Consider the following 72,089-nt stretch of genomic DNA (forward strand, 5'->3'; position numbering starts at 1 on the left):
TTCTAATTCTGTCAGGAGTCTGGTCACTGAGAGACAACTGACCTCTAGTATTGGTAACTACTAGTCTTTCTGATAAATAGATTAAGCTCAGACCTTTTATGCCTCATTCTCTGATTATGGCAGATTTTTTGTGACACACAAGTGAGGCTTGAAAAAAGTGGCATAGAGTGGAACTGCTTGTCAGCTCGTGGAGGGGGGAGAAAAGAGAGGGGAGAAAAATCATGAATCATTTAACCATGGAAAAATATTGTAAATAAAAAAGTAAATTTTTAAAAAAAAGAAAAGAAAAGAGTGGAATATTAACCCCTTTTAGTGAATGTAATGCTACACTGAGGCTCTTAAAACATATTGGTTCCATTCAGTGCAATGAGTTAAAATGGAATCAGACCTTTTTCTATTAGTTCAAAACTAAGCAACTTATTTCTTATATTCCAGTGTGATCTTAGATCATACTTTCCTATGGAGAGAATTGAATACCAGGCAAAGACTTTTTTTTAACTGTTAACTTCCATCTTGGAATCAATACTAAGTACCATTTCCAAGGCAAGAGTGGTAAGGGCTAGGCAATTGGGGTTAAATGATTTGCCCAGGGTCACACAGCCAGGAAGTGTCTGAAGGCAGAATTAACCCCAGGATCTCCCATTTTCAGACCTGGATCTCTACCTACTGAGCCATCTCACTACCCCTAAACTTTATTCCAAAGCAAAAGGAAATCATTGAATATTTTTTAAGCAGAAGAGTGATATAATTAGACCTTTTCTTTAAAAATATTTTTCTTGCAGCTCTGAAAAGAACAGGTTGAAATGGTGAGAATAGATGCAGGAAGCCTTGTTAGAAGGATATTGCAATAAGCCTGGGGTGATAATCAGGGCCCATTTTTAGCTCTAGCAGTGGGAATAAACAACAGGGCATGAATACAAGGAGTGTTCTGGAGATAAAATCAACCATTTGGTTATTGATTGGGTATGAGGGGGAAAAAGGAAGAAAGAGTCAAGGGTAACTCCAAGATCTGTGGTGCCATAAGCAAAATTGTGAAGGAGAAAGAGTATTGATGAGAAGGTAGAGAACATGTTGAGTTTGAGGTGCCAGGTGACATTATTCATGTAGGTATTTACTTAAAGATTTGGGTCTGCAACTCAGAAGACAGCTCAGGCCTGAAAATATATATATTCGTCAATAGTATTTATTAAACACATACTATATGCCAGACACTACATTAAGTAAGCATTGAAGTCACTTGCATAAAAATGGCTATCACAGCTGTGAGAATGAATTTGTCACTCTATACAGAGAGTGTGGAGTACAAATAATAGAGAAGAAAAGATGAATAAGAATGGACCCTTGACTGTCTGCCCTTTGATCCAGACATACCACTGCTGGGTTTATACCCCGAAGAGATCTTGTACAAAAATATTTATAGCCATGCTATTTGTGGTGGCAAAAAATTGGAAAATGGGGGGGATGTCCTTCGATTAGGGAAATGGCTAAACAAATTGTGGTATCTGTTGGTGATGGAATATTATTGTGCTCAAAGGAATAATGAACTGGAGGAATTCCATGTGATCTGGAACAACCTCCAGGAGTGATGCAGAGTGAAAGGAGGAGAGCCAGGAGAACATTGTACACAGAGACGGGTATACTGTGGCACAATCAAACATAATGGACTTCTCTACCAGCAGCAATGCAATGATCCAGAACAATTCTGAGGGACTTATGAGAAAGAATGCTATCCACATTCAGAGGAAGAACTGTGGGAGTAGAAACACAGAATAAAAACAAGTGCTTGAACACATGGGTTGATGCGGATATGATTTGGGATGTAGACTTTAAACGATCACCCTAGTGCAATTATCAATAATATGGAAATGGGTCTTGATCAATGATACATGTAAAATCCAGTGGAATTGCACATCGGCTACAGGGGGGGTGAGGGGAGTTTTTGGGGGGAGGGAAAGAACATGAATCATATAACCATGGGAAAATATTCTAAAAATTTTTAAAATTTAAAAAATTTAAAAAAAAGAATGGACCCTTGATGAACACCTGAATATATACTTTTGGTGTTTAGGAAGAAGCTAAGGAAAAGGAGAAGTAATAATGAGGGATATCGGAGAATTATGAGGTGGGGAAACAGAACCCATGATATCATGAGACAACTGCCAGGGAAGGTTGAAATAAGGAAAATTTTCATGACTATTATAACTTTCAAAATGTGAAATTGGATAATAATAAGAGGTTCTGGGCTTCCCCTCACTGGAGTTCTTCAAGAAAAGCCAGATGATGGCTTATCAAGTAGGATTTAGAGGGGATTCCTTTTTTTTTTTTTTTTAGAGGGTATCCTTGTTCAAAAATGGATTAGAGTCAAAGTCAATAAACATTTATTAAATACCTACTATGTTCTAAGAACTGTGCAATGGGCTAGTGTTACCAAAAAAAAAAAAAAAAGGCATAATATATTTCCTGCCCTCAAGGGGCTCACAACCTAATAGAGGGAGACAACACATAAAGAGAAGCTTACTAAGGTGGAGAGGAGGAATGATGCCTTGCAACTAAGGTGGGAAATGAACTGGTTCAAAGAGAGGCAGAATACACATAGCAAAATAGAAATGAGAAAACATAGGAGAATATATATGTCAGAAAACATAGAGCAAAGGAGCCCTCCCATTTGGAGCTAGGTAATGGTTCAATCAAGAGGAAAAGTCCCATACCTCACCCAATGGGAAATTCTCTGAATTATCTAGGGTAGCAAGCTGGGGACAAGGAAATGATAAGAACTACCAGGTCTTCTCACATCATTCTTCTAATTCCTATTTTCCCTTGTGTAATTAGAATTTTGTACCCTTGAACTACATTTCACAGCATTCCTCTTTCATCCTCACGTTGTGTCCTTTCATTTTGTAGATAAAGTTTGGTATAATCTCGCCTTCTCTCTCTTTTCTCCCACTTTCATGGTCCAGGAAACTGCTCTTTACTCAGGATATCACTTTCCTCTACTTCAAGTGATTATTAATAAATCTTATAAAATAAAATACTTGGCGTATTGGATATTAATTTTTAATCTTTCACCCTTAAGCAACCTGAAGTAGGGTTAGAATCCTCCATCTTCTTTCATCTTCTCTCTCAAAGCTGGAAACCAGAAGCACCCGAAAACGTGTTTAGGACCCAAAGAGACTGAATAGCCTGAAGAAACTGAAGAGAATAAGCTCTCTTCTGTCCCACTCTTACTAATTAACCTCTCTGCCTCTCACATAAGTACAGGGTATTGATCTCCATCATTGAGGAATAAGTCCCATACTATTGGACTTTGGGACTCAAGTTACATATATATCGTCATTTGTTTCTTTGAAATCTTTATATTCTGACAAGTCCATAAGGACATTCTGGGCCTAATGAGACAAAAGCGATCAGAAAAGATACATTTGCAGATCTGCCTCAAGACTCTGGCAAGGACCAGTCTGACCTTGCAGGTCTACAAATCACTGTCTAAAGAACACCTGGCTTTCTTCATTGGCTCAGAACATCCTGACCAGTTAACTTACTATCACCAACCTTGAGCTCTATCTCTGGGACAAGTATGGGCTGTACCTTAGTGCTTTTGTACTTCTAAAGAAAGTCTTATGCCAGTGATAACAGACCAAAGAGGACTTTGAAGATGACTACTGATGAAGTGTACGTACTCAATGCAGGTGACACCTGTGTGCTCTAACTGGCACCAAGGATGTAGGCTCTTGATATATTATTTTCCTTTGATCATAGAGTGTAGAAACTGTATAAATACTGGACCTATATATTCAGTGAAATGAAATCTGTGACCCCATTCACAGCCCCCAAAGCTCCCATAATTCTTGACTCAATGGCACTGATAGACTGCACGCCTCTCTGTCTCTCTGCTCTCGCTCTGCTTTCTATCTCCCTGCGCTCTAAGTTTCAGCCTGCCACTCTCCCCTGCAGGTTTCAGTCCAGGCATCTCTGTAGACCAAAATGTGCTGAGATCTGACTCCCAACTCACAGCCAGTCGTGTGGTGGCAACTAGCTTGGGGCAGGGCTCTGCTCAACTCCCACTGCAGCTCCCCATGAACCCATCGACAAGTATTCCATCACGCATGAAAGGAAGTGAGTCAAATTTATGTTTTTTTAAAGACCATTCTTTAATGGATAAATTTATCATACGATAAGAACAGACAGTTTTCAGAAGTCAAAGCTTTCTATAGTCAGATGAAAAAATGCTCTAAATCACTACTGATTAGAGAAAAGCTTATTTAAACAACTCTGAGGTACCATCTCACACTTGACGGAAATGACAAATGCTGGAGAGGATAAGGGAATGTAGATACACTGATTCACTGTCGTTTTGCTGTTGGATAATTGATCCAACTATTCTGAAGAACAATTTGGGGGTGGGAGCAGCTGAGGGGCAGCTGTGTGGTAGCTAGGTGGCTTGGTGGATTGAGAGCCAGACCTAGAGACAGGAGGTCCTGGGTTCAAATTTGGCCTCAGACACTTCATAGCTGTGTGGCCCTGGGAAAGTCATTTAACCCCCATTGCCTAGCCTTTATGATTCTTCTGCCTTGGAACTAATACTTAGTATTAATGCTAAGACAGAAGGTAAGGATTTTTTAAAAAACAATTTGGAACTTGGAACTAGACTCAAAAGGAAATAGAACTGTATATACCCTTTGACCAACAATAACACTACTAGGTCTGTACCCCCAAAACATGTAGGAATGAGGAAAAGGATTTCTATGTACAAAAATATTGTTGCAGCTCTTTTTGTGGTGGAAAAGCATTGAAAATTGAGATGTTCCTCAATTTGGGAATGGCTAGACAAGTTGTGGCATATGATTGTGGTAGCACACTATTGTGTTAGAAGAAATGATAAGGGTTGGGGATGGTTTCAGGAAAAATATGACAAGATCTATATGACCTGATATAAAATGAATTGAGAAGAACTAGGAGATCAATGAACACAATAACAGCAATGTTGTAATGATGATCAACTGTGAAAGACTGACTAATATAATGTTCTAAAACAATTCCAAAGGATCTATAATGAAAGCTATCCATATCCAGAGGGAAAACTGATGAAATCTGATTGCAAATTGAGGTATAATTGTCTTGCTTTCTTTATTTTTTCCTTTCTTTTTCATAACATGATTAATATAGAAATAATGTTTTGTATGATTTCACATTTTTAATTGGCATCATTTTGTTTGCCTTCTGGTGGGAGAGTTGTGAAAGGGAGAAAATTTGGAACTCAAGATTTAAAAAGAAAAGAATACTTAAAATAAATAGTTTTTTTTAAAGACTATAAATCACAGAAAAAGTGCCACCTGAAATTTCTACGGGGAGTTTCTCACCTGGAAGTTCTCTGTACCAATGAAGTTATAAATCTAATCCCTAATCTTTTATTTTTAGGATTTTAAAAATATATAACATGAATAAGTGATTATGCTGTCAAAAGCCTTCTTTGTATATATTGATGCAATCATGTTTTTAAAAATATTTTTGTTAGTAATAATTAGAGACATGCAGATTAGAACAACTCTGAGATACAATTTCACTCATCAATTAGCAAAGTAAACAAAAAAGGAAAATGGCAAATGCTGGAGGGGTTAAGAAAAAACAGGTATACTAAAGTATTGTTGGTAGGACTGTGGATAGGTCCAGCCATTCTGGAAAATAATTTAGAATTATAACTGCAAAATTATTAAACTTTTTACTTGGTGATGCTACTACTAGATCTGTACCCTAAAGATACCAAGAAAGAGGAAACACACACACATATTTATTTATTGTTTGTTTGTTTATTTGTTTATTGCTGTTCTTTACATGGTGGAAAAGAATTGGAAATTGAGGATATGTCCATCAATTAGGGAATGGATGAACAAGTTATGATATATGAATGTAATGGAATACTGTTGAGCTATAAGAAATGAAGGGGATGGTTTCAGAGAAATTTGGGAAGATTTGAATGAATTGATGCAAGTAAAAAAGAGAGAAGAACCAGGAGAAGAATAATCTATACAACAACAAAAATATTGTCAAGATAAACAACTTTGAAAGTGTTAGGAATGCTGATTGACACAAAGACTAATCACAATTCCATTGGTACATTATGAAACATGCTACCCACCTCCAGACAGAAAAGTGATGGACACAGAATACAAATTAAGAAAAAGAGATGTGGACAATATAAGAATTTGTTTTGTTTGATTGTATCTGTTTTTAAAGGGTTTTCTTTCTTGATTCTCTATAGAGGGGAGAGAGGTGGAAAGGAGAGAATACAAACCTGAAAAAAAAATTAAAATGCAATTTAAAATAATTTTCAAATACAATTTGTTCTCACATAATTTATTATGTTTTTTGATTTTCTAATTGTGAACCATTCTTGCAGTGCTGGCATAAATCTAATTTGGCTACAGTAAATAATTACTTGAAAAATATTATTTAAACTTTGCTAAGTTTATTTTATGTTCTTCATCAACATTCATTGCTGATATTGATCTATATTTTCTCTTTCTATTTCATCTCTATCCCCAATTTGGAAATCAGAGCAATATTTGTCTTATACAAGGAATTCAGTAGACAGTTTTCTTTCTCTATTTTGTAAACAGTTATTTGTAGTTTAAATGTTTGATAGAATTCATTTATAAATCCATGTGGGCCTTAGTGGTTTTTTTTTCTTTGAGAGTTCATTTATGCTTTGCTTGATTTCTATTTCTAAAGTTGAGTTGTTTTGATTCTAAATTTCCTGTTTTGTTAATATAAGTATTTTATATTTTTGTAAATATTTAGCCATTTCATTCACATTTTTTGTTTTGGTGGCATACAATAGGGTAAAATAGTTTCTGATCATTTTAGCTTCTTAAATAAATTTGTCAATTTATTTTACATGCATTTATAATCTACTCCTGCTACTGTTCCCTCAAATGAACAACAAAAAATAATAAAACTTTCACTATAAATACACATAGTCCAGCAAAATAAATTCCCATTTTAGCTGTACCCAAAAATATATGCCTTTTCTTGATTTTTAAATTCATTGTTTCTCTAGTAAGAAGTGGATGATAGTTTAATATTTAGTTTTCTTGACTAAAGATTATCTCTAAAATGCATTTCAAGGGATTTTTGTTAATCCTCTCTAAACATTGTAAATGTCTACCTTCTTGTTTTTAATTTGTTAATTATGTTTTCCTCTTTTTAAAAAAAAGTTAGATTTGCTATTGTCATCTATTTTATTGCTTTCCCCTAACAAAGAGAGTTCTTAGTTTTATTTCTCATTTCAATCCTCTTTTCTCCCTTAGATTTTCATAGTTTCTACTTTTGTGTTTATCAGCAACACAGAAGAGAAATCAGAGGCTCATTTTAACAGATTAGTGACAGAGATGGATTTCATCTCTTGCTCAAATCCAGAACTCTGCCCAATTCACCACACTGATTCACTCCTTTGACTTCATTACATTTGTTTACACTTTTTTTGTTGTTCATGCATTTGAATGTCAAGAAGTGCCCAACTCTGGTTTTCTGGGGGGTGGGGGGGAGGGGAATGCTGAGTAAAATCTTCAAAGTCCATTTTCTCACTAAGGAATATGCTTAAACTTGAGGGACAAATTATTACTGTATGCAAGCCTTTTTCTTTTGCTTTTCAGAGGGATTAGAGAAAGGAGCTCAATGGTGAGAGGCCCAATCAGGATTAGCTCTGTAAATAAACAGAAAAAGAGAAAGTACCAGAGGGTTGGGATTGGTGTCTAGGCCTACTTCATAGCAGCTGCTATTCTAATCTCCTCCTCAACATCTCACCTTATTGCCATAATGTCTGGTACTTTCCAACAAGTCTCTCTTAAAAAACAAACAAATAAACAAAACCCCAACACTTTACTTTCAGTCTTAGAATCAATATTGTATATTGGTTCCAAGGCAGAAGAGTTATAAGGGCTAGGCAATAAGAATTCAGTGACTTGCCCAGGGTCACACAGCTAGGAAATGTCTGAAGCCACATTTGAATCCAGGACCTCCTGTGGCTTGCATCTCAATCCACTGAGCCACTGACATAGAGAGACAGATTATCTTGTTCAAGGAAGAGCATGGGGGAAAGGAAGGAATAAAGTGTATGGAGACTGGAAAAGGTTAAGGGACCACATTATAAAGGACTTTGAAACCTGAATAGAAGATTTTATATTTGATTCTGGAGGAATGGGGAGCCACTGAAGTGGGGAAAGCAGCAAAATGTTCAAGTCTTTGCTTTAGGAAGGTCATTTTGACAGTGGAGGGAAGGATGGATTGGAGTAGGGAGGCTTCTGGCAGGCAGAGCAATCAATAAGCTATTGCAATAATCTAGGTATAAGAAAATGACTCTCTGCACCAGTGGTGACAGTATCAGTGGAGAGAAGGGGGTATTTGAGATCTTAGGAAAATAAAATCAACAGACTTTGGCAACATACTGGATATGGAGGTGGGGTAGAAAGTGAGAAGTCTACAATGTTACCAAGCCTGAGAACCTGAGCAACTGAGGATGGTAGAGTTTTTGGTAGTAATAGGGAAGTTTGGAAGGAGGGAGGGTTTGGGAAGAAAGATAATGAGTTCAGTACTGATGCGTTGAAATTAAGATCTTTATAGGAGACTCAATTTGAAATGTCTAATAATCTGTTGGAGATACAAATTGGAAACCAGCAGAGTTAGAACTGGATAAGTAGAGCTGAGAATCACCAGCATAGAGATGACAATTGAATCTATGGGGGCTGATAAGATCACAAGTGAAATAGTATATGGAAAGAAAAAAGCCCAGTACAGACTCCTACGAGATACTCCCTATTAATGAATGTAATGTAAATGAAGGTTCAGCAAAAGAGTCTAAGGAAGAGTGGTCAAGTAGGTTGATAGGTAGGAGGAAAACCAGAAGAAAATAATGTCCTAAAAAGAAAGAGAAAAGTTTATCAAGGAAAAGGAGTGGCTGACAGTGTCAAAGGTTGGAGAGAAATGAAGAAAGAGTAATAAGGAAGTTTGGAAAATGAGAGGTTTTGTGAGAAAAGATGAGTTCTGTTTTAAGCATTCTAAGTTTGAGGTGCTCCCTATCCCACTAACAACCATGCCTTGCCTAAGAAAATAACAAAAACCTAATTTTTGAGAACCATCCATAACTCTTAAATCAACTGCCTTTTTTTGAGTGTCAAGAAATAGCACCTTACCAATCTTTTCTCTCAATTCTGAATGCTTTGAAATTTGTTCTTCTAAAGTATGGGTTACAGGCCAGGCTATGCTCAGCTTTTACCTTGTTATCTATTATGAAATTACATTTTCCCTCTTTATAAATTAGTTTTTCTACTAAAAGCAAAATAATCAGCAGTTGAACTATATGTTTATGGATCTATTTGGGGAACAGGACTAGAAAAAGCTGGTCTTAAGATGCCCTTCTTTAATACCAACTCAAAAGGAAGGTTCACAATCACTAAGTTTGGAATTTAGCATCTAAGCTATAAAATGATGAAACACATAAATGTCATGTTTATGGATTTAAATGTTATTCAATTTTAACATAACTCATTTTATGATAAGATACAAATATTTATAATGGTATAATCAATAGAATGGAACGCTGATAGTAAATTAATAAAGATGAAATTCATACATGTCTTTATTATACATATATTCAACAGAAAGCAAATATATTGACTTCTTTTATTTAAAAACGGCACAAACGATTACTGAAAGTAACCTTAGAAGTAAATAATGCAAGAAAGATGATCACAGGTATAAATATTAAAAATGATAAAGGCTGCTATAAATATATAAATTAGTATTTTAATTAAAGCCATGTTGATAGATAAAATCATTAGACCACGCGCTTGTAAGCATTCAAAACTGCCGCCTCCATACTGCCTCCTAGCCAAGCGCCTACTCGCCAAAGAGGAGAGAGACCACTCCCTCCTAACCCACGAGATTTAAGCGCTCCCCTGCGTTAAGACGCCGGAAACGGAAACCAGTTGGACCATGTTGGATCACGGGAAATGTAGTTTTATACATTTCCCAGATCCACTTGTTACACAGGCAAAAATGACATGTGTAAAATCAATAGAAATTCATTTTTGTAAGAAGAGTGACATTTTAACACCCTATAAAATAAAGCTATCAAATGGTATTTTAGCACAAAGAATTTGAAATCATTACAAGATAAGGGTTTTGTAATATTTTTGCAATTACCAGCTCAAAGTATATGAATATCAATGTTGTATAAGTAAAAAATGGGGTTTCATGGTAGAGATGTGAAAGGGCATATGGCTGATTAGTTGTTTAAGTTCTTTAGGCAGACTTCTCTGGGTAGTTATTTTAAAGAATTCTTTCTTTCTTTTTCATCTGTCTATTTCAGTTTTAGTCATATGAAGATAAGAAATTTATTTTCATTGTTGTCCAATGTAATAAATGGGCAAATGATAAATTGGTATAACAGTGCCATGCATGCCAATATGGAAGGAAACTTATTTCATCAGTTCAAATTAAGGAACTCATAGCGTGAATCTGTGCATTGCAACCTGCCTAGCATTGTGTCACAGGGGACACATATCCTAGGGAATTTCATAAAACACACAGAGCTTAAATGATTTGCCCAGGATTACAAAGTTAGTAAATGTCAAGAGAAGTAAGGTTTTCCAAAATCTAAGCCCCATTCCCTATCCCTAACTGTTCACTCTCTTATATCTGTTGCCCTCAACACTAACCTCCAAATGTTCCACTCCAGATCTAGCTCCCCTTCTACAGGTCTCTCTGCTATGCCTGCTTAAGAATAAACAAACTTTCTTTCATTATAAATCTTTTCCTTTCTCCCTCTTTCTATCTTATGGCTTTCATTGAGGCTTAACTTCCTCCTGATTATACTGCATCACTGGGCACCCTTTCTAGTACTCTAATAAGTATGCTTTCGCACATTCTCTCAACTCACTGTTAGTCACAGGGTTTTTGGTGCCTTCCTTGACCCCCAATGCTTATTCCCTTACTCTCCAGTCTACCAGCATCTTTCAACAACCTCTCCTCCTTTAAGGCTCACTTTATCCAAATTAATTACTGTATTATAGAAGATGGCAGGGTGGAATTCCTGCAATGTACAGGGTCAAGCCTCACCCAGAATTCCGGGGAACCCCCCCCCCATAGAACTCTGGATGAGGGGACAGTTGTAAAGGAGTTAAACAGTTGATTCCTGAGGGTTGAGGTGAGCAGGTCTCTCTGTTTGCTTTTCCCAGTTTGGGGTTTGCCTGGGGGGCCATAGTGGCAAAAGCCATTGTGGTTTCTACTCAGGAGTTTGCCTGTGTAATGTAATTAGACCATTGCAATAGTATTTTATTATTCATTTAGTTATTTAGATATTAGGAGTAATTACTATTGCTTTGAGGGCAAGTTAGCTAAAGGTCTGCCACTCCCTCCTGAGGGGCAGTTCCTACCTAACTTATCAGGGCTTCCCAGTTTTATCCAAATCCTTGATATCCCTCCCAGGCTTCCCTTCTTCTTTTATCAATATAAGCTTTATCTTTAGCAGCAGTGCCTGAGTATTATTTGGGTATACTCACTACAGCCATTAAGCTTGGCTCCTGTCAGTTGCCAGCCTAAGAAGTCAGATCCTTCTCAGTCCTTAACATCAAGAGATCAAGCTTCTCCTTTGTCCCTCAATCAGACCTGTGGGGAATATAAGTTTGAAAAGGGAACATCATTAAAGATTTGTCTTTGCTGAATCTTGCTTGAAGACACACTGCCGTGTCTCCATTTTCAACTGAAAACCAACTGCTGGGGGGGGGGGGGAGGTTGAGAGCAAGGAGTACCTTACCCTCTCCCTACTTACTCAAGCCTGTTTGTGGGGGAGGAGGAGAGTCTTGCAGACTCCCAGCCCAGGCCAGTCCATCAGCTTCCCAACATCCCTGTTATTACAAACATAACAATTACCTCATCTAGATCTTAGTTGTTGTTCTCTGTTGACTTCCAGGATGTTCCCTCTTTCCTCAATGAGTTTAATTCTTTGTTCAAAGTCTTTTTTCCCTTTCTCAATTCCTTTTCTCTGTTAAACCTTAAAAACCAGAAAGGAACAGTTATTTTGTTCCCCTGAAAACCAAAGAGCCACAGGCATTATACCTATTAGCCCTGCAAAAACCAGAGAGTCATAGAGTGCCCAATAAGTTTGCTTATTTCCTTTACAAGAGAGAAAACAAACACACATGTAGAGATTTGAGATAGAATCAAGCCCAGAGAAGAGGAAGATATGTTTTATAGTATGCTAAGAAAGAAGGGAGAGAGTCTCTGGGATTGATCCACAAGAAAAAAAAAAACTTCTCTGTAGTAACAGGAGATGTTCATTAACAACTTGGAATGTAAACCAGGATATTCCTTTGATATCATGGAAAAAGACAACCTTGCCATTATCTGCACAGACTTGGGGACTGTTCAGGGCAATATGAACTGTTCTTGTTCAGGGACATTTGCAGGGTTACCCCCCAGGACATGTGTCATTGTTTTATCAGGTTAATCCTGATTTTCCTCACCAAGATCTAGAAACAATGCAATTCTAAACAAAGCAAAGCCATTAGAAATGGAGGCCCTCTGACACCTCATACCAGGAAACTTCAATATACATATTGATACTCTCTCAAATATCCTCACTTCTCAGTCCCTCAATCTACTCATGGCCTACTTCATGCCCACCTCAGCTACCCCCAGAGCTAGTCAGACCTTTGATCTGTCATTTCCATGTTCATACACTCCAAAATTCCTTCATTTGATCATTACCTCTTATCATTACATCCTTCACTATACCTTGAATCATAGCTCTATTCTTTATGTGGTTCAGCTCTACACTATCAACTCTACTTTGCCCCCTTGTCCTATCACTGACCGTGCCAAAGTCATCTTAAATCATAGGCCATTTCAACTCCCAGTCTACTCAATAAATTCCAGTGGTTCCCCATTAATCCTAGGACAAATAATTAATCATCTATTTATCTTTTGAAGACCTTCCTAACTTGTCCCCTTCAACATTGCATATACTCTACTCGCCTTCATATATATTAAATTCCAAAGGCCCTGGCCTTCTAATTATTCCTTTTTGGTGATGCTTTGACTCCTGACTGTCCCTTTTCTATGGCTTTTGCCCATGGCTGGAATTCTATCTCTTCTAATCTCTATCCCCTCTTACTTATTTCTTATTTATTCTTAGTATTCTTATTTATTCTTAGTATAGCTTGTGTGTACATATTTGTCTATTTGTTGTCTCCTCCATTAGATTGTAAGTTCTTTAAGGGCAATGACTAACTTTTTTTTTAAATTTTAAACCCTTAACTTCTGTGTATTGACTTATAGGTGGAAGATTGGTAAGGGTAGGCAATGGGGGTCAAGTGACTTGCCCAGGGTCACACAGCTGGGAAGTGTCTGAGGCCGGATTTGAACCTAGGACCTCCTGTCTCTAGTCCTGCCTCTCAATCCACTGAGCTACCCAGCTGCCCCCTCAATGACTAACTTTTGCCTTTTTGTATGTCCCTGGCACTTGGCACATCTCCTGGTATGGAGTAGGCATTGAACATTTTTTATTGATTATGATTATAATTGATTCATGCTTGACAGTGTACTGATTATGCAATTTTTCATATATTTTGGAATTCAGATAAACAGTGAACTTGGAAAAGAACATTTTGAATTGTATTTGGGAAATTGTGTAATGCTTTTTATGACTCCAGACTTCCCCCTAACATAAAGACCTATCTTTTTAACACAAATATTATGTGATCGAGAATCAAAGAATTCTTATTCTTCCAAGAATTTCAGTTGTAGGGCACTGATAAAATCATTTTGGATATAATTTTTAAAATACAATATAGACATAACTACATATGTTTTAATTGTAATAAAATCGAATGTTACCATTAGGAATATATCACATGCCTACTAAATCCCAGGAGCAGGGGCCCATAGCTTCCTTTAAGGAGTCGACACAGCCCTACTAAAACCAGTTGAGCCAGTTCCAGACAGCGCCCAACTAGATACCCAGACCAGATATTCTAATGAAGGCATCCTAAGGTCTGGGAGACATTCTCTTTTGAACATCTGGTAGCCTAAATGTTTGGTGTTGATATGCAAATGAGCCAACCCAGGTATCCAGTCCAGATGTCCACAAGTCACATGTCTTGCTTCTGCTGACCATCCTGATAAGCATGTTTATAGATTCCCTGTAAAAGGAAATGCTTTTGTAACCTAGAATCAGGCCTTGCTCCTTTAGCCGGGTCTTGCCTTTTTTGCTTTTTTTTTCCCTCGCTCTGCTCTATCTTAAAGAAATGCTTGGATTGCTGTGATATTCCTAGTGAAGGCTTATTTTTTTGTAATGATTATTTTTTTGACAGTACCCAAAGGATAAGAGAACAGACAGCTTTTATTACTAATAAACATCCATCTAAAAGGATATAAAGGATTTTGCCAAGAAGATGTGTAATTAGAAGAGAGAAAAGCATGACAGATGGACAGTCCGTGTGCTCCAGTAATACTTTCCCAATGTTATGAGATCGAAGGGAAGGCTCCTCGTATATTTTGTGGAACTCTTATAAAGGATTAAGAGAGTATATGGATGAGGAGGTGTGAATAGGTTTGCCCTACACTGATGGAATAAGATTATAGACCTATCAAAGTATTGAAATAAAAAATAGCAATTTATGTGTTAGTATTGAATATTGAGAGTAGCAAATTTAAAACTTTCTATGTTTGATTTAATTTCATCCACATATAGTGGATGAAAAATTCTGGATTCCACATCAGAGTCTTCTCTTCAATAATTCAGTGAAGTATTTCTCAAAGCCAGAGTCCATCTAAATCTAAGACTTTAAAACTAGAATAGACCTTGGAAATTATCCAATTCAACTTCATTTTAGAGATGAGGAAATATTTTGTAATTGAAGCCAGGCGAGAATGTGACTGACAACCTGAAATAGAGAGGCCTACCAAAGTAGCAACAAGGGTCTTTAGTCAGGGCAAAGGAATTGCAATTTGAGGTTACCACACAACAGGGAAGAATGTTAGAGTGTCCACTCTAAGGTGGAAAGAGCTGGTTTAAATAAACTTCTACAGGGAAGAGTAATTAGAGGGGGCAACAACAAGGAGAAGTGACCAACATTTAATGAGACCAAAGGCACTATGTGATTAAATGGCAACTGGGAGGAATGATGAGATCAAATTAATTAAAATATGATCAAATGATTGGGGTCTTGGCTTTAAAAGATCATTCTATTGCAAATATGAATAATACAAAAATAGGTTTTGAACAATGACACATGTATAACCCAGTGAAATTGCTTATCAGCTCATGAGGAGGGGAGGAAGAGGAACAGGGAAAGATCATGAATCATGTAATCAGGGAAAAATATTCTAAATAAATAAATACAATTTAAAAAATAAAATATGATCAATTTGAAGGCTCTAAGAGTGGTAATTTCCCAGAGATATCACAAGACCTGTTCTAACTTTGAGGTCAGTGGGGTCAATATAACCCCTTCTTTTTTAAAAAAATATTTTATTTTTTTCCTCAATTACATGAAAAAATAATTGTTTAATCTTTGTTTTTCTTTTAGGTTTGAGCCAAATTCTCACCCTCCTTCCCTTTCCCTTCCCTGAGATGGAAAGTAATCTGATATAGATTTTATATGTATTGTAGTATAAAACATCTTTCCATACTAATTATTTTGTGAAAGAGAATTTGAACAACAACAACAACAAAAAAGTGAAGAAGTGACATAGAGTATGTCTCAGTCTGCATTCAGACTCCATCAAGTGGGTATCATTTTTTAATAAGAGTCCTTGAGGATTTTCTTTGATCACTGTTTTGCTAGGAAGAGCTAAGTCATTCATAAACATTCATCACATAATATTGCTGTTACTGTGTACAATGTTCTTCTGGTTCTGCTCACTTCACTTTGCATCAGTTCATGTAGGTTTTTCCAGATTTTCTTAAAGAATCCTTCTCGTCATTTCTTATAGCACAGTAGTATTCCATTATGATCATATACCACAACTTATTCAGCCATTCTCCAATAGATCCATCCCCTCCATTTCCAATCCTTTACCAGCAAAAAAAAAGAGATGCTATAAATATTTTTGTACAAACAGGTCCTTTTCCCTTCTTTAAAATCTCTTTGGAATACAGACCTAATAGTGGTATTACTGGATCAAAGGATATGCACAGTTCCAAATCATTGAATCAGTTCACCATTATCCCCTCTGGCATTTATTTTCCTTTTTTGTCATATTAGCCAATTTAACAGGTATGAGGTGGTACCTCAGAATTGTTTTCATTTGCATTTCTCTAATCAAGAGAGATTTAAATCATTTTTTCATGTGATTATTTATAGCCTTGATTTTTTCATCTGAAAACTGCCTATATTTATATCCTATGATTGTTTATCAATTGAGGGAATGATTTGCATTCTTATAAATTTTACTCAGTCCTCTATATGTTTGAGAAATAAGGCTTTTATTAGAGATACTTGTAAAAAAATTTTCCCCCAGCTTTCTCCTTTTCTTCTAATCTTGGTTGAACTGGTTTTATTTGTGCAAAACCTTTTTCATTTAATGTAATCAAAATTATCCATTTTATATCCTACATAGCTTTCTATCTCTTGTTTTGTCATAAATTATTCCTTTATCCATAGATTTGACAGGTAGATTATTCCATATCCTCTAATGTGCTATGCTTTGTGTCTAAATCACTATCCATTTTGACCTTATCTTGATGTATGAGGTGTTGTTTTATAGCTAGTCTCTGCCATAATTTTTCCAATTTTCCTAGCAGTTTTTGTCAAACAGTGATTTCTTGTCCCCAAAGCTTTGGATCTTTAGGTTTGTCAAGCATTAAATTACTATGGTCATTTGCTACTATGTACTGCGTAGCTACAGCAGTCCCTCTGATAACTGCATTTAACAAAAACTTTCCCAAGAAGTGACAGAACCAGGATATGAACCTAGAACTTCTAATATTTGACAGATCTGTCAGCTATATTTGACAGATTTTTTTCATGCTATCTTTGTAAAAAAGTTAGAGAGTTATTGGCTAGATGACAGAACACTTGGATGAGGAACTGATCAAAATTTTAGACTTATGAAATGAATCATTGATGGACAGAATGTCAACTTGGAAAGAGATCACTAAAAACATAACCAATTAATTAATTTTTTTGGCACTAAGTTGTTCAACTGAAGTCACTTAAGTGATTTAGAAGATAATTGAGATCAGTGGTTCTTAACATTTTTTGTGGATCCCTTTGGCAACCTGGTGAAGTCTATCTCCTCTTTTCAGAATAAGGTTTCTAAATGTGTAAAATACATAGGATTACAAAAGAAACCAATTCTATTAAAATATAATTATGATATAGCTTTTTTAAAAAGCAATAAATAAATAAAGCTAAAATTCTCAACCATTAATGTAGGGCAGAGGGAATTGACTTACAGTGAGTATGAAATGTTTATATTTCTGCCTCAACCAAGTGACTGTTATTTCTTTTCATAGTGTAGGTCTGTATATCTCCTGGAGTAAAAGCTGAAAGGACTCAAAGAATGCTTCTACTCTCCAAGTTGCTGAACTGACCCCTTGTCAGGATGATGAAGAACAAAGTCCATAGGCTTCACCAGATTGTCAAAGGAGTCCATGACCAAAAAAATAAGGGGGGGAATATCTTTTCTTACTTACTGGACTTATCCTCTATCTCTCCATATACTTGAATCCACCTCTTTAGGTTTTATTCTAATCCTCCTTGATCCTCATTAATCCTACTTAATCCTTTTATAACCCCCTAATGTCCTTGATCCTACTTCTCTTATAACCCAGAAATAGAATTTGGACCAGTATCTGGGCTTGGAGTTGTGCTTCACATTTTCTTCAGTTTCTTACAAAGTTGGATAAATTTCTCCTCTCCAAATTCCAACTTAGATATACTTTATTAATAGACCTGTCCATGTCACCTATACTATTTTCTTCTCCTTCTTTTCTGCTCATTTTTTTCTCTTCTCTTTCATTTCTTCTTCCACAATCTTCTCTCATGGAAGCTGGAAGTGGAAGGATTTAGTAAAAAGATCAAAGACAGAGGAGAAATTCCAATATATGTACAAAAATATTTATAGTAATATTTTTTGTGATATCCAGCAAAAGACTGGAAACAAAGTGAATACCCATTGATCATATTAAGGAATAGCTAGGGAAAAAAACAGCTGTGGTATATGAATGTGAAAAGTCCATAAGGACATTCTGGACCCATTGAGGCAAAAGCAGTCAGAAAAGATACATTTGCAGATCTGCCTCAAGACTCTAGTAAGGACCAGTCTGACCTTGCAGGTCTACAACACATTGTCTATAGAACACCTGACTTTCTTAGTTGGCTCGGAACATCCTGACCAGTTAACTTACTGTCACAAACCTTGGGGCTCTATCCCAGGGACAAGTGGCCTTCCATGCATATCAGCTATACCGGGTGCTCTTATAATTCTAAAGAAATCCTTATGCCATCAATGACAGACCAAAAGAAGCTTTGAAGATTACTATTGATGAAGTGTATGTACTCCTCAATGCAGGTGACAATGATAAATGGCACCAAGGATATATGTCCTTGATATATCACTTTCCTTTGATCATCGTGTGTAAAAACTGTATATATATTGTACCTATATGATCAATAAAATGGAATCCATGATCCTATCCACAGCCTCCTCTACTGGTGTTGGTCTTCTTGGGAATAGATCTGATATAATAGGGGAAACTTCTAAGACTAAAAGGGTACTTAACATTTGACTTTATCTACTAGTCCCACCTAAACTGGGATCATTAAGTACTTTGAGGGCTATTGTTCAGTCTGAACTGGTCAGTCTGGGACTTTCCTAGGAGTGAGTTCTCAGGGGACGGGGGCAAACTTGGGGTTCCCAAAAACCCAGTTGACAAAATCAATACTCTATATTGATTCCAAAACAGAAGAGCTGCAAGAGTAGGCAGTGGGGTTAAGTGAATTGCCCAGGGTTACATAGCTAGAAAGTATCTAAGGTCATATTTGAATCCAAGACCTCCTGTCTCTAAGCCTGGCTCTCATCCACAAAGTCATCCAGCTGCCCCCCAATCCTTTGACTCTTGACCTTGGTCTCTCCATTTCTTAAAAAAACTTCAGTAGACTATAGCATCTTCTTAAGTTTTCATCTTATTTCTCTTTTCCATTTTCAGGCAAACTCCTTGAAAAAGCTGCATATACACTCTAGTTCCTGTCTTCTCATTAACTCCTCAATATCACCAATTGGTGATTGTGAATTTTGATTCATCTGCCACCTGCTACTATCCTTAGTTATTTATAATGTGTTCCCCATTAAAACGTATGCTCCACAGAACCAGGAGAACATTATACACAGCAACTAAAATATTGTGGAATGATGAAATGTGATAGACTTGGCTCCTAAAAGCAATACAATTGTCCAGGACAATTTTGAGGCACTTATGAAAAAGAATGCTGTCCACCTCCAGAGAAAGAATTGTTGGAGTAGGAATGCAGATGATAACATGATTTATCACTAAACTATTTGGATATATGATTTGGGATTTTGGTTTTATGAGATTATTCATTTACAAAAATGAGTAATATGGAGATGTGTTTTGCTTGATAATACATATATGACTCAGACTGAACTGCTTGTCAGCTCTGGGAGGGGGTTTGGGAAGAAGGGACAGAGATAGCATAAATCACATAATTTTGGAAAACTTATGTGGAAATTTGTTATTAAAATAAAAGAAAGAAAATTATAAAAAATACAAAAACATATGCTCTAATTTCAAGAGACTCATGATAAAAAGGCTATCCACTGCTATAGAAGGAACTGATGAAGTCTGAATAAAGATTGAAACATGCCATTCTTCACTTTATTTCCTCCATGAATTTTTCTCTAGTATTAAGCAATATGTACCTTCTTTCATAACATGATAAACATGGAAATATGTAATGTATGATAACACATGTATAATCTATATCATATTACCCATCCTATTGATGAAGGGGGAAGGGTGGGAGAGGAGAGAACATGGGTTGAAAAACATCAAAATGATTATTGAAAATTATATTCACATTATATGGAAAAATTCAAAATGTTAATAAATTAACTAAATATATGTTCCATGAGAAAAAGAACTATTTTTCCTTTCTTTAGCACAATTCCTGGCACAATAAAATTCTTAATATATGCTAGTTGAGGAGCAGCTAGGTGACTTGGTGGTTTGGAAGCCAGGCCTAGAGACAGGAGGTCCTGGGTTCAAATCTAAATTCAGATACTTCCTAGCTGTGTGACCTTAAGCAAGTCACTTAACTCCAATTTCCTAACCCTTATTGGTCTTCTGCCTTGGAAACAATACACAGCATTGATTCTAATACTGAAGGTAAGGGTTTAAAAAAATAAAATCAATGCTTATTGACATACTGACATCTCTGGTTAGCAAACTCCACTTGTTTTTATATTCCTGTATTATTAAATTAAAAATTCTAAAGGCTTAAATTCTATCTCTCATTCCCATCCTCTTGAACTTTAACTCAAATGTGGTCTCACTCCAACTCTGCCCACACTATGCCTTCTGCCATTTCCATTCCATAATCCAGAGCTTTGGACCCCTTCCTTTTATTCTTTTTCTATCTAATACTCATGGAGACTTGGCTTCTTCCAGATGACACTATATATTTGGTCATTGTCTGTAGTGCTGGCAGTACCTTCTCTCTCGTCCCCTTTTCTGTCATTCAGCACCCTGAATGTTCTTTAAACATCATTATTTTTAACATTTTCCCATCTAGATCTTGATGATTATTGTCCTCATTGCAATTTTTCTTCTTTTCTCAAGGACCGTATTATCCAACTCACTTCCTCTCCTCCCCAACTCCTGCCCCTATACTAAGGAATCAGTGTAATAGTTGATGCTCCCACAAATATTATAATATCCCAGTACTTCAATTTTCTTAAATGGTATGACCTACTCTTTCATTTCACACATCCTGCAATTCATCATTAGGCACAAGCGTTCTGCTTCCAAAAACAAAAAAAACAAAACCAAAACCAAAATTCAACTCTGAAATTTCTTTATCTATCCCCTATCCCTTACTCTTCCTAAACCTATTCATTCTCCTCATTTTTACCTCCAACCCCTCCATCCCTTAAATAATTTTTCTGGTTCTTATATCTGCTCTGACTTCATTTTTCTTCCTTCCCAATCTCTATCACAAAGTTTAACAAATTCAGCTTCATACTGCACCCATACTCTTGAATTACTTACTGTCTTATCCTGGAGTCTTTAAATCTTTGTCAAACCCCAATCCTGAATTACTCCACCAATTTGCCTCCTTTGCTCCTACTCTTTCATGGGTTGCTGAATAGAATTGGAGAAAGATACACAACTATGCTGATTATGTCAACTGCAAATTTTTAAAAAAATTTTATTTTCTGTCTTAGTGAATGGGATAAAAATGATGAACACTCACCTCTTATTATAAATTATGAATCTGGAGTTGAAGATAGGAGTAAAAAAAGGCAGTTATTTATTTCTTTCATGAAAGGGGAACTTCAACAATGAACTAAAGAAATGTCTATTGACTAGGCCCAAGCAAGCAATATATACAGGCACTGTGCTCCAACCCAATTCAAGGTACAGAAGAAGTGTTATTTCAAAATTTCTAAAAGATAAGGGGAGCAGCTGAGTTGTTTATGGCTCTTGAATCAGGGGCCTTCTGTCCTCTATCTGTTTCTTTTCCAGGCTTATCCAAAGTATTTAAAAAAGCAATCAATAAAAGGGTTTTTTAAAAAAATTTAAAACAAGCTAGCCATCCTTTTCCCAATTAAGCTAATTGGGTATTAACCCAAACTTTCACCTAGGGGATATTGGGGGTGGGTATAGGCCTAAATGTTCATCTTGAGAACAGACACATTTTATTTCAACTCAGTAACATTTCTAAGACAGAAGAGCAAGGAATATGCAGTTGCTGGGTAAGTGACTTGACCAAGATCACACAGATAGGAAGTATCTAAAGCCAGATGAGAACCCATGTTCTCCTGACTCTAGGCTTAGCACTCTATCCACTGTGCTACCTAGCTACCCCTGCAAACTGCAAATTTATGTTATTTAACTTCAGCTGGGCTCTCAAATCTTTCCTCTCTCAAGGACTCCTTACTTCTCCCTCTCTCATCTCATCCAAAGACCTCATCTCTTACTTACTGAAAAAATTTAAACCATTTGCTCTGAGCTCTTTTCTTTCCTCTCTATTACAAAACCACTTCACCGTAATCCCCTACTTTCTTCTCTCTTCTGCTTTCTGTTAATAAGAGGGCCTTTCTCCTTCCCAAAGACAACTCTTCTACGTGTGCCCCTAATCTCATCTTCTCCATTTTCTCCAGCAGATTTTCTCCTCAGTCACCGCTTCCCTCTAATTTTCAATTTCTCCTATATATATTGGTTACTTCTCAGCTGCCTTCAAATATGCCCAAGTCTTTCCACCCTTAAAAGATTTTCAACAGAAATCTTCTCTTTTTGAGCTTTCATCATATTTCCTTCCTCCATAGCCTTTTAAAAAATGCAATATTTTTAATTTTTAAAAATCAGTACAAGGACCCCTAGACACCATTCCAAATATACTGAAAAGCATATTTTTTGAATTGATTTTGAATTGATTTTTGAATATGAATTGTTAGTTATGCTTCAGACACAAGCAACAGCATCCTTCCATGAGGGCAAAAGTCTTTTTACAAATCATCACTTTTCTCTTCACTTCCTTCTTTGGTAGACACATCTAGTCCCACTTAAATACCCTTACCTTCCATCTTAAAATCAATGCTGTGTATTGGTTCCAAGGCAGAAAAGAGTGGCAAGGGCTAGGCAATGGAGGTTAAGTGATTTATTTGCCCAGAGTCACATAGCTAGGAAGTGTCTGAGACCAGATTTGAACCCAGGACCTCCTGACTCTAGGTCTGGCGCTCAATCCACTGAGCCACCTAGTTGCACCCTGTCCCACTTAATTTGTGGTGAAAATGAGGCACAGAGGTGAAGGGATCAGTCATGATAATATATAGTCACTTAGTACCAGAGCCAGAAATCCTGACTTTCCCACTGAAGGTGCTACCTATTTTATTATTGCTTGTACCTGAGATGACTAAAAGTCAACCCTCTCTCTTGCAGTTAGCATCATCATATATACACTTCTCAACTTCTTGTTCTCTCACTAACACCTCAATATTTTAAAATTTGGTTCCAGATTTCATTGCTCATTTGAATTACCAATACCTAGAATGCACTTTCTACTTATCTCTGTCTTATAGTTTCCATTTCTCCCATCAAGAATCACCTCAAGTACCATCTTTATCAAGAAATCTTTTTTTACACAATAGTCACATTCCTGACCAGTTACATTACTTTCCAACTTCTTTGGAACCTTCCATCATGCTTTCCTTCCCTAGAAATCTTATTATTGGGAAATTTCATTATACTAAGATTCGAATCTGTCTCATACTGACAATATCAGTATCCCCTCCCTTTGCCTGGACTTTGATTGGAAGGTTGGTACCATTGGCTCCAGGGCATATATTTAAGGAGGGGGCTCAGCAAAATTTTTATGTGTATATATTAAATACAGATATATTCTATGTGTATATTTTATATGTAAATACAAATATATATACATATACACATGTATGTAGAAAGTGGTAACTGTGTGATTAGAGAGGAGTTAGATAGGAGAAATATTATGGAGGTGCAAACAGCAAGATTTGGCAATTGATTGAAGATATACTGTTGACATTTTATTACTTTAAATGCCTTCACTTTGAATTAGCTTTGTCTTCTGCTTTCAAGCAAAAGTAGACACGTCCTTAGGTGCTCACAAGCTATAATTTGAGGTTGAGATGTACCCACAGCTCACAGTGAGCCTTTAGCAGCTTATTGGAAGGGACATCCACATGAGGTAGGGTGTGCTCTTCCTTCCCCAGACCCCAGGTGCTACCATCATCAGTTCTCCAAGATCAAAACTGGTCATGTTACAGTATATTTCTAGTGATGACCTCAGTTTAAGGAGTTGCATTAGAGATATTATGTAGTAGATAGTCAATTGGAAAAGGAGGTGGGCTGATGGCCCCATAGCAAGAATAAGAAATAACAGAGGGATAATTGTGTGCTTTCCTGGTATTTATACATTTTAAAGAGGCCAGTGGAAAGCTTCTAGAATTTTGGATGGATCCTCTTTGGAGATCCTTGTGAAAGGGCAAATGGACAGATCACCCAGCATGAAAAGGCACAGATTATATAGAATTTATATTGATGAAGGGAAAATCTAAATTGATGAGAGCACAGATTCATTAAGGTATTCAAACAAGCAAAAAGCACTTATAAATTGCCTGCTATGTGCTCTGGGAATGTGACAGCTCTGGGAATATGACAAATATGAAATATTAATATGAAATAGCCTCTGCTCTCAAAGAGTTTAACTTCATCTGGGGGGAGGGGTGCTGTTAGGTGGTTCAGTGGATTGAGAGCCAGACCTAGAGAAGGAAAGTCCTTAACTCCCACTCCCTAGCTCTTACCCCTCTTCTGCCTCAGAACCAGTACATGGAATTGATTCTAAAATGGAAGGTAAAGGTTAAAAAAAAAAAAGTGAGAAGGTACAGTCAAGTGACTCGGCATAGAGTGCTAGGTCTGAGATGGAGGTCCTGGTTCAAATGTGACCTCAGATACTCCCTAGCAGTGTGACTCTGAGCAAGTCACTTAACCCCTGCCTAGCCCAATGATGGGTGCCAAAGATGACACTCAGAACTGTGGGCACTCGGCCGCCCTCCCCCTCCCCCACCAGGGTTGGTTACTAGAAAGGCAGAGGGACCCAGGGGCAGCTGCTCCCCTCCCCCTCTCCACTGTGCCTGATGACATTTTTTCACATCCCCTGCCCCTCTGACCAGCAGCCCAACGGGAGCACGCAGCGGGTGGGTGGGTGGGGGGCTGAGTTGGAGGGAAGCAGAGCTCTCAGGCCACTCCCCTCTCTACACTTGCTGAGGACTTTCCTGATTTCCTCCACCCTGCAGCCCAATGGGAGCACTTTCTCCCTCCCCTGTCTGGGGTTTGGGTGTGTGTGTGGTTTGCTCCCAGCACTCGTTGGGGGATGGGGCAAGGCATTTGGGGGGGGCAGGGTTCAGCACTCTAAAAAGCTTAGCCTTTACTGCTCTTTTGCCTAGGAACTGATATTTACTATCATTTCTAAGACAGAAGATAAGAGGTTTTTTTTTTTTTTTTTTTTTTTAAGTCAGTATTAAGGTTTTGAGGAGGGAGAAAGAAAGTATCAGAAACAAGAGGCACTGAGAAAGGCTTCCTAAAGCCTTCAAGGAAGTTAAATATGTGAAGAAGAGGCTGAGATAAGGCATGTTCCATAGTTTCAGTCCAGATTGGGTCCTCATTTAGGGTTTTTTTTTAAGCAGTTACTGGAGTGGTTTGCCATTTCCTTTTCCAGTTCATTTTATAGATAAAGAAACTGAAGCAAACAAGGCAAGTAATTTGCTCAGGGTCACACAGTTGCAAAGTATGTGAGGCCAGATTTAAACCAAGGAGATGAGTCTTCCTAACTTTAAGCCTAGAACACTATTCACTGTCACCTAGCTGTCCCACCCCATTCACCACTTTACATCCACTTATATGTGTGTACATTGTTTCCTGAATGGAAGCTAGGTGGGATAGTGCAATGATGTTAAAACACCACTAGACTCAGTATAAGGTTTCCTGCAGGCCACATATTGATACAGAATACAATATATAAATATTACCGATGTTAACTTAGAAAAACGCGGGCCTATTAAATAGTCATAAAACCACTCTTTAATCAAGGGAAAGGGGGATGAGGGCTACTTGGCCTCTTATGCAGAGCTGCGCCTTGTGCAGAGCCTAAAGGAACACTGCTTCGCTCTGCTCCCTGATCCCCCTGGGAGTGACACTGCGCTAGATGACCACTCCTAGGGACAAAGGAAATTGGGGAACTTATATACCTTTTGGGAAGATCCAGGGGCTGGGAGAGATGATTGACATTATACTGACAGGATACAATCAAGCTAGAGAAAGGGATCATAGCTAGAGGCTAGGGTGTAGGGGAAGGGGCTACTTACACAATGGATACTAAAAGATAGTTCCTGCCCAGGTGTGCCTTCCTGGGACAGGGTCTCTGATACAATGGGCAAGACTACCTAGGACAAAAGGGTATTTAGCATTTACCCTGGGGTCCATTATTCAGTCTGCAACTGCTAGCCTGAGATTCCCTTCAGGGTGGATTCCCACGGGAACAGGGAACAAGCCCAAGCTTTGGGGTCTCCAACCTACAAACTATTTCCAAACTTGGGGTTCATCATACCTCACTAAGCTACAAGTTTGGGAACTCTAAATTCCATGTCGACATTTGTTAAATGGGTATAATAGTATCTACTAGAAAGAGTTTTGAGAATAAAATGAAATACTATCCAAAGCTCTTTGCAAGCCTTAAAACGTAATATAATTAATAAGTTCCTTTCAGGCCTGGCTCTGTATCATTTTGGTTTTGTGCACCAAGCACAGGGTCTAGCACAAAGAAGACACTTATTAAATGCCTGCTGAAATGAAATTAATTGAAATGTCAATTGTGTAAAAAAAATATGGCATTAATAAAATACTCATATTTAAAAAAAAACCAACCCTCTTAAAATTAGATAAAGTTCCAAAGATCTTAGTATTTGGAAACTTCCCGGTTCCTCTAGGGTTTGGGACAAAGTCATCAATATGAGAAAGCATAGAATTAACAATTCCTTTTTTTTTAGGCTCCGGAGACACTCCACGTGCCACCTCATTTTAACAATAAACAGACCTAACATTTAAGCTAAGAAAGCCTCCCTTTATAGAATTTCCTAGGTCTCATTCTGAGTCCTTTAAAAAAACAACCACACACACACAAAAAAAGAGCTGTTTCGCAAAGGATTCTGGAAGATGTAGTCCCAAGACGATAAGATTCGAAAGGGATGGTCCATGAGCCGGACTTCAATTCCTATAAGCCGCGGGGCCACGGCCCGGATGTTGAAGGAGCAGTCGCCATCTTGCCAGAGAGCTGAGGTTCTACTGGCTGTGGACGGAGCCCTCAGGGATCACCCGCGTCCGCCAGCCTCGAGAGTCGTTACCTCCCGGGCTTGCTTTTCTCCTTTATCACAGGTTGGTTTCTTCTTACAAGAAGTTTCGGTTGGGTGGGGGAAATCAACGCAAAACTTTGAGAGCAAGATGAGCAGACGCCCCGGTGTCGGCCATTTGCAGCGTATATTTGGGCCTATTTCCTCCCTTTGCTTCCGTCTACGGACCTTCTGGGTTCATTTAGGCTGGGACGGCCAGGGACTTTGGAGCAGGTGTTGTCTGGGGCAGGTCAGGGAATCACTGACCTGTGGAGACCTCCGGGATTCCTATAGAGAACCCGGAAACGTCCTCTGGGGGAGTGGAGAAGCCAATGACGTGGTTCTGCTCGTTTCCTGTCTTTTGACAGGCTGGCCTTCCCCAGGCGCTTGTCTCCTATACTCTCTCCTTGCTGGTGTTTTCTCTAGACTTCACGGTAAGGAAGTGAAGATTAACAGAGAGTGTAAAAATTAAACGAATGGAGTTGTTATCTAGAGAGTTCCCAGGAAGATGGCATTCTAGATAGCCAAGTTTTCCTGGGCTCGTCTTTTTTTAACCCTTCTATTCTGTGTTGGGGGAACTAAAAGCATTGTGTGCAGGGGGTCTTTGTTCGTATTTGTGCCCCCTTCTATTGTGTGTGTGTGTGTGTGTGTGTGTGTATCTGTGAGTCTTTCAGGGATGTTTTATGGGGAGCTAGTCTGTTGTTTGAGAGGCTTCCTTTATCCTGTTCTGAATAGGTTTCATCAGTTGAAAATATTTGTTTAGCAAGGAATTGGACACTGCATAGGATACAAAGTAGATTAAAACTTTTATTTTCCTCTAATAGGTTACTGGGTGGTTAGAAGGGATGAAACTGGTAGATGGATAATAACATTTCCAAGACAAAAGAATAGAAGCCTTGAAAGAGGGAGTGAAGGGGAGAGAGGCTTAAAGTGATCTTGAAGTAGAAAGAAATCTCATATAGTTGGAGAAATTGGACAAAACTTCTAATCTGGGTGCTTAAGTATGACAGGCATCTTTTACAGACAGATGAGGAAGAAAGAGCCAAGTGCTTCCAGAAAACTTATCTTCTCATGTAGTTTTAAGAGAAATCAAATTCAAAGACTTAAATATAAAATGGAGGTAACTATTGAAGGCAGTAGGACTCTTTAAGTGATCTGTTGCGGTCTCTTACTGCTCCAAATTCTGTATTTTGTTATACTTTCATATGATTTGGGGATATGATGGACTTCTGAAATGTGGACCAGACAGGACCTTCAAAGATTGGCTGGGAGGAATATTTATTGAAGTGAGGTGAGAGGTGGTATATTTGGCTCAGGTTTCTTTCTTAGAACACCATGGCAAATAGATGGAAAGTACAAGCTGAATGAAGATTAGTTGAAGAAATTGAGTATGATTTGACTGAACAAGATGAGACTTAGTAGGGGCAGATCTTTGAAGGCCAGTCACACAGAAGAGAAATTAGACTTGTTCTTTGTGTCACCAAAGGGCAGAAAAATTATTTAAGAAAAGGGACACTGTGAATCAGAAACATTTAGAAGGTCCTGGAATGATCATTTTTTTGTATTGTATACACAATCATCAAATATGAATGTGGTTACAAATCAAATTATGTCAGTACTTTTTTTTTTAACTAAAAATATTTAATCTTTTACTCAAACCAGAATACCCATACATAGATCCTTTTTGCATTTTTAATATAGGAAGTGCCATGTTTTCCCCAACAATATATAATACACTATATTTGAGTTATTCCTATGCTACAAAAGAAAACAGCTTTTATATTTTGTATTAAAATGATGTATTAATTTGCAAACTGGCTTCTTTAGTACTTACTGGATAAGCTCCTTAGATATTTTGATTTGAGTTCCACTAAGACACTGGAAAGAGTCAGTGGTTGGTTGATTAGGACTTATGAATCTATATCATTTCACTTATAAGATCATATAGGTTTTTAAGTGGAAGAGAGATGAGTAATGAAAGTCCCCTCACACATCTTTGGCAATAAAGACAAATTAAATCAGTGATATCCCTCTAGTTCCTTATAGACAAGTGTCTACATCATAAAGACCTTCATTGTTGGTACATGCTTCCAGTTTTGCTTATATTCTCCTTTGAAAAAAAAGTGGCCTATGCTTCTGGTCTGAAACCCTCCTTTTGAGGGAGAGAGATGCTGAAAAAGAGGGAGTCTTATGTAAATAATTTGCTGTTTAAAGATTATTCATCTATCTTTAATGAATTCTATTTAAAAGAACTAAATTGAAGGTAATGTTTAAATAATAGGCATTTACTAAATATGACTTTGTCTTTAGTCTTTTAGCAGATTTTCATTTCTTATTTAAAATTTAGTTTAGATTTTCTTTAAAAAAATCAATTCTGCCCTCAGTAACATAGCTGTTAATTATATGAATTTTTCCCCCTAGATGCCTTATTGTGAAAATTAAGCTAAGTCTTTGGGACATGGTTAAAAAAAAAACTAGCAAGTGAAACATGCAATAAAAAACTGAAATCAACAGAAGAGGCTTATACTATATTCCATGATGGTGATGATCATTTTCACAGATCCTAAGAGAAAACAGAGAACAACTGAATACCTTTATCCATCTTTGATGACAAGGAAAATGGAAAAACTCAGGAGAGCAAGACTGAAACTACAGATTTGTTGAAACTTTTGAGGGTTGTAATCCCTTAAAATAGGCCAGATATTGAATCATTTCATTGGGAAGGCCTAGAGGATGCAAATTCTACAGTAGAATCCATGAACATCAACAGAATATCTAAATAACTATACTTACGTTTCTGAAAATATTAAAGAAATTAGAATGGAAAGAAATCACAAGTTATCTATCCCAGTTAGTGCAGAAGAAGTGGAATATAGCACAAGCAAAGCATTCATAGGACCTATTTACAAAAGTCCTGAGGAAAATAAACGAGATAAAAGAAAACATCACACAAAAAAAGTCACTGGTGGACTGGAAAACAAACAAAGCCTTTCTTCTAATAAACTGGATATAGATAATGAGTTATCTCAGTTTTACAAAGAAATTCAGGAGCTTGAGAGTGAAAAAGAAGATTTGGAAGATAATTGCCAGGAATTTAAACCCACTCAGGAACAATTTGGTTTATGTGATCAAGGCCTTTACAATGAAAACTTAAAATCTGATGAAGAAAAGAAAGATACTTGGTTTAGTACTATACAATCACCTCCTGGTGTTGAGCAATATTTTAGTAAGGAGCCAGTTGGTTGGAATACTGAATATGCAATTAATGGACCAGTAGAACCTACATTTTTAAACAACCCAATTCCTTCCTTTAGGCCCGAATGGCAGTCATTGGAACCCTCTTTAGTTCCTCAAGGCCTTTTTCCTCCTGGATTTAATTATCATTTAAATGTTCAAAGATTTAACCCCTCTCCATCTCCACCACCAAATGTTTTTCATGCTCCAGATGTTAAATTATGTGAAATGTACAATGGATATAATGTAAACAGTCGCTACACAAATTGGAATTGTCCAGCATTTGACCAGACTAACAGATATTCTGATTGTGATGGGAGTAATAGTAGCACACAGGCCTCTAGAAATGGATGTAATGAGCAAGATGGACGAGACAGTAATGGTTTCTGTGAAACAAGAGAAGAATCTTGGGAAGACCCTTCTTTATTCCAGATGGAAAAAACAGACAGGCTTTTACACCAGGAGTTCCATGAGGAAAAGCTAAAGAGGCTACTTATCCTTTTAAGAGGTCTGCCTGGATCAGGGAAAACAACACTGTCTCGGTAGGTAAATAGCTTGATTGGGTCTGTTTGTTAATATAAATGGTCTTGGTAATAAAAAAAACTACTGTAATCAATAGCAAATGTTCTCATGTTCTAATTGTAATAAAACCTGTGCTAATTGAGGAAAAGGTGAGTAATAGACTATTTTAGGAAAATACAAATTTGTTACTTTTGAGTATATAAACTACTGAACTACTGTTATAGAAAAAGAAGTTGGGCTTTATTTTAGGAGGAGAATCCAAGTGCCTTAAAATAAATATGCTAATTACAAGCAAATTTTTTTTAATGCAAATGTTTAATAAGCATGTGTTAGGCATCACTTTTTAAGTGAGACACTTAATATTTGGCTTGAAGTCAAAAAACCTAGATTTTAGTCATAGTCTTGCCAATTATTAGCCATGTAATCTTGGCAACTCAGTAAACCTCATTATTTGTAAAGTGATTATCTGCCCAGAGTTTCTTTAGTCAGTAAGTTAACACTTACTAAGCCCCTTCTGTGTGCCAAATACTGTTTGAAGTGCTAGGAATACAAAAAAAAGGCAAAAGACAGACCCTAGTCTCAAGGAACTCACTGTCTAATGGAAGAGACAATGTGCAAACAATTATGTATGAACAATCTATATAAAGATTATTTATATTTATACATATATATATAAAATATAAGGTGTGTGTGTGTGTGTGTGTGTGTGTGTGTGTGTGTGTAAGATTGCTTGGAGGTGATCAACAGAGTATTCCCTCTGTTGGAAGATCAAGAAATAGAGAGTAATTAGGGAAGGATGAACCTGAATGGAGTGAGACTTATGGCAGAGACTGACCAGAAGGCTATTGCAATAGTCTAGATTTGAGGAAGAGAGCCTGCATTGGAGTGGTGGCAGTGTTGGAGAAGAGAAGGGTGCTGTATTGGAGGGATGTTAAGACAGGCTTTAGCAACAAATTGGAGAGTATAAAAAAAGAGGGAAGAGTTGGGGATGACACCTAAGTTTACAGTTGGGATTGGGAAAATGGTGGTGCCCTGAACAACAATAGGGGAATTAAGAAGAGGGGAACTTGTCATCCAGATGGAGAAATCTGGTTGACATTTGGAGATAGGAGATTGAAGATCTGAGAAATTAAGACTGAGAGGGCTTGATCTGAGAATCATCAGCATAGAGAGGCTAATTGATCTGTGGGAATTAATTAGATCACCAATCAAAGTAATATAGAGGGAGAAAAGAAATGGGCCCAGATCCTTATGGGAAACTTACCTTTATTGGGTATGACTTGAATAAAGATCCAGCAAAGAAGATTGAATAGGAATTGTCAGAGTTAAGAGAAATTTAGAGAGAAGAGAATTGAGAAGAAGAGGATCATTAACAGTGTTGAAGACTGAAGAGAGGTCAAGAAGGATAAAGATTGAGAAAAGTTCATTAGATTTGGCAATGAAGAGATTGTTAGTAACTTTGGAATGAGCAGTTTTGGTTGAATGATGAGTATGGAAATCAGACTGTAGAGTTAAGAGGAAAATGAAAGGAAAGACACTGGAGACACCTATTTTGAATTGCTTTCTCAAAGAGTTTATCCACAGATCAGAGAAAAGATGTGGGATAATAGTTATCAGGGACAGATGATCAAATGAGAGATTTTTGAGAACTAGGAAGACATAGACAATTTTGTAAGCATAAAGGAAGTCGCTGGTAGGCAGGGAGAGATTGAAGGTAAATGAAAGTGTGGTTGACGGAGAACATTGTACTGGAAAAGACAGAGTAGAACAGGACTGCTTGTCCAATACAAGAATTTCCTTAACAAGGAAAAGGGCCACTTTAGTATTTGAGATAGAGGTGAAGGTAAAGATATTGCTAAACGCAGCTGAGATATGTGAGTTGATCAGGAGAGGAAAAGAGTTGTTAGTGAATGGCAAATTACTTTACATATAATCTTATTTGATCCTCACTACAGCCCTATGAAGTGGGTGCTATCATCTCCATCTTACAGTTGAGAAAACTGAAGCACAGAAAAGTTTAAGGAATTTGCCAAAGGTCGTATAAACATGTATCTAAGGCAGGTTTTGAACTCAGGTTGTCTTGGCTCTCTGGTCAGCTTCACATTAAACACTAGGCATCCTAGCTACCCTAAGTTAAAAAAAAAAAAAGATATTATTTATATAGTGCTTTACAGTTTGCAAGGCGCTTAACAAATAAGTCATTTGATCCTAACAACAACCCTTTGAGGTAGGTGCTATCATCCTTGTTTTGCAGATCAGAAAACTGAGGCACAATGACCTGCCCAGGGTAACTAACATAGTTAGTAAATAACCAAGGCAAGATTTGAATTTATGTCTTCCTGATTCCATGTCTAGCACTCTATTCATTGAGTTTTTGAATATGGCAGAACATAGGTCAGCTAGTGTGGCTCAGTTGATAGAGAACCAGGTCTGGAATTGGGAGGGCCTAGGTGTTTAAATTTGGACTCAGATGCTTCCTAGGTGTGTGGACCTGGACAGGTCACTTAACCCTAATTGCCTCGTCCTTACCAGTCTTCTGCCTTGGAAGCAATATAATCTCACTTCTAAGATAAAAGGTAAGAGTTTAAGAGCGAAAGAGAGAATAGCAGAACTTGATACAAATGCCAAATGATGGAGATTGCCTTATTTATACCATTCACTGGCTTATTACCCTCTTCCCTTCCTAAGGCCTAACATCTGAATTATGTAAATTTTGAATTAGTGGAGCTTTATTCAGTAGAATTTGCTGTGTTGTGATACGAAGATTGTCACCATATCGTCTGTTCCCTCTTCATTTTAATATAATAAAGCATAAGAATATGTTGACATATGTTTAATAGCATGAATATAATGCCATAGAGACAAAAAAATAGCATGATTAAAAATAGCCCTTTTTTTTCATTTTATATTTGACTTATAAATAATCACAAAGGATGCTTTAAGATATATGCTGGACAATTAGAGAAGGCCAATGTTGATAGCTTTTATTTGTGTAACAAATGAGGATAAGGTTAAAAACTATGGAACTTCTTGATAACTTATATTTTTGGGGTGAATATGTGTTATTACCAATTTTGTATATTCAAAGTAGTATGTTGTAAATGTTGATTTTGAAATTAAGTTTGAGTTCATATTAATTGCTAAAAGTTTTATAGTGATACTAATTTTAGTATTGTTTATAGGAAAAACAAAGTTATCTAACAAATGCAGATTATTCCAGAACTCTAAGGTCTTTGAAAAAACTTAATAAATTGGGAGTGGGAAATTTGGATGAAACAAATAATAGAGTAAGTTTACCTGAGTAGAGTGAGTTGTTGTAGAAGATAAGAAATTAGGTAAACTGGGATGACTTAATGAAGCATATTGAAACTAAATACAAGTAGGAAGAAAAAATTCTTCATTTCTTTGTTTCAAAGCTTTGAGAAATTGTGTGTGTATGTGTTACACTGTTTCTTATACACGTGTATTGCTGATTAGGAGATTCCCTGCTAATTAAAATTCTCCTTACCCAGCCAAGGTCTCCAGTCATTTAATTTTCATAAATAAAGACAAACTCCTACCCCACTATTAAGATTAAGCCAGGCTATGGAACAGAACAGTAACTTTCTCTGAATTCTGGAGAAGCACTTTACTAAAAACCATTTGTTCCTGCAAAAGTGGAGAAAAAGTTGTTGATCCTAACTAGATTAGTCAAAAGGGCTCTCTGAGTGTGTTCTAAGACAGTGAGAAAATAGAATTCCTTAATATTTTTAAGAGGAAGGGGAGGCAGCTAGAATTTTAAGTAGAATAGGGTCATTATAGGAAAGTGATTGAAATTTATGAGATTAGGAGCCATTCCCTAGCTGATAATTAAGGATTTTATATAGTCAGTTTTTAGAAGAAGAAATCCAAACTACTGATAGCTACATGTTCTAAATAATAGATAAATGGAAAGTAAAATGACTGAGATACTTCCTAACACCCATCAAATTTTTGTCAAATTTGACAAAAAAGGAAAATAACAGATGCCAGAGAGACTGTGGGAAAACTGGTATAATAATAGACTTTAAAAAACCATATTTATTGTCTTAGAAATAACTTTTAGACCGAAGGGATTACAGCCAGGCAAACAGGATTAAGTGACTTGCCCAGGGTCACACAGGAAGTATCTGAGCCACTTCTGAACCCATGTCCTTCTGACTCCAGGCCTGGTACCTTATTTGTTCTGCCACCTACCTTGCTCCTAATAATAAACTTTTTTTCTTTTTAACCATTACCTTCCATCTTAGAATCGATCCTATATATTGGTTCTAAGAGAGAAAAGTGATAAGGGCTAGGCAATAGGAGTTAAGTGACTTGCCCAGGAAGTATCTGAGGTCAGATTTTGACTCCAAGACCTAATAAGATACTCTTTATGAAAAACAATTTGGAACTAGTTCAGAAAGTTATTAAACTGCATGTCCTTTGACTCAGTGATAATGACAACTTCTAGGTTTATATACCAAAGAGCTTTAAAAAAAAAAAAAGATAAAGACCCTCTATACAAAAACTATAGCATCTCTTTCTGTGGTTAGCAAAGAATTGCAAACTGAATGGGTACCATCATTTAGGGAATGGCTGAATAAGTTATAGTTTTTGAGTATGATGGAATACTATTATGATGTTAAGAAACTCTGAAGGGGGATGGTTTCAGAAAAATCTGAGACTAGTATGAACTGATGCAAAACCAAATGACAATAACCAGAACAAATTATATAGTTACAGTAATATTGTAAAGACAATCCTCTTTTGAAAACTTAGGAACATTGATCACCACTGACCAATCATACTTTCCAAAGACTAGTGATGAAAATAAGCTATTCACTTCCAGATAGAGAAGCTAGTAAGACACTTAGCATTGTGGTATTTGGTCCTAAATAAGTTTATTCCTTTTATAGGGATACAGGTTAGTTGAATGAATGTATAAACAAAATAGGCATTAAGATAAAAATAGCATATAGGGAAACCAAACCATTACACTTTCACTTATTCTATTTCTTGTGTATTTGCTGCCCCTAATTAACCATTGCATGTTAAAACACAGTTTGTAATGTTGTTTTTCTTTTTCTTTCTATTTTTTTGGGGGGTGGAGATATGGCTAATTCAGGAATTTTCTTTGTCATAGGTTTTGCTTTTTATGCTTCTACAATGGATGGAGAAGGGGAAGGAAGGAGAATCAGAGTTCAGAACTAGAATTAATGCATTTATACAAAATGTAATATATACATTAATTCATACTAACCACTGTAGCTTATTTAATCTATATCATCATTACATAAAGATATAATCTGTACTACATTTCTACATATTTGCTTTTAATCTCTGATTCTTTTTTTCCCCATATTTTTAAATTTTATTTTCTAGTAAGGGTGAGTATGATGGTTTGGAGCTTGATGAGCACAAACCTCTCCTTTGAATAGAAAAAACTACTACTTTTTTTAAAAAATATTTTGATCTGATTTTCTTTAAGGTAAACTTTAAAGAGGGGAAAGGAAGAGATTAGAAGATGCCTAAAATTATTTAGTAGAAATTAGAAGATAGCAACGTTTAATAGTTAAAAGGGCAGGAATAAATTAGATTTAACAAATGTTATCCTACCAAGCATTATGCATACTCTGTACAATGGGAAACAAAGATTAAATAAAAACACAAATTCTGCCTTCAAAGAGTTTATCATCTATGGGTAGAGTAGAAGAGGGGATAAAACGTACATTCAGATATAATGTAATATGTGCAAAGGAGAGTTCTAGACCAGTTGTAATGAGGAAAATGAAGGTATAGAAAAATCACTTTAGTTTTGGGGGAAATAAAGGCAAGAGTGAACTTTATAGAAGAGATAGCACCAGAATTTGGGCTTGAAATAAAAGAGGATTAATCATAAATATTTAGTGGAAGTGTTCCAGCCACTTTATGAGCAAAACCAGAGATACAGGAGGATAGTACAAGAACACCTCTGTCTTCTCACTTCACCTTCTTTGCGTATCTTCAAGGCTCTGCCAAAGTCTTTTATTGTCCAAGAGACTTTCCTTTGCCTGGGCTTACAATGGTCTTATCTTCTTTCGAACTTCTGCCCTTTTATTTTTTATACTACCTATCTGGCACTTATATAAAACCTTGTGTTTTGTTTTGTTTTGTTTTGTTTTTTTAAATCTACATATTTTTTTCCCTCCAACTAGAAAATAAATTCTATGAGGATAAGACCTGAATCTCATACCTACTGATATATAACCTGCACTTAATACATTACCTTAGAATCATTAAATGTTTAATAAATGTTTCGTTAGTATAGACTATGAAGAAGATTCTTAATCTGGGTAGGTAAAGGATGATTAGTATCTGTAATAGGTTTGTACTTGCTAAAGGGTCATTGTTTGGTGAATGAGTGGGTATCATCCATAAGAAGTAGAGGTGATAACTTTGAGGAAGCATTTTGGTGTCCTCTCTCCCTCTCTCCTTCCCTCCCTTCCTTTCCAGGCAGAAGAGCAGTAAGGGCTGGACAGTGGGGGTTAAATGACTTGTCTAGGGCCACACAGCTAGAAACTGTCCGAGGCTAGATTTGAATATTGGACCTCCTGTGTCTAAGCCTACTCTCAATCTACTGAGCCATCTAGCTGCCCACTGTTTACTTTTCTTTAAGAGAGAGAAGAGGAAAGAACAAAACAGGTAGGACACTGACAGGTTGATGACATTACTGGAATCCCTTCCTTATATTTTAAAAATATAATCCAGCTGGACTCATTCCTAATTGTTTCTTTTGCTAGGCTTATTCAATGTCATTAAATTTGTCATTTGCTTTGGTATTTGAATATGCATCCAGGACTTCTGGCAGCATCTGACTTAAAGAACTTCAAAAAAGTTTTGTTTTCTTAGAGAATTGCTTCAATAATTTTACATGAGTGTTTCAGTTTCTATTTGAAATTCTTATTTGTTTAGGTTGCTTAAAATTATTTAATTTGATATTCAGTATCTTTAGAATATTTTATTCAAGTTCAAATATTTTATTAAAAATATTTTTTCTCAAGTCCAAAAATATGCCAGAATCTGGACCTTTTTAATTCAATAATTTTTTAAATGGTACCTAAACATATTTACTATGTCTTCTGCTGGGAAAAAATAATCTTGTTAAGCCATATTATAAATTATTTTTGATTGAATTATTTCTATAAAAAGACACTGTTTATAGAGAGAATATCATAGAGTTGGTAAAATAAAATAGGGTTATTTCTAGCTTTTATAGTTTATCAGCAGCATTTATTAAGTAGCCCTGTGTGAGGATGGTAGGGTAGAGGAAGTAAGAAATGCTATGGAGGCAAGGTAAACGACATAAAAACAATAGACCTTTTTTTCAGATAAATTACAGTATAATTTGTGATAAGCAAGTACTGAACAGCATTTATAAGTATTAGGAAAAGTAATATGCAGTAAAGTAATGATTGTATATGGTCTAGGTTTCTTAGGCACCCAAAATTTTATTTTAAAGCTTCTGCTATTACATTTTCTGTATGAAGTTTTCAAAAGCCTTATGAAAGAGAATTTCAGATTTTCAAATGCATAGAACGTGGGCAGATTAAGCATCTTTTGTTTTTGAATAGGATTTTGGAACAATGACAATTTCTTGAACTTTGGGGAGGAAAACCCCTACATATTGCACTGTATATATTTTGGGAATTATTTAAACTAGATATTATGATGTGTTAAATTGGCATGCTTACATTTTATTATTGGTAATTCTCGAGTTGGTGGTAATAGGGTAGAGTATTGGCATGCTATTTTTTAGGGAACTTACTGTATCCTGTCATCTTTCAGTGACCCTAAAGCACCTTGGGAAAGTACCTTTTCTTTCCCCCCTTTTTCTTCCTCATTGTATTTCCAGATTGCTGGGATGATGGTGGTTAGAGAAGAGAAGGAATGAAATTCTTGCCCAATCATCCTCAGTATTCCTTTACATCTTTTTCTGTCATTGGTTATATAAAAGACTGGTATGTTTTCTATTTGAAACTTTGGGATTCTGGATATATTGTTAAATAAAGGTCCTTTCTTCCTTACTACTGTTTTATTTATTTCCCGCTCCCTACTCCCCACTCTCAGTTTAATGCCATTAAAAAATTGTATACCATTTTGGAGGTTCTGATATTTTATGCCGCAACCTCTAAACCTTAAATTATCCTCTATGATATTGTTTTATGTATCATTCAGAGTTGTCTTGGGCCAAAAGTGGGATCTTCAGAATAAATATCTCCACTGTGCTCATTTTCAGGCTATAAGATTACTAAAGGTACATTAATTATATAGCCACTATAGGCATTAAAGATAAAGTCAAGCTGTTAAACTATTAGCATTGTTATAAGATTACTGGATTAATAGAATTGAAAATCTGGTTTTCTCAATGTGTTTAGTATGTTTTATTAAAGCCAGTAACATTCTTATGAGTTGCATAAAAGCTCTTTGAAGTAGAATTTGTGGCAACAGCAAGATGTGGCAACTGACAAAAAAAGGAAGAAAAAAAATTAGAATCATGTGATGTGTGAACATTCAGTGTAGGGCAGGACAACCCTAATTCAAATTTAGGGATTTCTGAGAATATCACTGAATTGTAGAATAGTTGATAATTATTAATTAACTAGCAAGTTTGTATTATGGTTATTTTCTAAGGCAAAGATATATTCATTGTAGAGATAGTTCCATAAAAGTATATACCAATATTCATTCCTCTTTATCTCCTACTCTTCAAAAAAAAAAAGCCAAGGGAAAGAAAATAATATTTATAATTCTCAAAGAGCTTTAGAAGTGGCAGAAATATTGTGTATTTTTAAAACCATCTGGGATTTTGGTATTGATAAGATGGTGTTAACTTTGAAGGGTTATGAATAAAATAATATGCTTAGAACTGGATTATCTTATTTCAATATGACTGATTATTCAGTACAGCTGACACACTTGAGGTTTTTAATTTGTTTGTGGCTATAAAGATATTTATGAATATAACATTTATATGATTTCTTTGCTTCTATTGACAGTGTTCTTCTTGGTCAGAATCGTGGTGGCATTGTCTTCAGCACTGATGACTACTTTCGGCATCAAAATGGGTACACATATAATGTCAAACAACTTGGTGATGCTCATGACTGGAACCAGAGCAGAGGTGTGGTAACATTAGTTGATGTCTTTCGGCTTTTTAATTAAAAATGAAAAAAGGCCTTTGCATACCTGCCTAAGATCCCCGCATATAGAATTTCCGAGTGAATCTTTTTCTGTAGCATTCCCCAGAAATGGTCATCCAGCTTTTGCTTGAAATCATATAGTGAAGGGAAATCTACTGTGTATTGAGGAGCTCATTTCTCTTTTAGATACCTTTATTTTCTAGACAGTTTTTCTTTATATCCAGCCCAAAATCAACCTCTTTGCCACTTCTACCCATTAGTCCTACTTTTACCCTCTGGGCTAAGCAGAACAGGCAAGCCTTCCTTTGATAACTCTTCCAATGCTAGAAAGACAGCTGTTCTGACCCCAAAGTCTTTGTGTTCCCTTGACTAAAAGTCCGTTTACATAATTTGATCCTTGCTGTCTTCTATATACTGGTTTTTTAACCTCTGGTTAGGTCTGGTTCTTGGAAGAATAGATTTAACCAGGAAATAGAAGGTTATATCTGAAGTAAAAAAGTTCAAGTCCCATCTAGTTCTGTGACACTAATGGGTATAATAATGCCTATAGAACTTAACTCTAGGCTATTTAGTGGTCCAAATGAGAAATGATCAATAAAGTGCCTCTTGTACCTTCTTATCTTTATTTTCTGCATTTTCTGTTTGTTTCCTTTCCTAAGCATCTTTACTTCTCTCACTGCCCAATACTTTCATGTTGGTCTCTAGCTGTTAAAAGCCCAGTACTGTAGCACCACATTTAGATCTATCCTTCTTATTTCTGACTTATAATCTTTCTTATCCCTTTGTAACTCCTTTTAGTAAAGCAATATGATCATCTGATTTATATTATACATACTGAGTTGGTAGAATCAAAATCAACTTAGCTCAGCCCCCTTCTTTTGAGGTACAAAGAAGATCACTAGGAAAGAAGATGTGAATGGTTTTTGAGTTTTGCCCTCCCAAGTTTACCTCCATTTTAGAAGACAATTCAAATAAGGCCAAAAAGCATTAAAAAAAAAATTTTTTTAAACCCTTACCTTTTGTCTTGGTATCAGTTCTAAGACAGAAAAGTGGTTTGGGCTAGGCAATGGGAGTTAAGTGACTTGCCCAAAGTCACACAGCTAGGAAGTGTCTGAGACCTCCTGACTCCAAGCCTGGTACTATCTAGTTGCCCCATAAGCATTTATTAAGCACCTACTATGTGCCAGGCATTAAGCAATTGAAATACAAAGAAAAGAAAAAGAACTTGACTTCAGGGACTTCACAGTTGAATGTTAGAGATAATATACAAATAACTGTACAAACTAGGTTTATATAGGATAAATGGGAAATAATCATGAAAGAAAAGCTCTAGAATTAAGAGGGATTGGGAAAGACTTCCTGTAGAATTTAGGATTTTATCTCAGTATTGAAAATGAAGATGTGGAGATGAAGGATAGCATTATATGCATAGGAGATTACTTAAGTGAAAATTCTTGAAGTTGATGTTATGTTTGTTCAAGGAATGTCATTGGATCACAGAGTACATTGGGGCAGGGAGAATTGTGTAAAATGTAATAAGAATGGATGGGTGGTATGCATAGCTAGGTTATGAAAAGCTTTGAACACCAAATTCAGTTTTAAATTTGATCTTGTGTGTGATAGGGAGCCAATGGAGTTTATAGGGGGTGAGGAGTGCAATAATGATTTAACTTTGACTTAGAAAAATCACTTTGGTGGCTGAGTTGAGGTTGGATTAAAATGAGGAGAGACTTTTTAGGCAGACCAATCATCAGGGTATTGGGATAGTCTAGATGTAAGGAGGTAAGGGTGCATCAGAGGGGTGGCAGTATTGGAAGGGGCAATTTGAGTATTTGAGAGTTGTTACAAAGGGGGGAAAATCAACAGACTTTGGCAACAAATTGGATATGGAAGGTGAGATAGAGGGAGGAATTATGAATTACACTTAACTTGGGAGACTTGGAGGTTGGTGGTGCCCTCAAGAGAAATAGGAAAGTTTGAAAGGTGGTAATATTTGGGAAGAAAGATGGTGATTTTAGTTTTGAAGAGTTCGATTTTGAAGATTTGTACTTTAGGAAGATCATTGGTGGCTGAGTGGAGGATGAACTGAAATGAGGGGAGATGAGGCAAGGAGACCAAACAGAACCCTATTGCAATAGGCCTGGCATGAGGTGTTGAGGGCTTGTACCAAGGTAGTGGCCATATCAGAAGAGAAAAGGGGCTTATATGAGAGAAATTATAAGGGCAAAATCAGCCAGAGTTTGACCACAAGTCTGATTTGAGAAGTAAGAGAGAGTGAAAAGTAACATAATTGCAAGCCTAGGCAACGATGGAAGGATGATGGAGTCATTAACCTAAGAAAGTCTCATCTGTAAAATGAGAGGATAGATTGATTTTGTGGCTTCTTATCCCTTCCAGCTTTAACCTTATGACCTAAAATAAAATGCCTCTTACAGAATTTCAGGAATGGGGTACCTATTTTTGACCAGAGTTGGCCTTTTCAGTGTTGCCACTTGAACTAATGGCTCCTACAATACCTTTTAAACACACAATAGAAGACCCATAGTGAATAGCTTAGTCAATCTGTTTCTGTGATATGGCCCTATTTTTTTTTTCCATAAACCTTAGCCTCAAGTCCATGTTGGTAGATGCTTCAACCATTTATATTGTTCTGACCTTTAGATTGGGTGTATTTAGTAGCCTGATTCATAAGTTCTTCCAAGTACAAATGCTAAAACACATGCAAATATGTTGCTATATGACAAGTTACTAGCTAAGTGCATTACATAGAGTTTGAGCTTTTGGGGCTCCAACTTAGCTAAAATGGCAGTAAGAAGCAAGCTAGTCCTAATACATTCATAGTCCTCATATAGAACAAAGAGAAACCAAAAATTTTTTTGAAACTTGTTGAACAATCGTTTGTTACCATTCAATTCTGTTGTGCTTATGTTCTTTGTTATTTCCATAGTGTTTTTATTGAAATTTATTTTTTCTTTCAGCAAAGAAAGCTATTGACCAGGGAAGATCTCCAGTAATAATAGATAACACTAATACTCAAGCTTGGGAAATGAAACCATATGTGGAAATGGTAAATATGATTAATAGGAAATTTTGATCTGGTCATTGTTTTCTCATTGTACTTTTAATTCACAAATATTAAACATTGGAAGCTTTGATCTTCATATTCCTTCTTGTTTCAGGAAAGATTATTTTAAAGTTGTACATGATGACTCTCATGTAGATGGAAGTATGCTTGACTGAAATTCATGATGTCATAATTGATTTAGTAATTGAAATAAAGTAAATGATGTTAAAACTAAAATAAAGAAAAAAACTAATATATCAGATCTTAAAATTATGAAATTTATAGTATTTCTTTTTTGTTGGTCAACTTTAACCTAACATATGCAGTGGTACAGTTTTTTCTTACTCTAGGAAATTATCTAATTGTTTGCTTTTTTTTAACCTGATTTTTCTTGTAGGCTATAGGCAAAGGATATCGAGTGGAGTTCCATGAACCAGAAACGTGGTGGAAATTTGATCCTGAAGAATTAGAAAAGTAAGAAAACACATTGATTTCTCAAATAAGTGGGGTTTTTTTAATGTTGCTGAGTTATTTGGTAATAATACTTGATATCGATCTATTAAACTTTAGAAAGCATTATTGCATATATTTATCTTTTAATTCTAACTTGAGGTTGGCAAAACAGGAAGTATTATATTTCACAAAGGTTTAAGGATTTACCAAGAGTCACAAACTAATAATAAGTAGGACAAGAATTAAGAACTTCAGATTTAGTTCAATGATTTTTTTCTACTATATCTTGCTACCTTTCTTAAATTGCTTTATGCAGAATATTCATGATAGAGTTCCTTAAAAGATAACTATATCAGATTTATTTTTTTAAATTTCAATGGAACCATGACTTTTTATTGCTACCTTTTTATTTTATTTATAGCTTTTTTCTTTTTGCCACCTTATTTTTAATAAATCTCCTTCCCCTACTCTACCCAGCAAGACTTCTCATAATAAAGATGAAAAAAGAGGAAAAAGAGTTCAGCAGAGCAAACCAACACCTCCCCTCCCTGCCCCCAGTTTGACTGTGCATCCAAAGAACATTTATTTATTTGTTTGTTTGTTTGTTTATTTTAAGCCCTTACCTTCTGTCCTGGACCCAATATACAGTATTGACTTAATTGTTAAGTGGCTTGCCCAGGGTCACACAGCTGGGAAGTGTCTTAGGCCAGATTTTAATATAGGACCTTTCATCTCTAGGCCTGGCCCTCAATCCACTGAGCCACCTGTCTACTCCCTAAAGAACATTTATTTTTAAATGTTAAAGCATAGTTTTTAAAGGACCTGTCATTGATTGCATCAATTTTCATTAATTGACTTTTATTATCTGTGTGAGTACTCATGTTGCTACATAGCTCATTGAATAATAGTGATGATTTATAAGATGTTGGAGATAATCAGTATCTTTAATTCCCTCTTTCAGCTCAGTAACCTCAATAGGCCACCTCTGCATTTTACTTCAGTTCTCCTGTCACCTCTGTTCGAGTGTGCTTCCTGGATTCCCTTTATATTTCCTTCTTTAGACTTATTTCTGTCAACTTCATTTTCAGAGAAGCAGTCTTCCTTGCTTTTTCTGTTTGATCTTCCCACTGCCTCCTGTACAAAACAACATCAGTGATGAAAGAAATTCTCTTCAGTTTTTTCCTGTCATCATTGTGAGAGAGAAAATGAAATAAAAGTTAAGGAAGTATGGATATTATAGCTAAGCATAGAACATATTTCCAGATACTTTTTGGCACGCCAAATAATTCATCATATAAAAAATTGAGAGTGAAGTGAAATGATATAAACTTCTCCCAGTGTTTGAAGAATAATTCTATTTTCATTCTTTGGTAAATCCAGCCTGGCTTATAGTTGCACAATACTTTCTCATCGTTTGTAATTCTTGCATATGTTTTCTTAAAAATCTTCCCTGGAGCCCTAATGTACTAGAAGCTATCCTTCGAGTCTTTCACTGTCCTGAAGATATATTTATATTTCATTTTTATTTATGTAACTGGTTTTATCTTCTTTTTGTCCAGACATGTCCTTGTTATTTTTATTCCACAAATATGTCTTTGTGTGGTTTACTTATCCTTTGTGTGTATCCTTCTATTACTTTTGAGTATGATTTGGATCCTTCTCAGATCTTGGTGTTACATGATTCATAGTCATATTGGTATTTAAAAAAATGAACTTTTATAGCAACATATGCACTATAGTTAGGGATCATTAAAAGGAGTCTGCAGGATCATGTGATTGGCAAGATGAAAGAATAATCATCTGCAAGTCTCTGCAACCCAAAAACTTTAGGAAAAGGAATCATGTGCCAGTTAAAATATAACTAATTAATTAGGATTCCTTTATTGTGCATTTACTATGTGCTAGGTGATGGAAATACAAAGATCCAAAATGATTTGTTCCTTTTTCTCCAAAAGCTTATGTTTTATTGAGGGGGGAAAGGAAAGGATATTTACATAAAAAGTATATACAAAGTAAATATGTACAGAATAAGTACAAAATAAATATAAACTAGATAACTATGGCGTTAGTGAGAGCAGTAGCAATTGGAAAGAATAGAAAAGGTGTTATTGTGATGGTGATGTATGAGTTCTGTCTTGAAGGAAGTGAGGAATTCCATCAGGCAGAGCCAAAAAGAGAACATTACAGGCATGTGGGAGAGCCAGGGCAGAAGTAATAGACAGTCTGGGTCATAGAGTGGTAAGGAGAGTAATATAAACTTAAGCTAAATTGGGACCACACTGTGAAGAGCTTTAAAAGCTTAATATGGGAGTTTATATTTTATTCTTAAGGCCACAGGAAGTCAATGGAGTTATTTGAGTGGAAGAATGAAATGGTCAGGCCTGAGTTTGGGAAAAATTATTTGCCATGTTAGTCAGGGGAGTGTTGTCATGTTAGAATGGCAAGATTTGGCAGCTGATTAGATGTATGAAGTGAAGAGTCTACAGAAAGAAGAGGATAATATGATTACAAACCTAGGCGATTGGAAGACAGGCATTGCCTTCAAAAGAAATAAAAATGTTTAGTAGAGAAGTAGAAGGAGAAAGAGAATGAAGGTAGAGTGATATAGGGAAAAGTGTGCTAGATTTGGAGTTCTTATTACCTCTGTGAATTTGAGAAAGTTACTTAACCTCTTCTGATTTAAGTTCCTCATCTTTGAAATGAAGAGTTATCTAGATGACCTACAAAAGGTCCCTTCCAACTCTAAATCTGTGATTTTTTGATATACTTATTTTTTTTGAACATACTGAGTTTCAGGTATTTTGGGGACACCCAGTTGATATGTCCAACAGGTTGTTAGGGAGGAAGAGGCAAAAAATAGATATACAGACTTAGAAGTTACTCTTATGTAAGAACACAATTGAGAGAATTTATTTTTAATATATTGAATTATTTCCATGTCTGGGTTTTGAATTAGAAGCTCCAATCAGTTCTTTGACCTTTGAATATATTTCCTTTGTTCTTAGGAAGTCCCAGGAGTGTAGTGTCTGTTCCCCCCTCTCCCCTCAGTGGAGCCTGGTTGATAGAAAAGAGAGATAATGAAGCTCATCCTGATGTTTAATAGATAAGAGAGATAATATAGCTTACCCTCTACTTTTGAGAGACTACTCATCATCATTTGGTTATAGGTTGTTGGGTTTTTGTTTTTTTTAAGGTTGAACAAGGGATTTTCAAGGGTTAAAAACAATCCAAGAACCTAGATATTTAAAGGAAATTTACAGAATCAGGAGAAGAGAAAGAGGAAGAACAAAGTTATAGTAGTATTCCAGGGACTAAATTTCATGATGCTTCATAAGTAAGTCAGATTCTTTTTGTAGTAGTGGTAACATTGGGAAGTTATATAAAGGGGTACAAGGGAGATAAGAAAAAAGGGGGCACTGAAGATTCACCCCTACCAAATCCCCAAGTGAATAAAGGATAATAACAATGAGTGATGGCTGTGTAAGATAAAAACAATCAAGGGTAGAAGAATTGAGATAAAGTGGGGAGTAATGAGAAATCCCACTCCAAGGGAAGTCAGCATCCAGACTGGGGTAGGGGATAGAGAAAGGATAGCTTGGCCTTAATAGTGGCAAGTGATCATGGTAAAGACAGGAAGTATGACTGGACCTCATGTCTCAGGACACAGAATGGTTCTAGTCACATGACACTGCTTCCATAATTAATTGGTATTTCTAGGAATGAGGCATAGAAGAAAATGGGGTGAGTGCATTAATATAGATGGGGTAGAGGAGAAAAATCAAATTTTGTTTCTCCCGTCCTTAAAAAATCTCCACTGCTCCAATCATTCTCTCAAGCTATCAGGTTATCTTATACCTTCTCTTATGTTCACAGGCAACTCCTAGAAAGAATACCTATACTTCCCACTTTTCTCACTCATTTTTTAGCTCCTTATCAGTGAACTGAAAGTGCTCTCTCCAAAGTTTTACCTCCTAATCTTTTAATTGCTAAATTAGATGGCCTTTTTTCAGTAATCCTCGTGCTTTCCATCAGATCTCAACAAATCTGTCAGTTACTAAATGAAGTTCCTGATTCCCACCCCTCAGGCTCCCAACTGCCTTCTCTCAAGAAACATCCAACACTCTTTACTACAAATTCAGTGCTTTTTTACTGACTCTTCTACACCTGGGATGCTCCTCTCCTCATCTCCATTTCCTGACTTCCCTGGCTTCTTTTAGGACTCGGTTCAAATCTCAACTTCCACATTCTTTACCTCAGCCCCCAATAAATTCTCTCTCTATGAGATTCCTTCTCATTTGTACTATATATATCTTCCATATGCACAGTTACATGTTATCTCCCTCATTGGTATGTGAGTTCCTTGAGAGGAAGCACTGTGGTTTTGCTTGTCTTTGTGTCCAAGTGCAGTGCCTGGCACTTAATAAATGCTTTTGGAAGGTGAGGATGATGATGAAAAAGAAAATTGGCTTGCTGGGGAGATGGTGTATACAAATATTTACGTATCTTTGAAACATTATTATAAATGATAATACATTTATGTATAAAAGACACATTTGAGGCATCCTTTTATTTGCCCTTGGTATAGTAGGGCTTCTGACTCATGAACAAATGTCCTAAACAGATCTCTCCCTGCTTTATATTACATTTGCCGAATTAACTTGGGATTGTTAAAGTGATTTTTATAGTTAGATCTGTCATTCTCCTTTGGTTTTTACATGTGAGAAACTTCAAGGTTCTGTTTTTGCTCTTTAGAATCCTAAAAATCAGTAAATAATGTTGTGTCAAGCCTGAGTGACTATGTGGTAAGTCACTTCAGCTCCCTGGGCCTGATCTTTTCTTTAAATAAATAATCTTTTATGTGCCTTCTAGCTCTGAATCTTTTTATTCTAAATAAATGCTTACAGGATCTTAGATTTTCACTCTTCTCATTCAGGTGACTATGAAGATGTGGTTTGTTGTAGAAAATCAGCCTCATTTGTTTTGTTCTTTTTTCAAGTGTTAATTGGGGATGCCAGTTTCTTAAGAAGTGAGAAAGAAGTCAGTAGTTATTCATATCTGCTTTGCTATTTTTTAGTAATAGTGCTCTCTGGAGTCATTTGGAATCTTCCTCTCTTTGAGATATTCTAATAATTGATCCTTGTGTGCTTTTTAATTTGTGTCTACTCTAGTATGAACTTTGTTTTTTCTTATTCTGGCCCTTCCTGATTTCATTTTCTTAAGATACAACTAAGAGATGACTTCTTCACAGAACTGGTAAAGTCTTAGGTATGATAGTTCAACTCTTTTTGAAAATAAGTCTGCATAAGAACACCAGCTTATCTATTCTATCTTTTCTGTTTGTAGTCATCTGTTGAAATTCAAAAAATACTTTGGGGGTTATCTGTTTCAGCTAGTTCTCCTACCATATTATCTCTAGGCTAAGTTTTCCTCAACTGTTTATTTTTAAAAGTATTGAAATATTAAAGTGATCACTAATGTTCCAATAAATTTACTTTACTAATTCAATATTTTAAAAAGTGCTAGAACCATATTACATTTTTCTGATGTCATTAAGACAGGTTACCTTCCTATTAGGCATAAGAAAATAAAATGGTAGCTCTAATCATGAAGTGATTAAGTGATTATATAAAACTGTAGAATTTTTAGTTTTTAATCTTAGGCTTAAACCTTACCATTGAATGAATATTTTCAAACTATTCAGCCTTACACAAGAGTTTTTTTTGTTTAACAACAAAAGGAGGAAGAACTATTATTTTGCTTAAGAGAGTAAAAATTTTCAGATTACTGAATTATTCTTAGCAAAACAAATTTAATATACAATTTATTTACAAAGGATTGTTTTAGGTTAGGATTCAGATAGTAAGATTTCTTTGTTTCCTATCCAATGGATGAAAGATTTTAAACAGCGCATTTCAAATATTTGAGATAGCATCGTTAGAATTCTAATAGTGTTCAGTTTTTAAAGTGGCATTTCACAAATTACAAAAAACTAGGTCCAGTGATAATTAACTTTTTCCTGGAAACTGTAGCACAATTTTAACTATTGTGAATGAACTTTGAAAGCCAATGTAAATAATTGCATCTAAAATGTATAGGTAAATTGTCTTAATTTACGTCAGTTTTTAAAATACAAAAACCTAACACCTAGTATTCTACCAACTTTTAATATGTAAACATAAACAAAAGCCATTGATTTTTTTTTTAATCATAAACTTTTTTTTTGTAGGAGGAATAAACATGGAGTGTCTCGTGAAAAGATTGCTCAGATGTTGGATCACTATGAATTTAAAATGTCCATCTCTATTGTAATGAATTCAGTGGAACCTCCACATAGAAGGTCTGAGAGGCTTCGAAGACAGAGGTGGGGAGGCTGTCTAGACTCATGGAATCACTTTGATGTTGCAAAATAACTAATATTCAGTTTGCTTTCAACTAAAACAAGCTTGTGGCTTACCTTTTAAAAAACAAATTGAGACTTTCTGGAGGTTTTTAAATAGGTTCAACTCTAATAAAAAAAAAAAAAAGAGAACCATCATTACCTCACAGAGTTTGTTCCCAGAAAACTGTTTAAAATTTTTAAATGTAAATAAAAAATAGTATATAAAACTGTATATTATTTTAAAATAATTTTTATTGTACTAATTTTGGTTTAAGTAAAACATCTGAATAGTGTAATGTGAAACGTTTACTTCAGTTGAATCTTAAAATAATTTTGATTTCCAAAGTAGGAACCATTGAGCAATTTTTCCCAAGTTTATTAAAAAATTAGTTACAGATAAAATCTTGACTATTCTGCTCCCCCCAAACAACTTGGAATATACAAAACATAGCTAACTGGTTACAGTGTATTCTAATATTTCATATGGTACTCATTTCTTTATAGGAGTAAAATATTGTTTCTATAGATATATCCACTTAAACATTTCTAAACTCCAACCAATGGCTCAATTATTTTGAATAGATTTTAATTTTAAAAATAAATTGAATAATCCTTTAGATTTGGCTGTAATAAATTTTGACCAGGATATTTTGCTTTCGCCACATTTTTTATACAAAGCACCTTATATTTTCTGAGTAACAGCTTTTCTATTGAATTAGAATTCCATCAGTTAAAATTGTAGATAACTTCTAAGTTAACATAATACATCCCCCTTAATTTCAGGAAAAGTCAATTAATCATATGCAAACTAGAATTAATGAACAAATAAATGAAAAGGCATTTATAAAGTCTTTACTGTGTACCAGGTAGTGTGCTAAGCTCCAGAAGAGAATAAGTTCAAACTATAAGCATAGCAATAGAAGGCCCTTAACAAGCAAATACTAATATACTTTTCCATCCTAATTATTACATCTTTATGCACTTGATAGGGATCATTTAGTACAACCATTTAGTTTCATATGTGAGAAGATAGTTCCAGGGAAATGAAGTGATTTGTCCAAATAGCACAATGCTTTAAGGAGAAGAGGTAAGATACAAAACTAGCTTGGTATTGTGACTCTCATTGCCTCTTCTACTGCATCCTTACAACTGCCCTTGATAGATGGATATCTATTCTTTCTAAAGTCTCCAGCAAACCTTTTTATTATTTCCATCAAATTTTAATAGTTGAACTAACAGGAAAATTTTTTTAAGAAACCTATAATATTACTGGTATACAGAGTGTGTATCAATACAGTTACAGACTTTCTAAGCTATAGTAAATGGTTCATGAGTTGCTGTGACCAGAACAGTTTATTTCCTAGGGGCCAACTACATGGTAAGGAGCCCTTTCCAACTTAGCTAGTTTTGTCCTTGATCAGTAGGGCAAATGACCTGTTGAAGAGTTCTTAGCAGGACCCATCAGAGCTTATGTTCCATTTGCTTAGCCATCAAGTGCCCTGGATCACCTAATGAAGCAATAGGGCTTTATAGAGGATGTGATAACATTGTAGTTCATTTATAATTCCCTTTCATATGTTATATAATAATACATCACATCATATAACATCTGCTACCAATTAGTAACTATATATTTTTCCCAATTTTTGCATTTTCTTTTTTCTGCTGTTTCTCAATATTTTGCCGTTAAAAAACTTTTAAACTCCCAATTCTTTCTCTTCATCTCTCTTACATGGTGGAATTCAAAACCAGGTGCATTAGTTAAGTAGACCTCAGGGTCTATGTGTTTATACAGTTCAGTGTCATGTTTAGTTTTGAAAGAGTGTTACCTCACTCTTATTCAGCATGTAATGGTATATCTACAAATATAAAGACAAGTGTGTACTAACTCATGTTCCTTATTTTCTTTTTTACCTCAGAAGATTATATACCATTCCCAAAGTTGCAATTCTAAAGTACATTGTTACATAGTGGAATCAATAAAAGTGGGTTTGAGTTTCCACAGGGAAGAAAACACAACTGATAAATGCCTCTGTTCCCTTCAAAGTTTCTCTTAGTAAATTAAATATAGTAACTTCACTTGCTTTTAGGAACAAGAGGAGGCAATAATAGGAAAACAAGGTCATAGGATATATCTTGTCATTACTATTAATTTAGACCATTTTCTTATAACATAGCCATAATCTTCCATAGTCTCTATATCCTTGATATCCCAAAATGAGCGTTCAAAAATTCTGAAGCATCAAATAAAGATTTAATTACTGTAAAGGAGACCATATGTCGTGAGCCTCAAAGGGAATATTTTTAGGAAAATTTTTAGTAAAAAGGATTGAAATAATAGTTTTTGTCAAAAACAAATTATTCCAGTTAATCATGGCTTTCCTTCTAACTTTTTGAACTGTAACATCAGAAAAGTAATCCCTTTCCCTCAGACTCCAAATTAATATTTTAGGTGATTGCCTAGCAGTGAAAAGTTAAATTATAAGTAAGAAATTTATTATTTTTAAAATTGAGGCAATTTTGTTACCCATAATTTACAGGCAGAATTTATGAATATAGGTTGTGTTGATAGGGATCTTTGTGGTGATTTCCCCTCCCCAACAGAAGTAAATTATACTTATTTTTATTAAACAATACTGTATATCATTCCCCAGACATTTCTTGCCTGGTCTGAGTCTAAAATATATAAAGGACATCCTACTTAGAAAAATCATTTATATTATATGAGCTACAACTATAAAATTTACTCACAGTTCTTAGCTACATTTTTCGTAGGTTTTATAGAAATATTTGTGCTCCTGGAATAAACTAACTTGCAAGTTTTTTATGTGCCATAAATACTGTTGGTGTTTATAAAAAAAAACACACACACCTGCATGGTCTTCCTGGTTATATTTGTCTTTTATTTTTGTTTTGAATTAATATTCTTTATTCTCTGTGATATGCTTGCTTAACTGGAATATTAGTTCTATTTATAAAATCTCTTAAGAATATTGTTTGCAAAAAACTGGGTTGTATTTTTTAATGGCTTGATGGAGTTCAAATATTTGGAAGCAGATAGATGATGCTTATTAGTATGTCTTCCAATTAATGTAATCTATTTGGAATTTTCCATTTTTCTACACTAGAAGTGATCATAATTAATTGGGTAGTTATTTGTTTTTAGAGAAAAGGCTAATTTTTTTCTGATACCAGTTTTGAAAGTATCTGTAGAATCAGTGGTTGTATGTAATTAGTAGAAAATGTTGAAGAAGAGCAGTTTTTAATGTATTATTGCCAGTGTATCCAAGTTAGCACCTTGGGTAATTGGTTTGCCAACTTCTGTTGTATTTTTATTTAGTATAAAAATTTGGTTGAAGTAAGTATGCATTTAATTTTATAAACTTGAATTAAATATTGAAGTAACTTGAGAATGCCAGTTTGCACCAGCATTGTACAAAAAAGCATTTAGGTAGTTTTACTGTAAAGAGCCATTCACATTAGACACTGAAAGCAAGTAAGTTGTATTAATTTTCAGAGTATTCAAGTAAGAAAATCTGGTGCTCTGTTAGAAATTTACATAAGATTTTCTTCTCTATTGTTTCTTAGAAAATGGAAACTTGAGAAAAAGTAGGAATTAAGCTAGTAGTAAATGTTACAATAGATGGATCCTCAATAAGAGGGTGAAACAATGGCTGTATGAAACAGCCCTATCTTGTGGCCTTATTTTACCCTAGGAAGAGAAGTTTTTGAACATTTTGGTTCAAATTGTGAGGTGTTTTAAGACTAAGAAATATCAATTTTGGTAGTAGTTGATAATATTTCCCAAGTGGATGTCTGAAAAATCTATAATCTTTATTTCACAGGTTGGGAAACTGGTAATGAGATACTTGCATTTTTATATCTACCATTTACACTTAGACCAGAATGAATTGCATAATTTAAGTGTATAAAAGAGTCATAAAATGCAGTTTTTTCACTTGATCTAAGCCTTGAGAGGCTGAGTAAAAAATATTTTTTCCTTAGAAATAAAATTTTTTTATTCCACTTGAAATTATGTACACAGTTGAAAAGGGAGGCAGCCAGATGTACAATAGCTAGCTCAGTGGATTGAGAGCCAGGCCTAGAAATGGGAGGTCCTAGGTTCAAATCTGACCTCAGACACTTCCCAGCTGTGTGACCCTGGGCAAGTCACTTGACCCCCATTGCCTACCCTTACCACTCTTCTGCCTTGGAGCCAGTACTATGTATTGGCTCCGAGACAGAAGGTAAGGGTTTTTAAAAAATAGCCATAAAATCAATTAAAAATTGAATTCACCAATTCTCATTGATTTAAGACAAAGGCTAAGGCTTTGCTTTTACTCTTAGAACAAGTTTGAGTCATGTTGACTGGGTATAACCAAGGCCTTAGTCAGAGATTGTTTTTCTGGCTGTGAATAGTTCCATATTCTTTCTAAAATGTTGATTAGAAAAATCTTTTAAAATATACATTGAATTTTAAAGAAAATTATTGCTTTTTTGGTTCTTTTAATTCCATTATCAAAGAAATAAAAATAGTCTATATATTTATCTTTTAAAATGTATTCTGGTTTCATAATGGTCATTGAAATGTACAGTTTGGAATATTTGTATTTAGATTTCTAGTTGTCTTTTCAGATGTTGGGTCAGGTTAAAAGTAGATAACTTTTCCCCAAAGGTGATAATTTTTGCTTTACAATTTTGCCACCCTCTTTCTTCGTGTGCCCTTAACTTCTTGGATTTTCTTTGCTACTCATAAGTATAACAAATTAATGGAACATTTTGGATGGGATTATGTGCCCATTCTCTTCCTTTACCTTTATTCTGTCATGACCTGCCTTAACTCACTTCTCATTTTTCTGATTTTATACCTTGCTTTTATTTTTTTTAACCTGTTACCCCACTACCACACACATACACACCTTTTCACTTCAATCTAAAATTTCAGTTTATTCTAGGGAATGTTTCTATTAATCTTGGATTCTAAGAGAAATTTCTTATTATCCTTAGAACAATGCTTGTAGTTTTATGTGTTTTCTATTTGAAAGGGATAAATAGTCCTTAGGAGCTTGAGATACTATAAATCAAGATTGCATATTGTATAGAAAAAGGGCAGAAGATTTTAAGCCACTATTTAAATCTTGTTCACATCAAAAATATTTCTTTGGATATGTGGAATTGTGACTCCCTCCTCAGGTTCTTACAGTGTAAAAATAAGGCCATTTCTGATGAAGGATATTTCAAAATAATAAAGCAGGACAATGTTTTGATTGCATCTGATTCATCAGTTACTTTCTTTTGAACTCAAAATGAAGAGGATGGAAGGTATATGGATATCTGAAGACCCATTAGGTAATCTCTTTGCCCTTTTGTGCTCAACTCTGCTACTTGTATTATGTTTAATGAGTCTAGGATTGGAGTACTGAATTATAGTAAAGCATCCAAGTATATGGAGCTTACTGACCTTCAGGCCAAGCCTTAGCATGAAAGTACATTTAAAGACCTTTTAGTATGTTGCTCATTGTTAGGAATTTCTTAAACTTGGTTGATATGTCTGGAATAGAGGTAAAATATTTGCTATTTCTTAGCGTGGTATATTCCTTTAATTTTTAAAAAAAGTATATTTGTTTCAATATTTTTTCTTCATTTTAATAAGTTACACTCAAGATATTTAGTAGTAAGAAAAATCATTCAAATATATGAGCTACCTATTAAATTTTTATTTTATTTGTTGATATTTAAACAGTCTTTCCTAAAATCTTAACTCTCAGCTCCATTTGTTTTGTACCCCATCTTTTTTTAGCTTTCATGATTCATCTAAATGTGCTGATTGAAGTCATGGAAATCATTTCAATCTGCTGAATATGTGTAAAAATAAAGTTATATATATATTTTTAAAAAAGGATTGAGAGCATTTTGTTGTCATTTACAAGGTATTATTTCAATAATTTCCTATTAAGGAAAAATGGATTTCTAAATTCTTTTTTAGTTTAATACTGCCATAAATTAAGCCCAAAACTTAAAGAGAAATAGATAAGTAATAGTCATTTAGTACTTCCTCCTAACTGAGTAAGATATAAGAATTCATTGTTCTTATTTTTATCAGTATCTAAATGCTACATGAAGACTTATTAGGTAACAGTTACATGATTCCATTAATTTTATCATGGTAATAACACTGGGAAAAAAGTAAGTGATCTAAACTCATTGAATTTTGTTTCACTTCCTTAAAGTTCAATTTATTTTTTTTAATTTTTTACATAGTAGGTGCTTAATAAATGTTTGTTATCTATTTCCTACTACTAGTTTGAGTAGATGTCTAATTGTGTGCCTAAGAGAGGTTTATGGTGAAGCAATATTCAAGAGGGGAAAGCATTAACATTATAAATTGATTAAGATTGTTCTAATCTAGGAAATTGATAGATATGATAGAATCATAGCATTTTAGGGCTAGAAAAGTAGAGAAATCACCTAACCCATCCCACCTTGCCATTTTTACAATTGAGGAAAACTAGCTTGAATATAATCATATATGATAGTGGAGATAAAGAAAAAGGGACAGTTTAAAGATTTTGTATCCCCAGTACTTACTGCAACTGCCTTGCACATCGCTTAATAAGTATTTACTGGCTTTAACAAACAGAATGCCTAAAATTTTTAGGGGGCCACATATTGTGTGATGTCAGTAGAAATGCATTTTATACAGGACAAAATTAATTTCAGTCAAATGTGAGATTTGGTCTGGTCATTTTGCATTGATTGGTTGAAGCACAGATTTGAATCGTGAATTTTGTTTTATTCTGGGAATTGAGAATTTGGGGGAGAAACTTCATAATATTCCTATATTAAGAAAGATTGATAGGTTATAACCCTCTCTCTAATGAGAAACAATTCACAGTTAGTTGAGAAATCTACTAGAAGTTCTATTTTTAAAATTCTGCTGATATAATGAAAAGAACTGAGAGCATTTTGAACATTAGAGAATTAGTGGAATAATAATTTCATTAGTCCTGGATGGAAGGAAAGATGCCCAAGTTGGTAGATGATAGCATATTGTTGACTTGCCTGCTTTATGCCTAAAGATTCTTCTGATTGTATGCACTCAACACAGCCTTAAGCTCTATTTTGGTTACTAGGAACAAATCCTGAATTACAAAGTGTTTAATATTTGGACTTCTCTTATATATACCTTTCATTATGACAACAAAACTTTCAGAAACAATCTTTTTTTCCCCATTAAATTTTACTTCAAACCTCTCGCTTCTCCTCTCTACTACTTCTATCTGACAGAGCAAGAAAAACAAAATACCTGTTGCAAACATGTTTGCTCAATGGGGGCAGCTAGGTGACTCAGTAGATTGAGCCAGGCCAGAGATGAGAGGTCCTGGGTTCAAATGTGGCCTCCGGTACTTCCTAGCTATGTGACCCTGTGCAAGTCACTTAACCCTTACTGCTCTGCATTGGAACCAATACACAATATTGAATCCAAGGTGGAAGGAAGAGTTTTTGTTTTTTTAATCTGTATGGTCAAACAAAACAAATTACTATATTGACCATGTCCAAAGAAATCATCTCACTTGTTTTCAGGAGGTAGGTGCTCTGTTTCATCATGAGTGTGATTTCTTAATAACTAAATCTCATGTTCTTCAATCAATCCTTATTCTTCTTGAAATCTGAAACAATTGATGTTAATGATCTCTAGCTAGTTCCCTCTTGGACCCTTTCTTCTCTGGATTTTCATGACACTACTCTCTTGGTTTATTTGTTTGATGTCTATCTGCTCCTCAGTCTTCCTTACCTACCTTCCCCTCCATCATTCTCACTCAGTGTATGCACCCCAAGACCCTATCCTGTGCCCTCTTGTCTCTTTTCTCCTTCATTCGGTGGCCTCATCACCTTTCCTAGGGTCGATTATTACATCTTTGCAGACAACTTGCATGTCTATATCCAGCCCTGCTCTCCTGAGCTCCTTTCACATCACCAGCTGCTTATTGAACATAATAAGCTAGATGTTGCCTGGACATCTCACACTCTACATACTCAAAACAAAGCTCATAATCTTCCTCTCCATCAACATCCTCAAACCCACCCTACTTCTCAACTCCTCTCTTTCCACTGAGGGCACCACTTATCCTTTCAGTCTCCCAGATTCATAGCCTCATCATTATTCTTGACTACTTAGCCCCTTAACTGAGATATTCATTCCATTTGCCAAATCTTGCCTTGTCTCCCTCTATCTCTCTTGACCCACCCCTTCTCTCAACTCACATGGATGACAATGTCTTGGAATTGATAGGTTCTGAGGCAGAAGAACAGTAAAAGCTAGGCAGTTGGAGTTAAGGAACTTGCCCAGGATCACATAGCGAGGAAGGGTATGAGGTCAAATCTGAACCCAGGACCTCCCATCTCCAGGCCTGGAGTTCTATCCATATCCACTAGCTGCCTTTTTTTATTTTTTAACCAAGCACTTATTAAGCATCTGCTGTGTGTCAAGTGGACAGCCAAGTGGCAGAGTAGATAGATAGCAGAATGTCACAGGGCCTGGAGTTAGGAAGACATGAGTCCAAATTTGGGCTCAGACACTTAACTATACCACCCTAGGCAAGTCACTTAACCCTGTTTGCCTTGGTTTCCTCATCTGTAAAATGAGCTGGAGAAGAAAATGGCAAATCACTCCACTATCTTTGCCAAGAAAACCCAAATGAGGTCAGCAAAGAGTTGGACACAACTAAACAACGAAATTGTGGCACTGTACTAGTATCTCTAGGGGTACAAGAATAATTATAATAATTGCATTTATATAGTGCTTTAAGGTTTACATTGAGCTTTACATGGTTCTCCTAACAACCCTATGAAGTAGGTAGTCCCATTTTGCAGATGGGGGAACTTTAATCCAAAGGTTAAAGTAACTTGTCCAGGTGTACCCAACTGGTTGGTCTCTGAGGCAGGACAAAGAAACACTTAGAAAGATAAAAAGGCAAGAAACTGTCCACGTTCAAAGAACTTATATTCCATGAGGTTGTAGGGAAGGGATGACAGTTTACAGAGATACTCCAAATAAGTAAAAAATGTTTAAAGGGGTGGGGTGGGAAATTATCAGCTCCGGGGTGTCAGAGATGGCTTCATGTTGAAGGTGGTGATTAACAAAAAAGAAGGAAACAGAATTTTCAGAAGTGTGGAGATGAGGGGCAAGAGCATTCCAGTCATGGACCACAACAGACTATCCAAAGATACTGGAGCTTGTGCTTGGAGAACAGTAAATAGGCCCCAGGTTGATTGGATCAGAGATCTTGTTTGAAGAGGAACAGCGTGTGTTGAGTTTGGAAAAATAGTTTAGAACTAGGTTGTAAAGTGCTTTAAAAACTAAACTAAGCAATTTTTGTTTGATCCTAGAATTATTAAGGAGATACTGAAGCTTATTGAGAAATAACCTGGTCAGACTTGCACTTGAGGAAAATCACTTGGAGTGGAAAGAAACAAGGCAGGGAAATCATTTAGGAAGTTTTTCCATATTGGGTAACTGGTCATTGTGGTGGGCTTGGGAATAGAGACGCTGACATGGATGCAGAAGACATTGTGGTGGCAGAAATGTCAAGATGTGAAAACTAACTTCAATATTTGGAGTCAGATACTGAGCAAAACACCAAGGCTGAAAACCCAACAACTAAAAGGTTGACAGGAAAATTTGGAAGTGAGAAGGTAACATTTAATGATGCTGATGTGAGGTTTGCAACTCTTTGAAAGAACTTACAGATAAACATTAGTCTATAAACTAGCTTGGAATTGTCTAGTGCTCAGGAAGACCTGAATTCAAGTCTAACCTCAGACACTGGCAGTGTGACCTTGGGTAAGTCATTTAACATCCTCTGCCTCAATATCCTCATTTGTAAAATGGTGATAATAATAGCACCTACCTCCCAGGGTGGTTGTAAGGATCAAATGAGATGATAATTGATAATTGTAATGTGCTTATTGTAGTGCCTGGCACATAGTGTTACATAAGTGTCAGCTGCTATTATTTATCATTTTGGACATGTTGAATTCAAGATAGCTACAAGTTATACAATTCAAGATGTCCAATGGCATTTAAAGATACACATCTGGAGGGTTAGGAGAGGGTGGGACTAGACCAGTGATTCCCAAAGTGGACATCACCGCCCCCTTGTGGCTGCTGCGGTGATCTAGGGGAGCAGTGATGGACAGGTGCATTTGGTGCATACCAACAATTCTGGCTGCAAAAGGAGATCCCTACGGCTTTCCTGAAATATGGGCTGTAATTCAGAAGTTCTTAATTGCATTTCCTTCATCATATTTAGTGGAATGTGGATTCAGTACGGTAACCAATTTATTAACAACAACAAAAAAAGAAACCAATTGAAAATAGTCAATCACAGTGATTTAAGATTACTGCTGATGAAAATAGAGCCAAGGATTACTAAATTAGTAGCAGCACACCAGGTTCATCCTTCTCATTAAGATGATTTCGAATGTTTTAACTTTTTTTTACATTCTATTCTGAGTTCAATAAATAGTTTCATAATTTCAAAGTTCAATGTTTCTTAATTTATACCTTTCTTTACTGTATTTTACGAAAAAGGTAGAAACATTAATACATATATCTTTCCTATTAATTGCTATTAAAATTTAAAAAAATTAATTTCTAGGGGGCACTAAGTAATATTTTTTCTGGAAAGGGGGTGGTAGGCCAAAAAAGTTTGGGAACTACTGGGCTAGATCAAGAGATCTGAGAATTATTTTAATAGAGAAGATAATTGAACTCACAGAAGCTAAGGGAGTTAGTAGAGAGGGAGAAAAGAGAGTCTAGGACAAAGCTTGGGGTCACCCAACAGGTAGTGAGTGTTACCTGGATGAATTCTCACACAGGGAGGAAAGTCAGAGAGTAGCATCCCAAAAACCTAGAAAAAAGAGAATCAAGAAGGTGATTGACAGTGTCTAAGGCTAAAGAGGTCAAGAATGATTAGATCGAGAGACTTAGATTTGGCAATTAAGAGATGACTGATAATTTTGGACAGAACAGTTTCAGTTGTATTATGGGAATGACATTGAGGTCATGAAAACCCTTCTTGCAGGCCAAATTTTTTTTTTTTTTTAGACCCTTAACTTCGGTGTATTGTCTCATAGGTGGAAGAGTGGTAAGGGTGGGCAATGGGGGTCAAGTGACTTGCCCAGGGTCACACAGCTGGGAAGTGGCTGAGGCCGAGTTTGAACCTAGGACCTCCTGTCTCTAGGCCTGACTCTCACTCCACTGAGCTACCCAGCTGCCCCTTGCAGGCCAAATTTTAACCAGCATTTCAGAGCTGAAAACTGCCACTAAGTTTGTCTACCTGACTTACATGCTGTTTAGTATAACTATTGCTATTCAAAGAGATAAATATGTTAAAAATCCCATTTTAAAAATTCCAAGTTGGGGCAGCTGGGTGGCTCAGTGGATTGAGAGTCAGGCCTAGAGACAGGAGGTCCTAAGGTTCAAATTTGGCCTCAGACACTTCCTAGTTATGTGAACCTGGGCAAGTCACTTGACCCCCATTGCCTAGCCCTTACCTACTCTTCTGCCTTGGAGTCAATACCAAGACAGAAGGTAAGAGTTTAAAAAAAAAATCCAAGTAAAAATTTTTTCAAATGGGAGGCAGCCAGATGGCTTGGTATATTGAGAGTCAAGCCTAGAGATCAGAGGTCCTGGGTTCAATATTGATTCTATGACAGGAGGTATGGGTTTAAAAAAAAAAAGTTAAAAATCAGTGAGCAGGGGTAGCCAGAGAGCACAGTGGATTAGAATGCAAGGCCTGGAGCCAGGAGGACCTGGATTCAAATCTGGCCTCGGATACTTTTTTAGTTATGTGACCATGGGCAAGTCACTTAACCCCCATTGCATAGCCTTTACCCTCTATTCTTTCTTAGGATTGATACTAAGAAGATAAGGGTTTAAAAGAAAAAAACCAATGAGCACATCATTTGGAAGTTCCACAATATGGTATAAATACCACCTTACACAAAACACAGCTCAGCGTCTACTGAGTAATAGCATTAGCTCAGTGTTCTAGTTAAGAGACCTTGACTTGCCTCAGACATCACCTTCTGCTTCTTAATTTCTCGAGGCCAGCAGCCCTCTTTGGTGTAACAGGATTGCCATCAGCACCACCTGCCTGACAGCATGAAGTCATATAGCAGTGCTGGGCGGGATCCTTTTGCCCCGCAGATAACAGTATCAGAATTACAAAACAGATGATGTCAATTAGACAATTGTAAGCAGAACCAGCAGGAGAGCTGTAAGGACATACTTTAAGTACTACTGGATTAGAGTCCTGACTGCCATTTACCTCTGTGACCTTGGGCAAGTCACAACCTCTCTAGGCTACTATTTCCTGTTTATAAAAGGAGTTTGTACTCAGTGACCTCTAGGGTCACTTTCAGCTCTTTTGTCAACTCAAAGTAATGCAACATAGCTATGCAATGCTGTGACATAAGAGATAGGACCACATTCAATGTAATTCTCAGAGATGGCATTCTTTCTGGTCAAAGGTAAGTATTGTGCATCCCATGTAGCAGAATAGGTAAGGATGCCGACAGTATTCACATGTCATAGAGTGGGAAGTACAGTCATCATTTTAGTCACGTATTTGAATTTCTACTACATTTGGTAGCAACACCAATTTTGAAGGACGAGTATAAATAACTGGAGAACTTAGGGTTCAGATGCTGAGAGCCAGTTAGAATACCTGTACCCATTTAATATCTGACCTGTCCGTAGCAGAATTTGGATTTTTCTACATATCTTCATTGGTCAGCTTGGACCATTTGCAGATTGGTAAGGGAAAGTTGCATTTGTGATGAGATTCACAGCTAGACCATAATATATAAACATGTACAATGACACTTCAGAGGTTACTTACCTGCAACTATCTCAAACATATCTGATAACCTAAAAATAAAAGTAGCCAAACTAGATTTCTTAAAGTCTAAGTTCTACTTAGTCTTATTTGATGCAAAATTGAAACAAGCTTGAATTTCCCACCCATAACAATTACTTTCTGTTTTTGTTCCTGAGAAGCACCATGACATAGTAAAGAGGTAATAGGAAATAGTGAAGAGAGTTGGCTTTGGAGTCAGCTTTTTTATTTGAACCTGGATTCAAATCCCAACTCTGACACATTTTGACTTTGTGGGACCATGGACAAGGCATATCTGTGCCCTAGACAAAGCTGAATTAGAAATGACAGGAAAGGGGGCAGCTGGGTAGCTCAGTAGATTGAGAGTCAGGCCTAGAGATGGGAGGTCCTAGGTTCAAATGTGGCCTCAGACACTTCCTAGCTGTGTGACCCTGGGCAAGTCACTTAACTCCCATTGCCTACTTTTACCACTCTTTTGCCTTGATGCCAATACACAGAACTGACTCCAAGACGAGGTAAGGGTTTTTAATAAAAAAAAAAAAATGGCAGGAAGCAGTTTGAACATCTGCAGATATGAAATTGTTGAGGCATTTTCAGAGGCCAGTTCTCAGGATGAATGTTATACTGTGCAAATGAATGGATAGGTTTATAGAAATTCGCTACTAGATTAACCAAGGTGGATATGGTGATCTTAACTACAAAATTTAAAATTTCAAGCATAGCAAACTAATTTTATTTTTATTAATAGTTCTTGGGAGAATATGTAGACTTTCCAAGATAAAAGACAGAAAAGAGCTTGTAATTTTGTGAAGATTTTCCTTTGTTTTGGCTTTTAAAAAGAGCATACTCTGAAATATTAACCACAATTTCATGAGTGTTCAGGATATGATATTGTATATAGACCACACACTTGTCATTTTAGTAGCAAGATTAAGGTATGTGGATAAAATTAAGTAAAGCTTTTTTTTTTTAATTTTCTAGAATAAAGTCCTTTCTACATGGCATGTTTTGAAGAGCACTACAGTTAACTGTCAACTGATATTTTAATCTTAATAACGTGGCCCTCTTGCCCATTATAGGAGCTCAGATTTTGTTGATATTGAATTCTCCACACTTTTGGAAAAGAAATTTGGTTCATAATGCAAGAAGAGCTTCTTGACCTAACTTCTTTTGCTTGCCTCTGAAGAGTTAGAATCAGCATTAGACTAAAAGTTGTAACCAGATGTCTCAGCAAAAGTCAAAACAAATTCTTTTGAAAACTAGTACCTTCACTCTACTTGCTCTGCATTTCATCTTCTGTTCTTGCCCCAGCCCTGCACCTTGAATTCCTCAATATTTGTTTAGATTTCTTTTTTTCTTAGGACTTCTTTTTCTCTCTAATTTATTCCTGCAAATTCTGTTACTGATCTCTTTCTGGCAAATTCCTGATTTCCCTGACAAATCAGATATGCTTTAGGTCTTTGTTCTCATCTGGATGAGACTCCAACTTCTACCTCCAGGCTATGTCTTCTAGGATGTCTCTTGATGGATTTCCCATTGGCCTCCATTATTGTGCTTTTGGCTAACTTCCACAGGCTACATTTCCAGAATTCTCTTACCCCAGGAGGAATCTTATTAAACTCATGCTGATTGTATTCTGGCCACTTGAGGATACTTCCTTGACCACAATCAAAGCATTTTATTTTGCTTCCTTTCCCAAAGAAGCATAGAGGATTCAGCTGCTAACTTCATAGCTTTCAAGATTGAATGAAGTAGATCTATTCCAGCAGAGGAATCACACATTGCAGGTTAATTTGTGCCAACTACAAGCAGAGAATGCAAGCCAACAGTGCTGTTGGCAAGCTTCAAGAAGAAAAATACATGGCTGTCAGAGCACTTCAAGAAAGTCTTCCAAAACCTGGCCCATCAACTCATGCAAAAATTTGTAGAGCACAACAAAGACTTGCTAGAGCTTTCTGAAGTTTCATTCTCTATTACCTGGACCAAGGTAGGGTTAATTTTGTCATGCCACTTAGACCATACTAATTGCATGTCATGTTCTCTTTAAACTTATCATTTATTGCTGGGACATCTTGAAGGCTTCAATCTAGGAGGTTCAATGAATATGTGACAACCCCTTCTATGAGGAAGATGCCCACCTAAGGCAATTGGCAGTCTCAGCAGAGCCAAGGGTTGGATATGATATATGCTGATTATTTATGAATCTTCAGTCAACCTAAGAAGGAATGAAGCTGTGCTTTTTGAACAATTCCCAGAGGGCCTTGCTGACCCTATTTAATATGACCCTAGTCAAAACTTAATCACCCTCCCTGCCCTTTTGAAGTGGTGCATGAAGATCAAAGGCCATCTGTGTAGTCTTCTAAAATACTCTATGAAGATTGAACCTACCTATGTGGGTGGACCCTACTGTTTACTCCAGAATCTAGAGCGAGACAGTAATCCCACCTTTGGACCCTGAAAAATACTTACAGGTAAAACTTTATCTTGGCAAAAATTCTCTTTGTACTACAGCTTGTTCCACAGATAGCCCCATTAAGAACCCAAAGAATGAAAACAAGAAATGGCCAGGTTCTTCAGAAGCCTTCTTTGGACCTCCTACCAGTCTCTATCTGGAGGAATCTAGCTGGTGGATTAGTCTTTCCTATCTGGGGCTTTGTGGCTATCAGAAACTCAGGGCGCAGAGCCTCATGAGCTCAAAAGCTACCAGAAAATATGGCCATGTTTTCATGATCATGGAAACCATAGGCAGACGCTCTCTCTAGATAGGTCCAATAATATACAAAACTTTCCCTCATAGATCAAGAAGTCATTATTTCTGAAGTCACCAAATCTCTTGTCCCCAACAGTGCTCAGGATCCTGAGGGTTTTCCTTGTATGATATCCACATTTCTTGAAGTTCTAGGTAAGTCTTATTCAACTCTTACTGCCTCCATTAGTGCTTTATTACCCCAGTGTAAGCTACCATCATCTACATTATCCTTTCAGCCCTCCCCAGGAAATTTTGTTTAAATAGGGAAATGTTTTAATGTTATAGAATCACTTTCTCCCGATGTTGCCTTGCATTAATCTTGGTTTCTGTAGGCAGCTTCTCTTTCACATTAGAACTCAAGATCTAGGTCTTCTGAGTTTCTGGAAAACAAATACATAAACCTGCACATTTTCCACACTAGAATACCAATGCTGAATGAATAAGAACAAGGTCTTGTTGCATACCAATTATTGAATCTCTAATTTTCATCTTTGTCTTTCTGGACCAGTTGTAATGAACCTCTTTGATAATTTTTCAAGTTGGAGATCTATGTTGGCAAGAAGGATGAATGGAAAAACTTTTCCAAACTCTGTATGTGAAGTAGTATTAAGATAAAAAATGATAAAGGCTGCTATAATTATAGAAATTAGTATTTTAATTAAAGCCATGCTGATAGATAAATCATTAGACCACGCGCTTGTAAGAATTCAAAACTGCCGCCTAGCCATTATTGTTACCTCCTCCTGTGCCCAGTAGCTAAAAAGCGTAGCTAAAGAGCTAAAAGGAAGAAGAGAAAGACCTTACTTTTGGATTTCCTCTCATTTTAAACTGTTCTCTGCGTGGTGACGCAGATGTCCCCATGCCCAAAGAACCAGAACCGGAAACCCGTTGGACCATGGGAAATGTAGTTTGATAGTTCCCACGTGTCCATAGAAAATATATATACTTTTAGATGGCATTTCTCAAATTTCACTTTTACAATAGGAACATAGTCAAGCCCTTCAGCTTATCTAATGTTCCAGCTATACTTCAATATATTGTCAACTCCATCTTCTAAAATCTAATTGGATCCTAAAGTGATAATGTAGTTACATGCTTGTGCATGCAAACAATCGTAAGTGGTAATGTAACTACATGGTATCTTAGGCCACTCGAGGTTCCTAATTGCCATACCCAAGTAGTCCATGTAGTCCCAAGATACCATCACCACTACCATCTCCATGAAGTTTAAAATGTCCTAATTCAGTGACAGTTAGGTGGCTCAGTGGATTGAGAGACCAGGCCTAGAGAGGGGAAGTCCTTGGTTCAAATCTGGCCTCAGACACTTCTTAGCTGTGTGACCCCAAACAAGTCACTTTAACCCCTAATTGCTTAGTCCTCATATTCTAAGATGGAAGGTAAAAAGGTTGTTTTTTTAAAATATACTAATAAACAAGTCGTTAGAATTTTCTGGATATTTGATAAAGTCAGAACAGTATTAAAAAGACTCACTAGAGGGTGGATGTACTAACATAGGAAGCTACTAATAACATGAAGGATTTTAATTAGTGGTTTATGGGATGCTCTCACCACTGACTATTGAAAATTCCCAAGTCATTATAATGACTGAATGTATTAGGACAGACTTTCAAGAGCCTTGAGGCAAGCTCATCTCTGTACCCTGTTGTTCTCCAATCCTCAATCACTGTGGCTAACTCTTGTGTGGAGGTAGCACTGGGGTCCCTGACATAATCACCCACGACTAAGCACTCCGTCAGGTTAACCTTTGAGTGCCTGTCCTATAGTCCTACACAGAATACTCCTAGAAGACATCAGGCCAGATATAACTCCTGTACCATCTACTCCAGAGTGGCTGCTAGACTTTTAGGAGTGGTGAATATCAACTTAATAGGGGATTGACATTCAATTTTCATAAACTCTGATGCCATTGAATAATTATAGTCAGCCCAGAAACAGAAGCATCCCCAGTTTTAGTAGACTTTGCTTTTCAGCCTATTTGACCAATCAACTAAAGACCAAATAAGTCCCAGAATAATCAGAACTGGCCAGTCTATACCTTTTTCTGGATAACAGTAGTTTTTGGAGGGCATAGGGAGGAGAATCTTGTAAGCCCTCCTCCAGAGAATGTGACTCTGCTCCAGCTTTGACTACATCATCTAGGACATCTAACCACAGCTTCAAAACCACTCTATGGCCCTGTCCTGTTAACTGTACCTGGGCCAAAGTGATTCAGCCACTGTACTGGACAATCCATCTGAGATGACCTTTTGAGAATGAGTGACCCCATGTATGTGCTTTCTGGGGACATGGTTAAGTTCTCAATCAGAGTAGCTGGATCCTGAACATATCCTGTACCTGGGTGCCTAGGACTTTTGATGATATAGGTCTACTCTGAATTTGGCTGTCATCTATGTACCTTAAAAAAAAAAAAGTGTTGGCAAAGGACCCAATGGGGAAACCAGCAGTTCTACTCCAATCGAGTCTGTCTTGAAACAGTTCTGGTCCTCAGTGTTTCTGAATTTTGTCACTGACTTGCCTCTATTATAGACTTAGGTCTCCATCTGGTAGGGGTCAATATGCAAACAAATGTTTCCCCTGAAGCTTTCTGGATATGTTTCAAGGATACATATTTCTTCTTCATAAACTGCCCTCTCATCTCATCCGTCACTGAAGACTGGGTGTCTCCAAGACAAGATCTGCTTCTGTCTGTTTCCTACAATCCATCATCCTTTGGGTGAATAGAACATATCAGCTGCTCCTTAGATCAGTATATAAGCAGTAACTTCCTGTCATGATTTGACCACCATCATCCCCACCATTTAGTTTTGTTATCATAATACCATTCTTCTCTTCATCAGTAATTAGCCTTTCTTGGAAAACCCTGGTCATTGTTTTTGTTTTCCTTAGCCTCCATCATGTGTGCTCTGATCTTAGTTTGTGGATGGTTATGAAGGAAAATTTGAAATGATCCAGACTGAATTGCAGACCACTCTGGAAACTCTCAAAGTGACCTATAAATAGTTGGCTGCCTTGTCACTGTGCCTTGAGGGAACCTTTCCAGGTAAAAGGACAGTTTGGCTGTCTAGCAGGAACCTTTCTGTTCCACCTGCTCCAGAAAACTGGAGGACCAGTCCTTTAGCCATCATGCAGGTCTTGCAGACTTCTGATCTGAGATCCACTCTGAATCCATCTTGCATTTTATTTATTGCTGTTCTACAAGACCTACCTAGCTCCAAGTTTCACCCATTATCCTCTTCCCCCACCCCCTTATGTTTTCCCAGTTTTTTTGAAGGCCAAAAGAAATCTGTGGTATGGAAATCCTAAGTTTTCAGCTACAGCAAATGTTGCCTTCAAGACCTGGTTGTCTGACAAGGTAATATGTTAGAAGACCAGGCTTGGGGACCTACCTCCCAGCCACCTCCACATTCTGACACTAGTCCAGGTGTTTCACCAACAATACTCCCACAAGATCCAGCTCCAAAGGTTGAGAAGGCCTTCCAGGAAGGAGGGTATAAAAACTTGACCATTCACTGCTAATGCTTCTACCAGGTGAGGTGGGATTTAGTCATCATTTGAGTATCCCCCAAATGCTGCAGCAATGAATAAAATGCTTGTTGAACTAGTCAACTCACTTCATTCTGTTTTCTGTGCATCTCAAATATCATTAATATCTTACCTCCATGGTATGATGTCCTCTTTACTTTGGGGGAATATTCTCAGTCTACCATTTTCCTTTCTTTAGTTTTCCCTAGTGAAGACATCACTCAACTAGAAACCACCTCAAGCCTATTGCTTTCTCTGGCCAGTTCTGCCTAAGAACCCTACCTTCACCTCTGGGTAATTCTGACTTCTGCTTTTAGACTGAATTTCCCAGCATCCACTCAAGGGATTTCCAGATGACTTCCCTGATTCCAGCCAGCGCCCCCAGACTACATTTCACAAGGTTTCATCCCTCAGGAACAAATTTTGGCAGTACTCAAACTGGTTGATCTCTGGCCAGCTGGGGACACTCCCTAGCTCACCATCCCATCGGACACCAGTGGCTTCTGTATGTTTACTAACAATTTTAAAAGGCTTGTCTGATACTTATTTAAAATACTCTCATTAATAAATTTTCCCATATCATAAGAAAGCAGATTTACTTATGGTTAGTAGTCAGTTCTCTACTTGCCAAGATATAAGCATAGTTCTGACCTTTTTGAGACATTTCCCCACCCCTGCAAGAGAAGTAGCATTTCTGTTTTACACATCAGTGGAATCTGTAGCATACTGAAAGCTCTCAATTTGGGAAGAGATTTTTTTTGTGGTAAATTGTTTACTCTCCATAGTTTTTCATTTATACTAGATGACTTTTATCCACAGTGGTAGAAGTACCCTGGAATTTAAGATTAGCAATAGAATTTCTTTGTCATCAGTTATAATAATAATGATAGTAACAACAAAAATAATAACACAGAGGTTTATACAGTGCTTTAAAACTTGTAAGATGGTTCATATACATTTTATTTGCCTCTCACAACATCCCTTTTGAGTGAAGTGCTGCAAATACCACTTTTTTTTTTTTTTTTTTTTTTTTTTACCGATATTAAGAGAATACTAGGCAGGGAGAGTTTGAGAGACTTATCTGAGACAGCATTTAAATTCAAATCTTCCTGATTCCACATCTGACACACTAGCCACTGCACAATTCTCCCTTACTTTGCACTTAATCTGTTCTGGAATTTCTTTCAGTTTTATATATGCTAGATGTGTTACAGATTATTTATCCTCATTTTCTGTTTAATATTATGAAAATAGTGGGGCAGCTGGGAAGCTCAGTGGATTGAGAGTCAGGGAGGTCCTAGGTTTGAATCCGTCCTCAGACACTTCCCAGCTGTGTGACCCTGGGCAAGTCACTTAACCCCCATTGCCCACCCTTACCACTCTTCCACCAAGGAGCCAATACACAGAAGTTAAGGGTTAAAAAAAAAAAAAATATATATATATATATATAATGAAAATAGGGGTTATATTTAAGTTTAAATATAATAGGCATTTTTATTTAAATGTATTGAAATATAAAAAGTCCTTATTCATTGTAGAAGGCCATGATAAATGATTAAAGAAACTCTTAAGTCATTCAGGGATAAACAAAAAAGACTTACTGCAGATTTCCTATCTGTCCTAATAAAATCAGATTAGAAACATTAGCTTTTGATCCCAACCTGTGCTAAATCTGTAGTTTATTTAGAGGCAAATTAATTTTCTAGTCTATTTTATACCTTTAAGTATAATTTTAATAGCTATGAACAACTTTTTTTTAACATGAACCCATATAATTTTATGATCCTGTGGCAGAAATTATTTATGTTTAGCTCAGGATCCATCAGGATNAAAAAAAAAAATATATATATATATATATATAATGAAAATAGGGGTTATATTTAAGTTTAAATATAATAGGCATTTTTATTTAAATGTATTGAAATATAAAAAGTCCTTATTCATTGTAGAAGGCCATGATAAATGATTAAAGAAACTCTTAAGTCATTCAGGGATAAACAAAAAAGACTTACTGCAGATTTCCTATCTGTCCTAATAAAATCAGATTAGAAACATTAGCTTTTGATCCCAACCTGTGCTAAATCTGTAGTTTATTTAGAGGCAAATTAATTTTCTAGTCTATTTTATACCTTTAAGTATAATTTTAATAGCTATGAACAACTTTTTTTTAACATGAACCCATATAATTTTATGATCCTGTGGCAGAAATTATTTATGTTTAGCTCAGGATCCATCAGGATATCATTGGCTGTCCAAAGCAAAATATATTTATTCATCTATTTCTTCTCAATGAAAATTACTTATGTGTCACATTTTAATAATAGAAAAGAAAGTGAATTGACTAAGTCTTGATGGTTAAGCTAATATAACAATTAGCATAGGAAAGATGTGATTGTCACAGACTGAGTTAACACATTAGAACACTGAATTAATACCTCATCAACTTTATTCTATATCATTGGCAACAGGCTGCTGTTAAGGTAAAGTAAAAAGCTTTTCGTATTTGACTTAGCCAGTTGAAGTAATTGGGACTTAGCTGAATTTGCTGATAGATTTTGAGAAGGTGTGGCTTAAGTATTCATTCCCAAGAATCAAAATATTAAGAGAATACTAGTTTCAATGCAAAATGCTTTTCAGCAAGGTCTACTTTCTACATATCTTTTATGAGGAAAGGCACAATGAGTCTGATAATCACATTTAAGAACAGAAGCAGAGGAAGGAAGGAAAGACTTAAGTGCCCATTATGTCCCAGACACTATGCTAATCACTTTGGTTCTGTTGAACTTATGTTACTTTCTTCAACATCATATTATTATTGATGGTAATAATTCATTTAGAATATGTCATCATCTGCAGCACTGAGAATTTATGTTACAGAAGCAGAAAAATCACCTCTGTGTCA

At 36.2% G+C, this 72,089-nt stretch overlaps 1 protein-coding gene across 1 annotated transcript; it reads left to right on the top strand.

Moving 5' to 3' along the window:
- Nucleotides 1-27,120: 27,120 nt before the first annotated feature.
- N4BP2L2 (NEDD4 binding protein 2 like 2) lies at nucleotides 27,121-50,911 on the top strand. The gene is made up of 6 exons (XM_044668270.1): nucleotides 27,121-27,205; nucleotides 29,581-30,935; nucleotides 39,951-40,075; nucleotides 43,073-43,161; nucleotides 43,556-43,632; nucleotides 49,838-50,911. Exons 2-6 carry the CDS (start codon nucleotides 29,980-29,982, stop codon nucleotides 50,019-50,021), a joined length of 1,431 nt encoding a protein of 476 aa, XP_044524205.1. The 5' UTR covers nucleotides 27,121-27,205; nucleotides 29,581-29,979; the 3' UTR covers nucleotides 50,022-50,911.
- Nucleotides 50,912-72,089: the final 21,178 nt, after the last annotated feature.

This window comes from Gracilinanus agilis, chromosome 3, assembly GCF_016433145.1.
Source record: "Gracilinanus agilis isolate LMUSP501 chromosome 3, AgileGrace, whole genome shotgun sequence".
NCBI lineage: Eukaryota > Metazoa > Chordata > Mammalia > Didelphimorphia > Didelphidae > Gracilinanus > Gracilinanus agilis.

Excerpts from the sequence above, each read along its gene's own strand:
- N4BP2L2 (XM_044668270.1), top strand. The coding sequence starts at position 29,980 with ATGGAAAGAAATCACAAGTTATCTATCCCAGTTAGTGCAGAAGAAGTG. Across the intron at positions 43,162-43,555 it reads TGAAACCATATGTGGAAATG|GCTATAGGCAAAGGATATCG; the intron begins GTAAATATGATT and ends TTTTTCTTGTAG. Across the intron at positions 43,633-49,837 it reads GATCCTGAAGAATTAGAAAA|GAGGAATAAACATGGAGTGT; the intron begins GTAAGAAAACAC and ends TTTTTTTTGTAG.